Genomic DNA, 60,948 nt, shown 5'->3' with positions numbered 1-60,948 from the left:
TCGTGTAACCAATGAAATGTTTAAAATGAGTGATGGGAATGGACTAACATGATTCATGCCGTTTCTCTTTCAGATTTTCCATACATCTTAGTGGAATGAGTTGTTAATTAATAATATTTTGGTTTTTTACCCAAAACAGTCTCTGAGATTGACATAATTCCTCACATTGGTATCTGAGATTTAAAATTGATAGAACTGGTCCTGAGATTGACTATAAGATGACTGAATTTTCCTTTCTTTGGGGACAATCATTTTTTGTAACAAATTGGTTGATCAAGAGGAAACCAAACCAAACCAAAAAAATTAGTTTGCAGAAATATGCATACACAACATATAGGGCAACGAACAGGTTGTTGTGTGGTCAATGTGTTTTCATGAATCAATTGATAAGTATCGGATGAAAGGTAAATAATAAGTCATGGTGGGATGAAAATGCTTAATTATACATCAGGAAGGTACAACAACCACGCAGTGAACTGCATTTAAGACATGTTCCCAACTAGTGAGCTCGACGTGGTCATAAAGTTGTCTCCAACTCAGTCGCTCACCAGTGCCCATAATGTATACCGTACTGAAATCAAGCCATTCCGGATCGGCCTTATATTCTGTATAAACTGCAGACCAAAATATACTAAACTTGAACCGTTCCAGGGTAGTTGCCTCCTCCCGGTGGATATGGTAGCGGACTGGCCCATCAGGATCCTGCTCAGCCTCCTCCTCATCAACTCTTACTCTTGCCCTTATTTTTACGGGAATCGTCCCGTGGACACGTGAGGATACCACAATCTTGGTCAAACCAGCCTGGATCGCTGACCAGCCAAGAAGGGAGAGGTCGGTAGTCCCATCTATTACCCTCGGAGCTCTGGTAACACCATCCTGGTAAGTGTACCTAATCCGGTCTAACGGCCGCCATCCCCCCAACCGCACTTCTATTGCTGGAAGGAATGCCCATAAATTTGCATACTCGTCGGGATACAATATCGCAACGAAGACATCTTCACCAAGCTGATTTTGGTATAGATTCACATGTCTTCTTACTAAAGGCTGCGCGCCGTCACCTCTACCACCTCCATTGCTGCCGCCTTCACCTCCACCACCTCCATCATCGCCGCCTTCACCACCTCCGGTGTCACCTCCCAACACCTCCATCATCTCTGCCACCTCGAGCATCGCTCTCTAAACTACCACCTCGGGCGTCGCCACCACCACTACTGCTGCCGCCACCTTGGTGGTGTCCTTGTCCACTGATGAGTATATTTTATATTATATATTTAACCCTATTCTTAGTATATTTTGGTTAATAATTTGGAAGAATTTTGATACTTTGAATTATATTTTCAATATAGGATTTTCGACTTCCTCTGGAGCAAAACATGGTCAAATGGACGAATTTTGGAGTAATTCCAATTGGAGGACGTTCGTGAGTCACTTAGCTTGATCGTGTAAAAATATCAGATTTTTCTACCAAGCGAATATTTTCTGGCAATAAAATAAAGGAGTCATGCGCAGTGCTGGAATAGTGACGTTTTGGGCTTAACTTGCGTTTTTGGAGCCCAAGATGACCTCGGATGGGTTCGTGACCTTCTGGAGATGTGTTCAGAACGTTCTTATCTTTAAAACAAGCTATCTTGGGTCGGATTTGAAGAAGATTTGAGGCTAAAACGTGGCTGAACAGTTTCTGTGCAGCTTTTCCTAGTTTAATTAGGAATTTATTTTCTATTTTATTTTATTATTATTTAGTTTCTTAGTGGGAATAAAATACTTGATGGTTAGGGTTTTTGTGTTGGCTGGAGGGAGAGATATTAAAAGGGGTCAGCCGTTCTAAATTTGGGGGGCTTTTCTTATATACAACTTTGGGGGAAAAAGAGGGGAGAACGCATGCAACTTTTGGAGAGAAGATTTTGGGAAAAGTTTAGAGCTTTTCAGATTTTATTCTACAAGGTGTTTTCATTCTTTTTCTATTTCAATAAAGACTATGATTTTTAGTATGAATATGCGTAACTAATTCTTTTTGCTAGGGCGAGGCCATGATCCTTAGCAAGAATATGTAGTCTCTTTTTACTTTGCTTATGAATTTATGCATGCAGGTTTTGGAATGTTAATCACTGTGCTTTAAACTATCTATTTGTCTTAGTGATTCGCGACCATCAGGATATTTGGAAAAGTTATTTGATGCAATTTTGGCGGAGGATTGTCCCTAAAATTGACTAAAGCTTCTTGTGGTTAATATGTGTAACCTCTTAGGATGGACGACACGTTTTAAGGGTTATATGGTTTTTTAAAAAGGTTTTCATAAAACTTAATGAGTCTTGCATGTTCACATTCATTCTGAACACCACGGACGGGTTGCATGTTAGATATACGTTCTATGTTGGAGGTTCCAAGTAGGATATACTCTAGGAAAACCTAACTTTCAAAACATACATGTATGGTTCATAAGTAATTTAGAAAAGCTACATAGGATTGTTAGGGTGACGGCGGAACCCTAGTACTTTTCTCTCTTTGAATCCTAAAAATTGTTCCCCGTATCTTTCTTTAAAGTTGTGGTTTTTAAGTAATCTTTTTAATTAAATTCGTTTTTCTTAGTTTAGGTCATTAAATCACCTCTTTCAAAAGAAAAACTTTGTTTTAATTAATTAGTTGAGAATTGATTTTGCTTTGATCTCTTTAAATTAATCCTTGTGGAGAACGACCTTGCTTGAGCCAATTATACTACAATAACCTTGTTTCTCTTGCAAGTATTTTAGGTGTTTTTAACCCTTTTATGCAGATGGTAAAAATCCTATCATCCACCACTAGGGTCCAGGCCAGAGGCAGTAGTGACCAGATCCTACAAAACCAGCATAAAGTTGAAAATTATCAAGTAATACTAGTTTTTTAACTTTTTGTTTGGGTCAAGTGCACATTTCATTCCAAAAAGCCAAAAAGGCAGAATACAGAAAAAATCCAGGCCTAGAGGCCAGCAAGACAAAAATGAAATACAAACAAGAGCCGGAACAGAGACTAGTAACACAGGCCAGGCCAAACTACACTGAAATACAACACACAACCAAAAAACAACCAGAGAGATAACAGAGGTTTTGCTATTCAGACACATTTAAGTCAACTTTAACTAGTTGGGAAGCAGTGAAATATATGACTCAAGTGTTTCCAGAACGTGAAATCACCTTTCTCAGTCAGATATATACACAAAATGCAGCTTCAAAACTGAATGATCAGCCTAAATACTAGCAAAATCTGCATGAATATAACCTATAGCTTCCACTTCGTTGTTCAGACAGGTAAAGTTAATTACTATCAACTCAGCATATTCACCTTGTATTTTTTTCATATAGCTTTACTTTTAGATACCTTGCCTATCAAAACAACACGAAACAAATCGAAACAAAAATGGAGAGTACCTTCAAACGGTTGCAATCAGGCAAAGGCCTTGGCACTTCTCTGTAGTTTAAAAGTTTTTCCACAAACTCAGTTACCAGAATAGGTTCATAAAATGCTCCGGTTGATACATCTGCAAATATGTGAACAAAAGTTAGTCACAACACTCTTGTTACTTAACTTCATATGATTATAATATCAGAACAGGGAAATTTTGGTTAATGCGTTACCTATATTGAGCGAAACCCCAAGTTGAGTCGGCCTTAGGCTCAGGTAAAAGCCTCCCCAGTATTCCAGACCCTCACCAACATCAACCTTCTGCCGAGGCTCAATGGCGAAACAAGACCTCCCGACAACAGTGCACCTGTGATAGAAATTACAACGATCAAGACCGTCGTCAGTGAGGAAACAACGCATACAAGGAAAAAAATAAATCTTACGCCCTTCTACCAAAGAGAGACCTTACTTTTCATCACGTTTGGTCCTAAGAACAACATCCAGAGCTTGAATTGCATCTTGAGGCGACTCATGCTGATGGCTTAGCAGGAACTGTTGCAGCTGATGCGCATCTGGTTTGCTAGCCAGTTTGAGAGTGACCTCAAACTCTCGGTCCCTCCTGTAAGCCATTTAAATACAAGGACGACGACATTCAGAAAACCCCAACAAAGACTGTACTACTGAAATTCTACTCTTATCTTCTAGAATGAACCTAAAACGCAAGGATGGATAATAAGTTACTAATGTTGTGTTACCATGGAACACCATCATAACTCAGTTTGATTTTCGTTTCATATTTACATCTATGATATTGCGAATTCAATCAAAATAGCACAAACGAAAGTAGATAATGAGCATGAAAGTTCCAGTTCTATATTTCAAGCAAATCAAGACCACAACAATCTACATACGTATAAACAAGATATAAGAATAAATGTCATTACGAGACTCACATCAACTTGCTCAGCAGCTCCACTGAGACCCCAGTGATTTTGTAAGATCTATTATCACGTGCTACCTTGAACCCCTTTAAGGCCTTCTCCACCTATAAGTAACAGAATACCAATTAGTTTTGTTCAACACAAATACTTTTAAGTAACCATTTATGGAAAAATACAAGTAAATACATAAAACTCCGAACAAATTAGTCTACGTGAATATCCACACCTGATCCAAAGGAAGTGAATCCGAAATCAACAAGTCAATACAAAATAAAAGCAAATGATTACATGCTAAAACAGAATGCAGCTTCAAAACTGAATGAGCACAAATACTAGCAAATCCGGGTAAATATAAGCTATACCTAGTATACGGAACTTGTATTTCGTTTTTCAGACTGGTAAAATATAACTACAAACTATCAACTCAACATATTCACATTGTATTTTTTGTTTCTCATATAGCTTTACTTTTGGATAAGTTCCCTATCAAAACTGCATGAAACAAATTAAAACAAAAATGGAGTGTACCTTCAAACGATCACAATCAGGCAAAGGCCTTGGCAGTTCTTTGCAGTTCGAAAGTTTTTTCACATACTCGGTTACCAGAATAGGTTCACAAAATGCTCCGGCTGATACATCTGCGAATACATGAACAACAAAAGTTAGTCACAACACACATTTTACTTAAGTTCAAATGATTATCAGAACAAAGAAATTTTTGTCAATGCCTAACCTATTTTGAGCGAAATCCCATACTGAGTCGGCCTTAGACTCTGGTAAAAGCCTCTCCAGTATTCCAGACCCTCACCAAGATCACCTTTCTGCCGAGGCTCAATGACGAAATAAGACCTCCCGACAACAGTATACCTGTGATAGAATTACAATGATCAAAATCATCATCAGTGAATCAACAACGCATACAAGGAAAAAAAAAAAAAAAAAGACTTTATGCGCTTCTACCAAATAGAGACTTTACTTTTCATCAGGTGTGGCCCTAAGAACAACATCCAGAACTTGAATTGCATCTTGAGGTGACTCATGTTGTTGAGTTCGTAGCAACTGTTGCAGCTGATACAGGTCGGATTTGCTAGCCAATTTGAGAGTGACCTTGAACTCTCTGTCCCTCCTGAAAGCAATTCAAATACAAAGACGAAAACATTCAAAAGACTGCACAAATACTGTACTAATGAAATTCTACTCTTATCTTCTAGAGTGAACCTAAGACGCAAAGATGAAAAATAAGTTATGTTGTGTTACCATGGAACACCGTCATTACTCAATTTGATTTTCTTTTCATATTTACTTGTTATGATGTATGATATTGCAAATTCAATCAAAATATCTCAGACGAAAGTAGATAATGAGCATGAAAGTTCCAGTTCTACATTTCAAGTGAATCAAGTACCACAACAATCTGCATACTTATAAGCAAGATAGGCATAAACACGTAATGTAAAGGTTACTATACTCACGTCAACTTGCTCAGCGGTTCCACTGACACCCCAGTGATTTTGTAAGATCCATTATCACGACAAGAAAGTGCTACCTTGAACCCCTTTAAGGCCTTTTCCACCTGTAAGTAACAGAATACCACTCAGTTTTGTTCAACACAAATACTTTAAAGTAACCATTTCTGGACGAAAAAATATATAAATACATAGAACTTTGAGTAAATTAGTCTATGTGAATATCTACACCTGATCCAAAGGAAGTGAATCCGAAATCAACAAGTGAATTCAAAATAGAAGCAAATGATTACATGCTAAAATAGAATGCAGCTTCAAAACTGAATGAGCATAAATACTAGCAAATCCAGGTAAATATAAGCTATACCTTGTATACAGAACTTGTATTTCGTTTTTCAGAATGGTAAAATATAACAACAAACTATCAATTGAACATGTTCACATTGTTTTTTTTTGTTTTTCTTCATATAGCTTTACTTTTGGATAAGTTCCCTATCAAAACTGCATGAAACAAATCAACACAAAAATGGAGTGTACCTTCAAACGATCACGATCAGGCAAAGGCCTTGACAGTTCTCTGTAGTTCAAAAGGATTTTCACGGACTGAGTTACCAGAATAGGTTCATAAAATGCTCCGACCGATACATCTGCAAATACATGAACAACAAAAGTTAGTCATCACAACACTCTTGTTACTGAAGTTCAAATGATTATCAAAACAAAGAAATTTTGGTCAATGCCTAACCTATATTGAGCCAAAACCCATATTGAGTCGGCCTTAGAGGTTGGTAGAAGCCTCTCCAGTATTCCGGACCCTCACCAAGATCACCTTTCTGCCAAGGCTCAATGGTGAAATAAGACCTCCCTGCAACAGTGTACCTGTGACAGAAACTACAAGGATCAAAACCATCGTCAGTGAATAAACAACGTATACAAGGACAAAATAAATCTTATGCCATGGTACCAAATAGAGACTTTACTTTTCATCAGGTGTGGCCCTAAGAACAACATCCAGAACTTGAACTGCGTCTTGAGGAGACTCATGTTGCCCGGTTTGTAGCGACTGTTGCAGCCGATACAGGTCGTGTTTGCTAGCCAATTTGAGAGTGAACTTGAACTCTCTGTCCCTCCTGAAAGCAATTCAAATACAAAGACGAAAACATTCAAAAACCGGAAACAAATACTGTACTGCTGAAATTCTACTCTTGTCTTCAAGAGTGAACGTAAAATGCAAAGATGGATAATAAGCTATTAATGTTGTGCTACCATGGAACACCGTCATAACTCAATTTGATTTTCTTTTCATATTTACCCTTTTTGATATATGATATTGCAAATTCAATCAAAATAGCTCAAACGAAAGTAAATAATGAGCCGTTCAGATACAGAGAAGAAAAGAGTCAGAAAACTGCAACAGCTACAAAATATATACGTAAATAAAACAGCACACAAGCACGGAACTCTCATACAGATTATACCTGTTGGGACCAGCAGCAGCAGAACCCTCCCGCTTATCCGTTTCGGCCAACTTGACCACAAACTCTTTGATGGCAAATGGTAAGGGCCCTGCCGTATGAACACTTTTCATGCCATCGTAAGCTGCAGGCATTCTCTTTCCCAGGTGAGACTCCTTGTACAGACGAACAAGCTGCTTAATGACATCCCTGTTGATCTTTTTTGATGCAATTTCAGAGGTTATCGACACCTACAGCCACCAATTGAGGTTATAAAACACCCCACAACCACATAACCAAAACAACAGCACTCAACAGTTTCCAAAAAAAAAAAACAACAGCACTCAACAGTTTCCAAAAAAAAAAAAAACAACAGCACTCAACGTCTTAAAAATGCAATCGAGCATACCACCAGTTGATACATCCTGTTGATTTTTGGAATCCCAAAACGCCATGAGCGACTCAAATTTACAGCACTAGACTTGAAAAACCAAGACGACGACCCACAAAAAATTATAAAAATAAATAAAATAATAATAATATTGAAAACACAATGACGATCGACGTACGCTCAAAAAGTCCCAAGCATCTGAACAGATCAACTCAGAGGTATTTTGGAGCCGGAAATTGTAAAAAGTTGACGAGATTTTGGAGTCGCAGAGATGTTTTGAGGGCACCAAATCATTTTTGGGTCCCAAAACGACGTTCCGAGCCAAGTTTTCAAAAACAAGGGCAGAAAATTAAAAGGAAAACGTAAAAGAAATCTAAAAACAAAATTGCAAGAGGGACACTCAAGAGTCGAATGCAGATGAACAATAATGCAGAAAAACAAGAGCGAATACTAGTAACAACACAGGAAGGAGGAGGGCTTAACCTCCACTAGGAAGTGGTTGCCCCAGACTTGGACCTTCTCGCCGACCTTCCCGTAGCCAGGCCTCGCCGGATACCGGACGGGCTTCGACGACGACGGTGGCGGAGCGGACAGCGTCAGTTCCTGCTCCATCTCAGAGATGAGAGCAGCGTCATCAGGCGGAGGCGCCGAGATGGAGGATGCCTGAGCCGGCGCCGACCCGCGAGGAGCCGGTGCTTCAACCATCAGTAGAGGCGAGTAAGTTTGAGCCGCCATTTTCTAGAGAGAGAGTGTTAAGAGTTGTTTAGTTAAGTTTAATTAATTTTAAATTAAATAAAAGCTGACTGGCCATGCAGAGACCAAGTCATGCACAATCCCTAGTAAGTAGGAGACGTGGTTGAGCATGTTCACCACTGTTAGGATTGCTTCCGTTGTTTAAGGTTATACTCTCCACGAAATCTGCATAAGATCGTGGGAGAGTTGCTGTCATTTGTTTTGAGTTTTATTCCCTTTAAAAAACTGTAATCTTCAGATTGATAATATATGAGAAGAACAGTTTATGTTTCAGGAGACTTCTTATAAAAGTTAACTAGGGTTCTTGAGTTCTGGTATTATCAAAACCAACATTTGGTATACGAGCCAGTTTTTAGAGGTCTCAGAAAGAAACAATGTCGAGTGAAAAGGCAACAGAAAGCTTTGTGCAGCCAGCCATTCCCAAGTTCGATGGTCATTACGACCATTGGAGCATGTTGATGGAAAACTTCTTAAGGTCTAAAGAGTACTTTGACCTTGTGGAAATGGGGTTTGAGATACCTGAAGGTATTTTGACAACGGCACAACAAAAGAAGGTTGATGAACAGAAATTGAAAGATTTAAAGGTAAAGAATTACCTATTCCAGGCGATTGACAGATCCATTCTCGAAACTATTCTCGAGAAGGACACCTCCCACCAAATATGGGAGTCAATGAAGAAGAAGTATCAAGGATCCAGAAAGGTGAAGCGAGCACAGCTTCAAGCTATAAGAAGAGACTTTGAGACTCTTCAAATGAAGAATGGGGAATCTGTGAATGAGTACATTGGAAAGGCTATGTCAATGGCTAACAAGATGAGAATCCATGGTCACAAGATTGAAGATAATGAAGTAGTGGAGAAAATCTTGAGATCAATGGCTCCTAAGTTCGACTACGTGGTCTGCTCAATTGAGGAGTCAAATGACATAGAGGATATGTCAATAGATGAGCTACAAAGTTCTTTACTGGTTCATGAGCAGAAGCTCAACCGAGGAGGCTCCCAGGAGCAAGCTTTGAAGGCTTTCACCTTCACTGAATCTTCAAGTTCAAGAGGAGGAAGAGGACGTGGAAGAGGTGGACGTGGTCGTGGAAGAGGAGGTCGTGGAAATCGAGATGGTGGATGGACGGTTTGGGAATAAAGATGATAGCAAATCATCTTATGTCTCAAAGAAAGAGGATGATCGTCAAGGAAAAGGCAAGGAGCAGTTTGACAAATCACAGATAGAATGTTACAGATGTGGTAACTATGGACACTACAGAAATGAGTGTTACACCAAGCTTCCTAAAGAGAAGGGAGATAAGTCAAACTTTATTGAGACAAAGGAGGAAGAAACGCTGCTGATGGCATTTCATGTGGCGGAGGACTTTGACCAAGAGACTTGGTATGTGGATACTGGGTGTAGCAATCACATGAGCGGGTGTAAAGCATCCTTTGTTAACCTGGATGAAAGTTTTCGTACTACTGTGAGTTTTGGGGACAAGTCAACAGTGAACGTGATGGGAAAAGGAGATATTCAAATCAGGACCAAAAATGACTTCATTGAGACAATTTCAAATGTCTTTTTCATTCCTGATTTGAAGACAAATCTTCTAAGCGCTGGACAGCTTCAAGATAAAGGATATAAGATCACTATATTTAAAGGAGAATGCGAAATATATGATCCAAAGAGAGGCTCTATTGCTGTGGTGAAAATGTCACCAAACAGGTTGTTCCCGTTGAAGCTTAAGAGTGTGAATGCTTGCTTGGTTGCCAAAGAAGATGATGAAACATGGCTGTGGCATCATAGGTTTGGTCATTTGCATTTTAATGGCTTAAGAACTCTCTACCAGAAGAAGATGGTGACAGGCTTGCCTAAAATCACAAATCAAACCAAGGTTTGTGAGGAGTGTGTCATAGCAAAGCAGCCAAGAGAAGCATTCCCAATTGGAAAAGCAACGAGAGCTCACTCAATTTTGGAATTGGTCCACTCGGACTTATGTGGACCAATTAATCCAAGTTCGAATGGAGGGAAAAGGTACTTTATTTCCTTTATTGATGATTTCAGTAGAAAAACATGGGTTTATTTCTTGCATGAGAAGTCAGAGGCATTTGATGCATTCAAGAGTTTCAAGGCTCTTGTTGAGAATGAATCTGAAAAGAAAATCAAGTGTTTGCGCACTGACCGTGGAGGAGAGTTTTGTTCGAAGGAGTTTGAAGCTTTGTGTGACAAAAATGGAATAAAAAGGCAGCTCACTGCAGCTTATACACCGCAGCAAAATGGGGTCTCGGAGAGGAAAAATAGAACCATACTCAACATGGTTCGAACCCTTCTAGCAAAGGGAGAAGTTCCAAAACAATTTTGGCCTGAGGCAGTTCTTTGGGCAGTCCATATTCTTAACAGAAGTCCCACGTTTTCTGTTAAAAATATGACACCCCAAGAGGCTTGGAATGGGAGAAAGCCCTCTGTGGATCATTTCAAGGTGTTTGGGTGCATAGCATATGCACACATTCCAGATGAGAGAAGAAAGAAACTGGATAACAAGGGTGAAAAATGTGTGTTTCTTGGTGTAAGCGATGTGTCTAAAGCTTATAGGTTGTACAATCCTAAAACTGAGAAGATCATTATCAGTCGGGATGTAGTATTTGATGAGAATACAACATGGAGATGGTCTGAAGACATGAAGAACAACCAACAGATACAAGTTGATGATGACTCTGATGAAGAAACCATCACAGCCCAAACCCCACTTCAAACTGAAGTAGTACCACATCAAGTTGAAGAAGTGAGATATAACTTAAGGGGTGAAGGTTCAAGGAAGAGGCCAGCTTGGATGATGGATTATGATTCAAGCTACACTAGCTCAGATGATGACAGTGTTCATTTTGCGCTATTTGTAGATAGTGATCCAATCACTTTTGAAGAGGCTTCAAAAGAGATAAAGTGGAAGGCTGCAATGGATAGTGAACTAAGATCCATTGAAAAGAACAACACATGGGAGTTGACAGTTTTGCCAAAGGGACATAAGACCATTGGTGTAAAATGGGTGTTTCGAACAAAGATCAATGAGAAAGGAGAAGTAGATAAGCACAAGGCTCGTTTGGTGGTAAAGGGATACAAGCAAAAGCACGGCATTGATTACAAGGAAGTGTTTGCTCCCGTGGCTAAGCAAGATTCAATAAGGTTAGTTATTTCACTAGCTGCTAAACATTCATGGTTGATTTATCAATTGGATGTAAAATCAGCGTTCTTGCATGGAGAATTGCATGAGGAGGTGTACGTCGATCAGCCACAAGGTTATGAGAAGAAGGGAGAAGAAGGAAAGGTGTATAAACTGAAGAAGGCGCTTTATGGACTGAAACAAGCGCCTCGTGCCTGGTATAGTCGAATTGATGCTCACCTTGGAAAGCTAGGGTTTCAAAAATGTCCCTATGATCATTCACTTTATGTTAAAGGTGAGATTGGAGGAGATATGCTAATCCTTTGCTTGTATGTAGATGATTTAATTTATACTAGCAATAAAGCTGAAATGATAGAAGACTTTAAGAATTCTATGATGAAGGAATTTGAGATGACTGATCTCGGATTAATGAGTTATTTCCTGGGAGTTGAGGTGATTCAGAAGGCTGCTGGAAAATTCATTTGTCAAAGGAAATATGCACTAGAAGTTCTTGAGAAGTTTAAAATGGCTGATTGCAAGGAGATTGGAACACCATTAGAGCCTGGATTAAAGCTAAGCAAGGATGTAAATGGAGCAGCAGCAGACAGTTCCTTGTACAAGCAACTCGTGGGAAGTCTCATGTACTTGACTTTCACACGACCTGATTTAATGTATGGAGTAAGTGTCATTAGCAGATATATGGAAAGACCAACTGAGATGCATATGAATGCAGCAAGACGGATCCTGAGATATGTAAAGGGAACAAGTGACTATGGAGTACTCTACAAAAGTCAAGGAGGTTCAGATTTTGTCGGATTCACCGATAATGACTATGCAGGGGACATTGATGACCGGAAGAGCACTTCAGGACATGCTTTTATTCTGAATTCTGGAGCAGTTGCATGGTCTTCAAAGAAACAACAAATCGTAACTTTATCCACTACTGAGGCAGAGTTTGTAGCAGCGACTTCTAGTGCATGCCAAGCTATTTGGTTGAGAAGAATGCTTGAAGCACTCGGTGAAAAACAAGAGGGTTCAACAACCATTTTCTGTGATAATGTTTCTGCTATAAAGTTATCCAGAAACCCTGTACTGCATGGAAGAAGTAAGCATATTGATGTTCGTTTTCATTTTCTGCGAAATCTGTGCAATGATGGTATAATTGAGCTCGAGTATTGCAAGAGTGGAGACCAGTTGGCGGATATACTTACAAAGTCACTCAAACAGCCCCAGTTCGAGAAATTGAGGAAGTTACTTGGAGTGCTTTCACTCAAAAATCTCGAGGAACAATGGGCAGAAAAATCAAGCAGGATGCATGAAGGTTAAATGAGCTGATGATGAGTTTGTGTTGGTAACCAAAACCCTAAACTGTTTTTAGTAGAAATCAGTTTAAGGGAGGGTGTTAAGAGTTGTTTAGTTAAGTTTAATTAATTTTAAATTAAATAAAAGCTGACTGGCCATGCAGAGACCAAGTCATGCACAATCCCTAGTAAGTAGGAGACGTGGTTGAGCATGTTCACCACTGTTAGGATTGCTTCCGTTGTTTAAGGTTATACTCTCCACGAAATCTGCATAAGATCGTGGGAGAGTTGCTGTCATTTGTTTTGAGTTTTATTCCCTTTAAAAAACTGTAATCTTCAGATTGATAATATATGAGAAGAACAGTTTATGTTTCAGGAGACTTCTTATAAAAGTTAACTAGGGTTCTTGAGTTCTGGTATTATCAAAACCAACAGAGAGGGGTTTTTAGAGAGGGTATTTTTAGAGAGAGAGAGAGAGAGGGAGAGTACTGGTTCAGTGTGTAGGAGTGGTAGTGGGTCGGTTTGCATGCTCTGTGTGTAATAACCTGAAAACGTGGAGAGAAGGCTTTGGGTTGATATAGAGCTGAAGAGAACTGTTAGATGACGATTTTGCCCTCTCACTATTTTCAGACCCCTTGTAAATGACCACTTTTATTTTATTTTATTTTTATTTTTATTTTTATTTTTTTTTAAATAGAATTTGACTTAAAAGGGAAAAAACTGTAAACACACTAATTTACTGATATAGCTATTTTTATTTGTTACTCTTACATATTTACTGATATAGCTATTTTTATTTGTTACTCTTACATTTTATGAATCTAGATCTCTTAAAATTTTCCCTCTTACTTTTTTTGATTAATGGGTAAGACTAAGACTCCATGAGAAAAACTAACATTTTTCTTTCTATTTTACTCACTAATTGAAAAACAAAAAAAAAATAGGAAGGAAAATGTTCATGTTTTCCATGTCAAATGAGAGTTGAAACTGGAGGGCTGCATTGGGCACGGCAAATATCTCAATCATTAGCTTCCGTTATTGTCGTTGCAATTATTCACTTCATGAATTGCTTCATGTTTGAGCCAAACTCGCGAGGATAATCCTCATTCTCATCTAGAAAATTGACCTTCAACTTGCATTCATTTTGGATCAAGATTTCATTTGGTTTAAAGAATTTTGCCATGTAATTATTAATTTGATACTAAAAAATAGCAATTAATTGTTACTCCAAAGTCAATATGAGATCAATGGCGTTTTCAATTTCATCCAATCTATTGAAAAATTCATTAACAAGTCAGAAACTCTTACATTTTCACGCCTGGATTAATATAGGACAATTACTGAGGGTCGATATCTCTACCAAAATTTTCTATCGAGCTACCTTGTACATGTACACACACAATGGTAGCCTAGAAAAATATGTTTGGACGAAATGTTCTCAAGTTTTAGGTTTTAACCCAAAACTTATTTAAATTCCAATGATTAGAGACGATTTCGGTGGACTTAAAACTTAAATTTTAAATTTTAACTTAACAATTAGAGTTGATCCCATACTTTCATTTTCTCTTGTCAATGACAATAATCAAATTTTTTCAAAATCAAAGCTCATAAATAATTAAATATGAATTGTTTTATGTGTTGAAAATTTCTTAAAATCGCTGAACACTGGAATTGAATGCGTCCGCAGCAGCTATAGCAAGTCTGAGAAAAGCATAGGCCCCTCGTCGACATGTATGCTGCGACTCTTATTGTGACGAGGACGTCCGCAGTCGCTGTCGCAGGCCGCAGGCCATCATCATGTCCTCGTATTTTTGGTTTGTTTTCCCTCGTCCCCACCGGATCAGATTTTTCCTTTTTTATTTGTCGAAATCTTTTGGTGGGCCCCGAATCCTCACCGTCTTTCCAGCGCTGCAAAGAGGACAAGAATTACAGCTCAGTCAAAGGGTAGAGAGTTAAGAAAGCACCACCTCTAAATTACGATGCTACCATCGTGCCACAAATATGAGACTTGGAGCGCAATGCAAGGTATTGGTTCTGGGCCAAAAGATTGTACATATCTATAAAATGAGCACTGTGAACTATTTATTTCAAAAAGATAATTGTAAGAATAAAAGTTTAATTTCGATCGGAATACATATGAGATCAAAAAAGTCATTATTGGGGATCTGATATCTTTGGTTAGAGCAAAGCCCAAAATGGTATAATCAAATGATTGTTTAGCTAATGATAGATTTTCAGGCCTTGGAATGGATCAAAGAACTGAACATGTTTTCAATACCGACAACAGCACTTAGGAGAACAACTAGTGGTTAATTTATCTCTCTTTCGGGTTTAAAGAGGTTATAGAAAATTTTACTATGTTCGTAATTATAATCAAGTAAGCTTACCAGGTTAGAGTATTCGAAAACTCTTACATATTTTTGTTTAATATGTAAACAATTGACCATCCAACCATTACATAGACTGTAGCAGCAACACAAATTAAATAAATGAATATGTATGTATATCCGTACACCAGCACGCAAACTTCGCCTCCGCTAGCTTTTGCCCCACCTTTGCATGTGATGCCCCCACAACTACGAGCTTGTGCAGGTCACGTGGCGCCTGAGAGGTCACGTAACCATTCCCTAGTTTGCTATGCACACTACGCATGCAAAAGGGATACGACTCAAAAGGAGTACGGATTGGAAATTCACATTCTAACGTTGCCCTTTTACCACAGTGATGAAGGGGTTCTACCGCTATCGCTCGGTTCAAAAAAAAAATAAAATAAATAAAATAAATATTAATTTTAATTCGAATATACTGTAAATTTTGAAGTCAGATTTATTTTAAAATTTTCGGAACATAATTCATATTTACTAAATCTTGCACCACCTTTAAAAGATTTCAAATGTTTATATGTCAACAATTTATTTATTTTTCTATTAATTTATGTGATATTTGTACGCCATTACATATGTATGACATAAATAAAATCTTCAACAAGATAAAATAGTGCGTATGATTCCTCACATTTAATATATAATAGTATGATAAATATACTAAGTACAAAATAAAGCATATCTAAATATAACAATAAACATGATACAATAAAAATATGCATTTCTATAGATTTAAGTTTGAAAATTTTTAGCTCGGACTTTCGTATTGGATGCATACATTCCAATTGCCATCCAAATTTTTTGAAAAATTTCGGATGAAAAATGTTTGGACTCTAAAAGAAAGTTTTTCGGTTTTGGATTGGAATTTTATATCCGACTTGCACCCCTCATTGCGGTTTAGGAAGTGTGATTGACTATGAAAAAATAAAAAACTAAAAAATGATATTTAAAGGATGGGCTATAATACTTATATGTATTTAATACATTTATCATTTACGATTAAATGCAATTCATGTGAATGCCACTTAGTATTACTGTCTGTTCCTCTTCACTTGTAAGTAAAATGTCTTAAATTCAATTATTGTCAAAGGTAAATTTGAACCAAATTATTATAACAAACTCATTGTAAGGCTTAGCATCATCCTCGTAATGTAGATACAATCGATTGCTAAAAAAAAAAAAAGTTCATATGAATATACGTATTTAATAAAGTTATTATCTGATCGTTGTGAATATATGTATTTAATGTAGTTATTATGTGATCGTCGAAATAATAATTGTATTAAATACATGTAAGTATTATAATCAAATAATAAAGTTTAAAGTTTAGGGAAAATAAGGGAGAGTTAGGAAGCCCAAGTCCAAGGGTGAATTTTGAGGCGACACATTTCAACTCTTTTGTTGGTATTCAATGGATGGGGTATTTTCTTTCAGGGTAATGTTGGAGACTAAATTTGTATATAAAATTTTGTAAATTAAATAACATAAAAGTTAATGGTTTGATTATTACTTAACTATTGTTAAATGTACTCATTTCTATTAAGAATACATCATCTAGTTTGTAAATTTAAATTTAATCTCAATAACATTATTCTTTCTTCCGAGATTTCAATTCCAAATTGAGAAATATTAATCCCGATCCGATGCCCCTATATACCCAAAAACATTTAGGGCCCCGAAACTTTCGGTGTTGAGGTTAGTATCACATAGTTGTTCAGTTCGGTGATGTCAAACCCGAATCGAATTTTTTTAATTATATTTTGTATATGATTGAAAAGATCACCACCGTTAGATGAGGTTAACACATGTCCCAAAACCGGTTTCAAAGGGCAGGTTTGAAGGCGAGAGCTGGGTGAGGTAATCGGTCTAGGGTGCGAGTCGACCTGCGAGGGCTGCCGCTGGTAGGAATGGACAAATACCTATTGATTATGAGTAACAGCGGTTACTTATTTATTGAAATTTTACAGTTACGGTTATAAATAACCGTTTAGATTATTAAATGATTAAGGGTATAAATATTTATTTGTGAAATTTAAATGGACGATTGTATGTATTAAAATCAAACCAAACCGAACCAAATAATTTAGCTTTATTTTTGTTTTGACTTCAAAACTGCATCAAATCCAACCGCAAAAAGATTTCAACTTCAGTTTTGATTTCACTTAAAACCGCATCAAATTGAACCGTGCCCATCCTAATTGAAAAGGAAAGGCTTAAAGCAGATGTCGCTTCTTAGTGGAATAAAATAAATAGATGGGGAATTAAAAAAGGATTATGATTCTCTCATCTCCTCTCATATTCTCTTATTTTGTTTTTCTCTTGTTATAAAAAATTAATATAAGATGTTGACATATTTTAATCGGGACCGTTCAAATAGGATATTAATATAAGATGTTGACATAGTTTAATCGGGACCGTTCAAATAAGAGGAGAGAGAATGAGAGGGAAAATAAGAGGGAGACCATGCTCCATTAAAAAGACGGGTCCGAACATACAAGGACGCACAGAGCAGAGCGGAGAAAGAATTCGACTTGGGAGTCGGAGAGGAGAAAAGTAGAGAATGGCAAAGCAAAACCGGATGAGCCGAACAGGTATGTCTGTAAAATTGTAATGTAATTTGCATATGGATGGATGGATGGATGGATAAATTTGTATAGGGATGGATAATTGTGTAGATAAAATAATTGATTTATTCGTCAACTTACCAAAACCCTAATTTTCGACTTTGTTCTTCCATCAGTGAATTCTTTTTCATCCTAGAACGTTAGTAAATGCTTATATATGTTGTTGTGTTGTTTGAAAATTTTGCAGACAAGAGTGGGATTGTAGCCATGGAAGTAGAGAGAACTTTCGAGAATGGAAGCGCTTTTCGACACGGTGTGTTTGTTTACTTTTTTGGGTTGTTATTGTATATTGTATGCAATTATTAATACCCATGTTTTAATATGTGGTGATAGTTGTGTTGTCAACTTTTCGATGTTTTTAATTCTTCAACCCTGACGAGTTCAATGAGTTTTGGCACTTCTGGGATTGCATTCAAATAGCGGATTTTTTATGCCTCTATCTCGAAGGAAGGAATTTGTAGTTTTAAGGCATAATACTATTCATCTTGATTTGAAATCAACTGCGGTTTTGATAACGATCTTCCTCCCTCTTGCTCTGTTACAGGGGCCTTGATGTCTGAAATTGACCTTGCAAATATGAGCGACGATGAAATTTTTCACATGCTCGGTAGTGGACGAGAAGAAAGCACTTTGCTTCCATTTCGTCTAGGTGTGTTTGTTTACTTTTTTGGGTGGTTATTTGTATATTTTTGCAATTATTAAAACGCAATATTAATACCATGTTTTAATATGTGATGGTAGTGGTTGTGGTGAGTTTTTCGATGTTTTAATTCTTCAACCCTGAGTTCAATGAGTTTTGGCCCATCTGGGATTGGATTCAAATTGTGTATTTTTTATGTGCTTCTATGTCAAACGAAGGAATTTGAATTGCCGGGTTCAAAACGTGACATACACTTTGTTTGGCAAGGCTGAATCTTTTGTTGTTTTATTTTTCGTTCAAAAATATAAACGTAGCGAATTATTTTTACTCTTTGTGATATGATGCCTTCTGTACTCTGTAATTTTATTTTGGAAGACAACTTCTTCTGATGATGATCATGTTTTGTTGTTTGAAATTTTCAGAGAACATTCTCTGCAGACGCGAGATACCAGGAGTTACTGTTATTCCGAGACCCATTGAACCATTGGACCATTGGAACTCTTCATTTTACAAGGTTGGCATGGTAAGAATTGAGCTGAATCTAATATATATATATATATATATATATGTTTACACCCGTCCTACTCCCTACTTATGCATTATGTGTGTATGGATACCATGTTCTAATTTGATCCCCTATGCACATGATTCCGGACAAGGCTATGCACGCAGACAAATCTAGGCTCACAGACATACATCTCTCCTCTAACTCGTACAAAGAGGCAATGTGCGTTTCCAGCTCCTTGTGCTTTACCCGTCTTCTTTTGCTTTGATGCAATGGAAATGGAATAACGGGATTGTTATTTTTCTCATCTATGCTTTTGATGTATGTTCAGTTCATTTTTGGAGGAGTACAATGAATACACTATAAATGCTTGGAAATTGAGGGATAGCCAACCAGATCTTGTCCCAGTAAGTTTTTGACTGCATCCATTATGTTGTTTGGTTTTTCTTCGTTTTCTTTTCCTCCTATGCATTCAATGGAGGTAATAACCTGTCCCTGTTCTAATTTGAGCTTCCGTGCAGGTTAGCGTTGAGAAACTTGCAGGGAGTAACATTCCTGGCTTGGAGATGACAAAGTTAGTCTCGGATTCCTCTTTTGCTTTGGCTATCTTTATGTTTATCACTATAATGGAATGGGATTGTCCCTTGTTTTATGTATACTTTCGGTATATCATTGTTCCAAAATCCATCTTGAAAGGCCGGTACTACTTGCCCAACCAAACAATTTTCATACTCCATGTAATTACATAACATTTGCATGCAAAAAAGAAAATGTGCTTGATATTGCATGGGCAAACTCCAACCTAATTTGTGTTTATATCTTATCTTAGATGAAGGGGCTCGTACATGGTTTTATGGCCTATTGTTGTCTCTGACTGCAGGTACCACGTCCGTCATGATGTGCCTCTCAAAAAATTTGTTAATTATATTCGAAATTGTGTTCGAATTCTAGCAGGCCAACCTATGTTTGTCTATTTCAACAACAGTGAACCTCACAGGGGTGAGTATGGCTGCAATCCATTTTTGCTGAAGGCATAATACTATTCATCCTGATTCCGCATCAACTGCGGTTTTAATAACTATCTTCTTCTTGCTCTGTTACAGGGGCCTTGATGTCTGAAATTGATGATGCAAATAAGGGTGAAGATGGATTTCTTCACATGACCTATAGCGGGGGAGAAGAGAAAGGGGTACTCAGTAGATGCATTGATAAGTTCATTAAGAATTGTAGTTCACACATGTTTATTTCTTAGTCATTCAATGAACATACTCCTGTTCTAATTTGAATGTTTTATGTAGATTGTTGAGTATGACGCTCAAATATGTGACTTAATTCTTGGCAAGGTCGTCAAGAAGAAGGAGAGGAAGTTAGTCTTCAATTCAATTCACTGTGCTTTAAATATCTCAATTTGTATTTGCTACTATGGAATAAGATTATTCCCTTCACTTATGCTTGTAGGATAAAAGGGGATTTTATTTTGTCAAAAGGCATTGTTATGTTAGACACTTGGAATGATCATGTTAACAAGAAGCATATGGTAAGAATTTAAACTTGTATCGACTATGTTTACGTTCTACACATTCCAGGGATACACCATTCTAATTTGAGTTTGCTATGCATGTGATGGCGGAGTAGGCTCAGCTTGAGGAGAAGGCTGCGCTCAAGGGAAAATCTGCTGCTGAATCATCCACTTTTATCGGAGAGCAGTTAGTTTCCAGCTCCCTTGTGCTTTAATTCTCTTGATTTGTAGTTCTAAATTGAAACTGATGGGTTAGTTAATTTTACATGTATGGTTTTGATTTATGTTCAGTTTATGGGAGTTATGCCAAGAGCGCGAGATAAATCCTTGGCTGTTGAGGAAGAAAAAACCAGATCATATACCAGTAAGAATTTGACTACGTCAAATGTGTTAATTCTCTCTATGAATTAATACCTTCTTGTAATTTGAGTCTTTGTGCTGTGCAGGTGAATGTGAAGAAGGATCCAAGCAGTAAAATTCCTGACATTTGCATGAAGAAGTTAGTTCCCGATATCTTTTTTGCTTTATTTTCTTGATTTGGGAACAAGATTGTCCCCTTTTATACGTATGCTTTGTTTTTTCTTTGCTTTTGTTATGTCATTCGTTACGAAGTTGGTCAGAAAAAAGAGGGAAGAGAAATAAGTAATTTATATTGCTTGTCTATGATGATGGGGTTCGCACACAGATTTATCGCCTATGCTGTGTTTGGGACTGCAGGTTCCAAGTGCATTTCGATTTGCCTCTGAGCGAATTTATTGAGTTTATTAGGATTCGGATCGAGTGGAAAGAAGGATGGAAATGGACAAAGCCTTTGTTTCTCTATTTCAAGAACACTGATCCTCCCGCTGGTAGGCAGAGCTGCAAAAATATTTTGTTTTAAAGCGACAATCGGCACAAGGAAGGATATCCATCCATCTTGTTCCCAAATTGTGGTAATAACTCTAATTTCGTCCATTGTTGTTACACACAGGTACCTCGATGTATGTGATCGATAAGGAAAATAAGGATGACGACGGATTTCTTAACATCACCTACAGTGGAGAAGAGAAAGGAGCCTGGACGCAGTTAAAGAACGAGGAGTTTGCTCAAAAAGTAAAAATCTAAGGGCTAGGAGTCAGTAATGTGAGCTGCTTAGAGGATAAGACATAGTTGGACTTAAAACTGATATCGAGATGAATGGCGTTGCATTCGACTTTAAATGCATCGTGTTGAAATGTTTTTTCACCGACTTTGCTTACAGATGTTATATGTTTATGTACAATGATATTTAGATGCATTGGAGTGGAAATGTTCTAATTTTGTTTCTGTTATATGGTTGTTGCGCTGTGTGTGTTGGTTACTATTCTAGGCGTGCCGTTGTCTCTTCTGGACATGACACTTGAAGTTGATTCTGGCGTAGGCGCTTGCTGCCGAACGACTTGGGCTGAACTTGGTCGGTCGGTGCCTGCCGAAGTGGCTGCCAAACGTCTTTGGTCGTGTTTGATCGGTTGATGTTCGATCGGACCACTTGAATATTTGTGCTGCATCCCATTTTGGTTTGTCGAACAACTGAAGAAACCAAAATTTCCTATAAGATTAAATCATAAGTTAAATCTTATAATCTCAAGTTTGTCTTATTTTTGTAGGGTTTGGTTTTATGTTTCAAGCACTTTAATAAACAACAATTTTAATTAAAATCTACCGTGGAAATCAATTTGATATTCACACATCTATTTTACTTTTCAAACACTTGTTATTTCTAGCTTTTAATTTTCTTCAGCTTATTCTATTCGACGGTTGAAAATTGAGAGAGGTGTATGAGAAGTAAAAATAGTTTGTAGATAGCACTACTTTTTCAATTTTTATTTATTTTTTATATATAGGGTTATTTATTTATGTTTGAAAGACATAGTTGGTCGAATTAGACCACAATAAAATAAAGGATTAAGTGCTTAGAAGTCCCAACCTTTTAGTGTTACTTTAAATTAGTCTAAACCTTTTTAACATTCCAAATAAGCACCTAACCTATTGAATATGTCACATCCGTTTAACCCCAGTTAAAAATCTATTAACTTAACTCAGCTTACTTTGTCTCCAAAATCAATAGAAGGTGATGGAAGCATAGCCTCCACCAACTAACAGTTACCACCACCCGCATTATGCTATCACCTCCAAACTTAATGCAAAATCACTAACTTCACCCTACAACTTAGGCCACCAACATCAAGAAGCTCATGAAGGTTGCTGAAATGGTATAAACTGCCATGATGTGGCGACCACCATCTTCATCGCCCACAAAGAAGAACTGGAAGCTGTACGAATCAAGAATCAGCACAATGAGGACTGAAATCTTAAACCTCTTCTCTCTTAAGAGATTGGCCTACTGATGTAATATCAATTTGGGTCCATTTTCGATTCAATTCAATACATATTTGAATGGTTTCTATTTTGTATGATTTATATTTGAAATTTAGATTTTGAGGCAATCAATGTTAATATTGTCCATACTATAACCAGTTGGAGAGTTTGAATATAATTCATGTTTGAAAAATTAATTGAGGCTTACCAAATGTAACATTTTAATAAGTTGGGTATTTGTTTGGAGTGTTTAAAAATGTTGAGATCAATTTAGAATAACACTAAAAAATTGGTAATATCCACACACCCCATTTTACTTCTCACACACCTTTTTAATTTTCGGACGTCGGATCATATGAATTGAAAAAAATCAAGGTAGAAAAATTATTAGGGATGTCCCAAAATTAAGGGTATATTATCAATTTCCCCCCTGAACTTGTGACCATTAGCCAATTTCCCCCCTCAACTTTAATTTTGGCCAATTTCCCCCATGAACTCTCATGATTAGTCAATTTCCCCCCTCAACTTTAATTTAGCCAATTTCCCCCCTCAACTCTTATAATTAGTCAATTTGCACCCTACTGTTAAATTTTTAATTTGATCATAATTAAACAAGTGTGTGTAAGAAACTAAATAAGATGTATGTTAATCATGTTCCTATATCTTTATCCTATTACAAATAGATTAAAATTTAGAATTTTACAATTTATCATGGAGTAATTTTATTTGATTTTTGACTATACAAAATTGATAACAAAAAGGATTGATGTGTAAATTTTTGTATGTGAATACAATTTTCTTTATAAAAGTGAAAGCTAAGTTCAAGTAAATTGCGGAGAATCGAGCTTTAGTAAAAAAACAGCTAGTCTATTCATAATTTTCGACTCCTTATTAAGAATAACCCATTTTATTGAAATAGGTTTGATCCATGAGTTTAGGATTATTATTTCTTTTTGTTATTATTTCTTCTTCTACATGCTTTAAACCCGATTCATAACTTTTTCTTATAATCAACCCATGTCACATACTAACTGTATTCTGTTTTTGTACATTTTACCCTATATTATGCAGGTGAGTTTATGTTAATTTTAGTACTTTGTTGGAAGCTATTAGAAAGATTGAAAATTAAGAAAAGAATAGATGGAAAATTAAAAAAAAAAAAAAAAAAAATTAACAGTAGGGTGCAAATTGACTAATTTTGAGAGTTGAGGGGGAAAATTGGCCAAATTAAAGTTCAGGGGGGGAATTGACTAATTATGAGAGTTGAGGGGGGAAATTGGCCAAAATTAAAGTTCAGGGGGGAAATTGGCCAATGGTCACAAGTTCAGGGGGGAAATTGATAATATACCCCAAAATTAATTATAGATTCTTTTCAAATTGTGTTCGCATTGTATTCCCGCGAAAAAAAAGCCCAAAGACTCCTCTCTCTCTGATCCTTCGATCGATTCCAATTCCGTCGTCTCGAAGCTGGAACAAGCTTAGGATCGCCAATTCGAATGGCGGCCATGGCGTTTGCTATGGCCGGAATGATGAACGGAGAGAGAGAGCTGTGGTGTTGCTATTCATTTATCGCGTCCTCTCTCCCCAGCTCTCTCCTCTCCCGCGGCATCGCTCTCTCTCTCTCCTCGCCCTCTCCGCCCTCTCCCTCGACATCCTCACTGATTCTTCCACCTCCCTCTCCCACTTTAGCACCAGGTACTACTCCTACTCTTCTCTTTCAGTTTCTTCAATTGCTTTTGTTAGGGTTCGTCCAGTGTTGAATGTGGGCATTGACTGTAATTTTAATGTTTCAGGCCGGGTGCTTCGTCGGGTATACTGTTAGGGGCTGTCACATTGCCCACTTTTTTCATATCCAAAACGATACAGCTTTCGTGGGCGGTTTCATTGCACCAAGTTTCCATTGAAGGTACTTTGTGTAGTTTTCAATTCACTGTGTAGTTTTCAATTCACTGTGTAGTTTTCAATTCACCGTTATCCGCGGCTCCTAATCATAATTAGCATCAAATTAGTAAATGTATCATCTTTAGTTCCATCACTGTACAGAAGAGCTGGAAAAGTTCAAACCTTTACGATTATGTTTGAGTAATACACATGAACTTTTCGTTACTGGTGGGATTCCCTTGTGGAGTCCACGATTGAATGTGACTGGATTCTGTTGATCATGTGAACATGCTCTGGTTTTAAATTCTGTGGGCTATTGAACCTTGTGCCATTTGGGATCTTGGAAGCCTGTGCTATTTATCGGAGTACTGGGTTTAATAAGATAATGTTGTTACTTTGCAGCTGAAATTAGAAACAGTATTAGTCCCAGGCCCCCAGATCCAAGTCACATGGGATACAGGAAAAGTTGTTATGGTAGAGACATTTCTTTAACTTGGTCCATAGGTCCTCATAGAATAATGTTTCCTCTCTCTTGAAGATCATAACCTTCCTTTTCTCCTGTTCTGCCTCTCTCTCTCTCTCTCTCTCTCTCTCTCTCTCTCTCTCTATGTAAACTTTTGAAACGTTTTGTGTTAACTAGTAAACTTTTCATATGATGCCTTTAATTGTTTTTACAATCTGATAGGGTTCCATGCTTCCAACTGTTTCGTCCCACCTTTGTCTGATATGGTTCCTCTCTATTATGCTGATGATATGTTCAATGTTACCATCCAGAACTTGAATCTTTGACGATGCAATACTGGGCTGCTTCTGCCAGCTGCCTGTGTGTGCTGATTTTTTTCTGCATAACAGTATTGTGTGCATCTGGGAATATTGCTCCACCTTCACGTAGTATTAGGCATGCAAAGTTTAGCTTAAGTTGCATAATATTGCACAATGCAGTGTGCTGCCCGACTCTTGGTACAGTATCTCTTACTAGTAAGTTTTCTGCACGTCTTTGAATCCTCTTTTCTGAATTGATAACATGGAAAGTGTTCTCTACTTATGCTTAAGCCAATAGTAAATGGAAAACTGAAACTTGATTTGCTCATTCCGTACAGGCTTTGAGACTGCATTGAAGTTATTATGGATGCTCTTCATGGATTGGCAGCTGTAAAATTAATTCAGCATGTTCTTAGAACTTTCCCATCTTGTTCTTCCATTGGTATATGCAATGGAATTTTTCTTATTGATTGAAGGGGACAAAACGTAACTGCTAAATTGAAATGGTTGCTGTAGCTTCTTAGGAATAGATTGACTATTCACTGCTTGTTCATGTTCCCCTCATGTTTTAGTGGCTTCCAGTGGTTACACAACAAAAAAAACACGAATCTGCATTTGCCCAGTCGATATGTTCGTCTGGACATTTGAGTTATTTATACATAATAGTATGACATTAATTAATTCATATTGAACACTTCAAATTGAAGTGCTATACCATTAGTCAGCTAATGTGCAGATCTCTCTCTCTCTCTCTCTCACTTTATTTTTCTTTGTATTTATACCTCTCTCTGATGATTATTATTTTGGGGTATTTCTCTGGTTTTTTTCTCAGTAGATGTTGATGTTGCATGTCTTTTGTTTCTCTCTAGGGGAAGCGTGTTTAGTGACTTCAGGTCTTGTTCTCTATTTTGGTGACATATTGGCATATACCATTGAAAAGGTTATTTCTTTTCTGCTCAAATTAGTTTTTTTTTTTCTCTGGTCAAACTGCTTATATGTACTCATCCTATTGGTTATGACATTTCTCACACAGGTGTCTGGGTTTTTTTATGAAATCAGAGGTGTTACACTATGGAAGTAAATGAAGTGAGATTAGTGTTATTATGCAGGTACGCTTTCTTAATAGATGAAATTGATTGCAAGTGGTCTGGCTTGAAACCCGTCATTCTATTTTATGCAGGGGTTGCTGCTTGGCCTTCTTTTCCCAATGGCCTTTAAATTTGTTCTCCGAATGCGAAGTGAGGACAAACAACGGGATTCGGAGATCTGTTATCTACTTTTCCTCACTTGGATTTATCATGATTGTGATCATTCCATCATGGATGCGGTTGGTTCAGGATTTTCATATGCATCCCTTCTTATGGTACAACCTTTTCCAGTAATTTGTTCGATTCTTATTACTTCAACTGGATTTTTTATTATCGTCTCTACGACGTGGTTATTAGGTTCTATTTGGTGGTTACGGTTGGTTTTATATCTCACGTAACTGGTTCTGAAGTTCACAAACGTGTGGAATGCAAGCTTTCAATGGTATTTAATAGAAAATCACTGCTGCAGTCTGGGAACAAAACATCAAAGGGTCTGCATGCTAGTTGATATCGTGCATTGGCACCGATTCAACTGATATAAAAAACCTAGATAACAAACTAACCTCTGAATTAAGTCTCGCTTCGTATTGGTGTGCACAGTTGCATAGCATGACTTAGTCAAGAATTTGAAATTAGTAATAACAGCAAAGCGGCTTTCCATTGGTTGTGATCACCCAGAATTGCAGTTACTGAGACTTTCTTTATGTTACATTTTCTGTGTGTTTACAACTTTACTAAAACACATCTACCACCCTTGTTAATAGAAAAATTTTCACATAGTTTGAATGGTAGGGTCTACCAAAACCAGAGTTATTAGGATCTTTTTTATGTTGGGTTTGCGGTACTGCCGTACTGGCATCGGATTTGACGTGCTCTTGGCCCTGGTGCATGGTTACCTAATATAGAGTTGTAAGTTTGCAATGTTACACATATGACTTTGGTTCCTTGTGCACACAACTTGACTACATCCATCCATGTGCTAAAAGAATTCATAAATACTTAAATTAGAGTCCGTAAAATCAATGGATTGTATATATCATGGTACAACAGAATTTTCAGTTTTTTAAGTTTTATTTATTTTTGACATTTAATCTACTTTTTATTCCCAATATATCATGGTACACTGGAATTTCAAGGAACCGGACTGCCAGAGACCCATGAATTGTGGTAATTGATCTGGATTGTGGTTCGGTGAACCTTGCATGGCTTATGACTTGTACAAGGTTCCTTAATTTTTTATTTTTTTTTTGTTTTGTTTTGTTTTGTTAAATAAGTAGGCTATTTGCTGTGAGCGATTATAGTTTTGATTCTGTTTACAAAAGATTAGTTTATCAAAAAAATTAATGAAAATGATTTGAAAACTTTGAGTTTTAATGATAAGGACAAAATAAAAGGTGAAATGAATAGTATCAGAATTGACTTTTTAGTGTAAAAATATAATTTTTTGTTAAAGTGAATAGTACTATAGGCTTTTTTTTGTTAAAACTCTCTAGTTTATTCTGTCCGATGGTTGTCTTATGTCGGCATCAAATCTCTTTTTTCTTTTGGCAGGGTACTTTCATTTATTTTTTCAGAACCACTTAAGAGATTATCTTTGTGTGCCTACTGGATCCGTATGATATTTATTTCTGTTATGAGGTTCTACAACATTTCTTGATCTTTCATTTGGCATGTGGCGGTCACAATATTATGAGTTAGCCTCTTTCTTGGCATGTGGCGGTCATGATTGTTGATCGACTGCTCATGTTCTTTCTCATTCATTCATAAATTATGAGTTAGCCTCTTGAATTGTTGTAGTGCCTATCATTGTAAGAGAATCATGACCGCCACATGGTGTTTTCGTTATGTAAAATGGTTTTTTATTAGACCAAAAGAAATTTGGAAGCTCAAATATCTGAAGCTTAATTATAGCAATAGTCCTCGATCTTGGCATCATATTTTTTTCATCCCTAATTTTTTATCTTTTGTTTTAGTGATTCTCAAACTCACTCTCGTGTGATGTGTGTTTGTTTGCTTTATCCATTTTTCTATACAAGTTAAGGGCAAATAAGGCAATTAAAAAAATTAATCAAACAAAAATTTCTAACTTCTTAACTACAATAGGGTGGATCAAGTTCAAGATATCTCCTCCGTTGCACTTTTGTTCGTTTTATTTGATTATTTCGCTTAACTTTTGAGGTATTGGGATGAGTTTTCAAATGTGCCCTTAAAGTTGCATACAAGTAGAGGGAGTTATAGAAAAGTGGATGGAGTTAAGGAATATAGAACAAAAATGCCACGTTCGAGTGAGTGTGAGGACTTCCGAAGAAAAAGAGAGTGAGTACGACGTAATGAATAAAGAGAAAGATTCTGACCACTAACACTAAGCCAATTCACCACTTGAACTGACATGTTATATTAAGCATAATTTATAAATTATAGTTTCTAGAATACACTAGTTCATCTGATACAATTGAATCGCTTTACTTAACCAATCATGGTGAGAAATTCTGCAATATAAATATCTTACTAGCTGCGCAATGTCAATATGTATATGTGTATATATGTATCTGGTCGAGGGGTTCACGGGATGGGGTTTTGAAGGGATTGGACATTGCCAGTTATATGATCCTTTATTTATTTATTTATTTTTAAAGGATGATAGTGGATTATGCGAGTTAAATTACGGATAAAGCTTGGTCGTTGGACTATAATAGTAGAAACCTTATCCTCTAAACTCGCACAAAGCGGAAAGAAAGAACTAAGATCCCTGAATTAGCCATAAACTATAAGTAAGCTACTTCATTTCTGTACGGAGCGATAAAAAGGACTAACTCCCTGATATGACCTTAATTAGCAATTTAGCATTGTGTTGTAATAGCGTGACAGCACGCTTAAATCTGACGACTTTTCCGTGCATATGTAGAGTAGGTAGGACCTTGCTGTTTATTTTATTTGAACCTTCTAGTTTGTATTTGAAAATTCTATAAGTATAATGCATACAAGTTGTATGACTAGCAGCCTTTAGGTTAGGTACGTCCAAAGTTCGATTTCCTCTCACTAATTAAAAATCCTTTGATAGCAAAAGCCATGCCAAAAATATCTGAACCCTATAATTGCAAACTCATCAAAGGAGAATACAGTTCCCCAAAGAAAACGGACTGTTAGTCCTAAACTCAAAACTCTAATCACGAAGACTAAACTTTGCAATTTAATTAAGGGCACCATGAGGAAGGACTGCATTGCCCTCTGATGATTTTGCAAATGTCGGCAAAGAAACTCTACTATAATTTACCTCCAAAAATATTGAGTGTCCTCCTCGTAGTCATATGCTAATTGCATAAACCACAACAATCATCACTGCTAAAAGTGGAACAACAAACACCAAAATCGTGACCACGACCACAACCACGAAAACTCTCATAGACGAAGTGGGAGAGAGAGATCACAACCATAAAGACTCTCCTCGAAAGTGCAAGAGAGTGACCACAACTGAAACATAGAGGGAAAGAAAGGGAAGAGATCAAGAAAGATTCCCACCAACCCCAAGACTAGAGGCAAGAGGTCGGCGGCTAGGATTTTTCTTCTTGTAGAATTGTTATAAGTTACATTACCCTTAACATAATTTTTAAATGAAAGTTTCATATGTCCCACGTAACTTTTTCCTACCACTAAAATTGGACGAAAATACTTTGCAAGGGAAAATACACACCAACTACCAAATGTACCAGTCAGATATATTTGATAACAACAACATCGGCAATGTGCTAGATACTATAAATTGGATGTCAATACTAGCCAGTAACGTCAATTCCATTATCAGAATATGCCGAAAATGAATTTACAACCACGTACATTAGCAGTTTTTTTATGTGTCTCTTGATTGATTGGTTTTTCACTCAAGTAGTACCGTCCTTTTTGTTTTTCCCTTCTGTGGCAACCTTGTTAACTAATTTAGTTGCTTAGAAAACACATGGAGCCTATGTCAAGGCCTTTTTCAATAATGAATCAATCTTGAAATTAATTGATGGCACGATGTGTCACTATTTATCGAACCTACATTGCATGGTCTTTCTATAGCAAAATATCTGGCTGGACAGCTAGATTTGATCCCACAAAACTCACCTTTTTCCTTGATATCACAATACCTTCTGAGCTTTTTCTCTTTGATTACATGTCATCGACAAAAATGGTGGACCTTGAGATTGAAAGGGCATATTAAGACTAGACGAGGGAGTGAGTAATTATGTGTGCAAAATTCAAGCATTTGAGGCCCTTACACTAAAACCATATTTATAAGATGACCTAATGGTGGCTTTTGGGGTGATGCAATGCCCCAAACTTATAAATACAATGGTTCAAACTCAAGACTATAACGTAATGTCACTAAACAAAATGGTTGATGATTATTGAGAAATACGTCAACTTTATCATCTGCCATGTCACATCCCAGCCTGCGCCTCACCACATCTCAGGCTCGACTCCAATCATGCCTGTTTTGGACCCCGACCACGCCCTCACGGTTTTGTTTCTGGTAACTCCCATCCTGCACCCCACCACATCTCAGGCTCGACTCCAATCATGCCCATTTTGGACCCCGACCACGCCCTCACGATTTTGTTTCTGAGAACTCACACAAGAACTTCCTAGTGGGTCACCCATCATGGGATTGCTCTTGTGCAAACTTGCTTAACTTCAGAGTTCCTACAGAACTCGAAGCCAGTAAACTCCCAAAAAGTCTCGTGCTAGGTAGAGATGAGAATATACATATAAGACTTACAGGATCCACTCCCTTGGACGATGTGGGATGTTGCATTCCATATGGTGTGTGATTTAGTTCTAGTTCAAGGAAAATGTGGCTTAATCCGCGGGAAAGATTTGCTAATATCTCTTAAACGAGTATCTTTAAGATGAAGCTTGATTTACAGACTATTCAAAAAGGTTCCGAGTCCATTAATCAGTATATCTTTTAAAGATTAAAGAGTCTGTGATCAACTTTCTACTGTCGGAATTGAAAATTTAGATGTTTGTAATGTTGAATCGTTCATACCATGAATGACGACATAGCTTATGTATCAAAATATGCTAGTTTACGAGATGATATTTTCTCTATTTAATTTGGTATATACATTGGTTATGCTAGTTTCTGAGATAACCCTCAAATTTTGGGATGCATTTAAATTGTTGCACTACTGTGAGAGGCATCTTGATTTTGACACACGTAGAGAAAGCTCTGGCCCTTTTTGTACAGCCCAATCATTTAAAGAATTAGAATTGACCACTTATCTATGTATTCGGAGGATAATATTACGGATCATTTATTTAAATTATATGATGTGACGGTTAATAATTAAATTATTAAAAAATTATTGATTAACATGTTTATTTTTCATTGATGACATATCACATGATTCTTAAATCTAAAAAATTGATCTACCTAACAATACTTATATTTTGAGATGGCAGGACAAAAAGGACGGAGTAAGAGCAAAGGTTCAAGTCCTTGGCACTATTTTTGGTACACCACAGATTATGTCCCTGGATAAGTACGGCTCCATTACCATCTCTTGAATTTTCTAGGGCACTACTAATGACACGCGCACTCAATGTTTTACCTTATGACAAGTGGAAAATAAAATTCTTAACAAGTTGAAATTTCGAAAAAATTTAATAGATCAAGAGAAAAAAAAAAAAAAAAAAAAAAAAAAGGCGCTATATGGGAAGCCAAATTTAACGTATAATTCCACGGCGTATTGATCGATCAAGTTAGCCTTCTATTTTAAAATGAATGCTCCGGATATTATTCCCAATGTTGTAGAAAAAACGGAAACAAAAACTATGTGGGAAAACCAAGTTGAGAAAGTATCAATTAAAACTTTAAAAGAAACGATATTTTGACACTATAAAACAACATGAAAAAACAGTGTTAGAACAATCAAAGGCTGACAAGTTGCCTTTCCATTCTATGAATCCACCACAGAGATCATAAGAGTCAGAAAATAAGAAATGCTTCCTCATAAAAGCCAAATCCTGAACTGTTAACTGATCGAGGATGCCTTTCATGGACATGGAAAAACTTCTGCACGTTGAAAAGAAAACATTTACTTAATATACACGAGGAACTGGTGGAATGCATGCATGCATGAAGAAATTCACAAGAACCACAGAACCAAGGTTTAATGCAATACAAAGTATATCGATCGACACGCATTTCACACGTCAAAAAATTTGTGTGATGGAAGCTGAATCCGTGCCAAAATCTGGGTACTCCATGTGCTTCGTTATAAGCACACGTATGGCCTCCAGGTCCTTCATGGATCTGCAGAGATGCTATCATTTTATGCAAGGAAAGTGAAAGATCATATGTGTCATGCATTAATCAAAATACATAAGGAGCAAATGACCTAACTGAACAGTATTGTAGATCACGATCCTGACTGCTAGAATTGATTGGATTGGATATATCATATATTAACTTCCAAATTCATATGTTAAAGTAAGAAATGAGGGCAATCTTCCAAATTTTGTCCACGTTGAAGAAATTAGATGTATTAGTTATTGCTAAAGATTAGTTTCCTTCATCACTACTAACCATCTTCTAACTTAACTTGGACAAAAAATTTCAAAGCTAGCCTCCATTATCTCATTAACAAACATGAAATCTAGTGAGCTACTATATCATCTCTAATCCATTTGTAAAAACCCGTTCCCTTTATAGTGGGGAAGTAATCAACTCTTTATAAGATCATGTGAATTCTTTTGACTTTTCGACGTGAAACAACACTCGACCATTAAGGAAGTTGAGGTCCTATTCTGAAACTAATTGACTATATAGAGAGTAGCTAAATACATGCAAAGTCACTTAATTTTCCACCGTGGAACAACACACTCCACATCGCCAAAAAAAATGTTTTGTCAAACATGAGGTAATTAAGATATAGAGTTGATTCAGTAGAACCACCCACATTCTACCCCGTAAAGCATTAGGCTATGCCTCTCACAAAACCATAAAACAACAGCTAAAATTCTTAAGGAGATGTATAAGTAGAAAGTCAGGAAGGCATGGAAAAAGATGAGTGGTAGTTCACTAGAGTAGAAGTGCCGTTTAATGATTTTGGTAAGGAAGAGGCTGACATGACAATTGAAAAGGGACGTCTCATGGTAATAAGTTGGAAGCTACAAGTCACCCACACTCACATGGGACGGTCTCCCCCAGATTGAACTCCACCCAGTCAGCAACAACTTGTCGGTTTTCTGACTCCTTGCTATGTCACATATTGTACATAGTAACTGTACAATCTTATCCTCCTAACCCTATATATAACAAAGTGAGCCAACGTACCAAATATACCATCAATCCAACATATAAACCAAAAGAAATTGTTATAAGCACAAAAATGGCTAAGTCCAGAACTACAAGCACTTGCAAGAAGAATAAGAGCATTGTGAAGCTCAAACTTGTAGTAGAAAAGCTACAAAGAAGCCTATCTTTGGGAAGATCAAAACCGTCAAATTATTCCGATGCTAACTCGACGAATGTGCCCGACGATGTTATGGAGGGTCACTTTTCCGTGATTGCGGTGGATGGAGACGAACCAAAGAGATTTGTGGTGTCATTGAGTTACTTGACACACCCAACTTTCTTGAAGCTATTGGAGCAAGCAGCTGAGGAGTATGGCTTTGATCATGAAGGTGCCCTAACCATTCCTTGCCAGCCAAGCGAGCTCGAGAAGATATTAGACGATCGGAAATGGCAGGAGGAAGAGAGAGGCTCATCTAGTGATGTTAACTGGGGTTCTTGTGAATCTATGGTGCGGAGTTACTGATGATCTTGAGCAAGATTGGCTTTCTTAATTTTGGATGATGGTATATAATAAGTTAGTCTTTCTGCCATCTTTTACGTTGAGTTTTTGGCTTTTCCTTTTATTCCTTTTTCAATATCTGTGTATTTATCCACCGGCAGAGCCAGAGGTCTTTTGCCATTGTTTACATTTTTAATATTTCTCTAGTCTATTAAGAAGAAGCCAGAAAATTTTATAAATCACTGTCTAGTGGTATTTATTTTCATTTGTAAGTGAATGATTTTAAGTTCAATTCTTATCAAAGAAAAATTTAAATCATATTATTGCTAGTTCATTGTGATTTTCAAATTACTTTTTACCCTTTTAGTATAAAAAAATATCGTTAGTTAAAAAAAAAAAAAAAATTGCCCTTGTTTTAATGTTTTTCTTCCACAATTTTTCAATTGTAAAATGAGGTAAACGCCCATGTGGACACGTGTAAGTCATCTAGACGAAAACCATGTTGACACGCGTGTGCTGTTGCTCTCTCTTCTTGACAACAATCTGCTTCTTCGACCAAAACCCTGTAAACCCTCTCAATCACCCTCACCGCCAGTCCATAGGATATCCTATGACAATGGTGTTTCCCTTTAAACGGTTTTGGATTCTTGCAAAAACGAATTTGAAACATATTATTGGTAGTTCATTGTGAAGTTTAGCCTACTTCTCTAACGCTTTAGTGTAGATGATATCGTTTGTCTACGATCTAATAGTATTTCTTTTCACTTGTAAGTGAGAGGTCTTAGATTCAATTCTTCCCAAAAGCGAATTTGAACAACATTATTGCTAGCCCGTTGTGAAGTTAAGTCATCCTCTCCCCCTTAATGTAGATACTATTACAGGTTAACTACACAAATGCGCCTTGAGATTTATCAAGTATTCACAAAACTCTATTACGTTTGACACATTACACAAACACCCTTTCAGATTTTAGTTCTTTTTTATATAACACCTTGAGTCAAAATTTGGCTTATAAATTTACTAATTACTTGAAACTAATAAAAAAAACTTTATAATTATATAAAATATTAAATACTTAGAAAAAGTAAGTGATCATTTAGCACAATGGTAGAAAAGTGTAGAGCTTTTGCATGATGATGTGGGTTCAAACCTCATCAGTAACTAATCTAACAAAAAATTTCGTTTGACAAAAGAACACTTAAAAAACAAAAAGAACCACGTGAACAAAACAAATTAAGAAGAAAAAAAAAAATTTTACGTTGAAAATAATATTTTATTAAAAAAGAAGTTGCTCATCTGCTACTTTCCCTCCCACCCAATCGAGCAACCACCTCCATCTTCATATCCTCATTCTTCCTCCATCACCACCACCCATTCAAACTTTCAACAACCAAAAAAGGATCTCTGTTTAATGAAATAATAATTTGTAATTAATGTCAAATTCCTACTATTTGATTCCGCACTAATTTAGGAGGAAGAAATTATAGAACCAGCAGAGAAGGATTTGTGCGGGGGAAGTCGGGTGATTGGATGACTTTGGAGGGGGATTGGAAATGGAAGGTAGGGGAGATTTGTCTACATGGTCTTTTTTTTTTTTTTTTTTTTTTTGAAGTATTTAATGTTTTATAACTTTTTTATGTAATCATAAAAAATAATTCTTTATTAATTTTAAGTAGTTAATAAGGGTAAATTAGTAAATTTACAAACAAAATTTTGACTGAGGGGTTATATGAAAGAGAATTAAATGAGGGGATGTTTGTGTAATACCTTAAACGTGAAGAGAGTTTTATGAAAACTCGATAAACTTCAAAAAGTGTTAGTATAATTAACTCATATTGTCGCTTGTTCAAAATAAAATAAAATAAAATGAATGAATTTAAGAGTATCGGAATTAAAAATAAAGGCTTGTTTAATTCCTTCAACTGATACACACCCTCAAATATCCTGTGTGCGAGGGGCTAGTTTTGAAATAAGGCCAGAAAGATGGTAATTTGTTAGTGTCATTCCAAATTGGTCTCAAATTTTTAAAACATTCGAAACAAATACTTAACTTATAGAAAATGTACTCAAAATAAAATTTGGATCTGACTAGTAACCAAGCCAGTCCAACATATCCTTTCAGTTTCAGGGAAGAAGAGAACATACAATAGGGGAAATATTGTCTAGCTAAAAATAACAAACTATATAATAATCTTAATCGACGACTCGGCTGCTAACCAAGCATAATACTAATAACATGCGGGAACGTAAACAAAAATACCACCTACAAACCGGGCAAACGGCCATAGAAGCTGCCGCCGGCTTGAAACAATAACCAAGCCTTTGCCCATTTCCGATCTCGTCTTCCGTCATAGTAGTCGGAGAGTCTGAGAAGACGTCTCAGAAACGGTAAACACCCTCCTCGCTGTACTGTCTCGTACAAGTGTAAGCAAGGCCAACAAATCAACTACAACAAGCTCGAGATGGAACTTCAATATCGGTCTCAATCGGCTAAACCAGCCTTTATCTTCAGGTGCTGCTTGAAGTCCATAATATCGCCACCCAACCGGGTCACGGCTTGATTTTCACATACCCATATCTCCTGAGCTACCTGGTTAATGAGCCTGAAATCGTGGCTAACAAGAACCAGGCCCCCGTCCCACTCATTCAACGCCTCCGCCAGTGAGTCGATTGTCTCAATATCTAAATGATTGGTCGGCTCATCCAACAACAGTAACTGGGGCTGCCTAAACGCCAACCAAGCAAAGATCACACGGCTCCTCTGCCCGTCAGATAAGTTCTTCATTGGCATTACCTGTGCCTTACCCGATAATCCAAACTTACCAATTGCAGCCCTCATCTTCTCTTCCTCATTTCCCGGGTACTCTTTGATCATGTACGCTAGGGCAGACAGTTCCACATCAAGCTTCTCAGCCAAGTGCTGATGGAACTGGGCGATTCTAAGGTGATTGTGCCGCCGGACCATGCCATCAGAAGGAAACAACTCCCCCGTCATCAGCTTCAAGAGAGTACTCTTTCCAGCTCCATTCGGCCCAACCAGAGCTATACGTGAGTCCAGATCAACACCAAAGTCAATGTTCTTGTAGATCAAATTATCAGGAGTGTAACCAAATGAGACTTCAACAAACTGAAGCACTGGTGGCGGCAGCTTTCCCACATCGACAAAACGGAAGATTAAAATCTTGTCTCTTGCCACCTTCTCTGTAAGCCCACCACGCTCCATTTTTGCTAGGGTTTTCTCTTTGCTTTGTGCCTGGCGAGCTAGTTTTGCTGACCCGTGTCCAAACCGAGCGATATATTCCTTCATGTTAGCAATCTGTTCCTGCTCCCACTTATACTGTTTCATCTGGTTCTCCTCCAGTTCTGAACGGGTCTGAACATACTGATCATAGTTTCCAGTGTACATCTTCAGTTTCTTGTTCTGCATGTGAATGATGTTTGTGCAGACACCGTTCAAAAAATCCTGGGAGTGTGAAATAACAACCAGGATGCGCTCAAAATTCTTCAACATCTCCTCCAACCACACACAAGCTTCTAGATCTGTTACCAAGGGAAGACAACTAACCATGAGCAACTGAAGTTATAAAATATGTATCTTCACATAAACAAAAGACGAACATAATAACATATTAAGGGAGTCAAACAGCTGCACAGACACTGAGTAGCACCAGAGTGAACTAAGTTCTCCAAACTAATACCGATCAGAAGTAAACCTAAACAAGAGGAAAAACGTTGGGGGTGGTGGTGAGTCAGAATTTCGTTACGCAAAGTTGTACTATTTGGAAAAATGCATCCAATCTCTCTTCACTTTTTCATGATAACACGGAAAACTAAAATGAAATAGTCCCAAAAATCCTAGACAAATCTGTATTAACAAGACAATGGAAAGGAGATGGGCCACAGATAACTCCCTTTGCCAGCTCAGGAATGACATAACACCCATAAAAATTACCATTCAATCCCCCCAATTAACCTTAAACTTAAAGAAAAAGGGACATGTTTCTATTATCAAATTCCCGACATGACTTTCAGCCTCTATGTACAATCTGAACCAATGATAAGTGGGCCAATAAAACCAATCTTGGAAATTGGCTATACATTTTATTACTAGATAAAAAACATGGAACCCACTACACCGCCAAACATGATGCTACAACGAAACTCTAGTTGTAATGAGAACTATCCTGCTCATATAATGAGCAAAAAAATAGAACCTAAAAGGTTAGGCCAATAAAGTGGTAGGTTATGTGATTTCACAGGCCATACAACAGACGATCTAGAACATAGAAAACAACTCAAATCTCAAAATCAGAAAACTAAAGCCAGCACGACCATGGCCAAGTACTTTCTCTTTTAGGTCTCTCCTTTCCTTCTCCATCCCACTTTGTCACACAACACTATAAAGATTCTTTACACGATGGCATGCAAAGTTAAAACAATTTAAAAAGAAAAGAAATATAACCCATAAATCAAGACTCTATTTCTCTTATTGTGTAGAAGCCCAAACCTTTTCTCATTTTCATTCATGCAAATCAATTTATTCAGTAGAATAAAACTAGAAAGACACACATATTACGAAGAAAAATCTAACACAAAAACTAAAATTTCTAACCAGTTAAACTTACCAAGATGATTGGTGGGCTCATCCAGCAACAGGATGGTTGGGTTTATAAAGAGAGCACGTGCAAGTGCAATCCTCATTCTCCACCCACCAGAAAAATCCCGAGTTTTCTTTGCTTGCATCTTCTTGTCAAACCCAAGACCATAAAGAATTTCAGCAGCACGCTTCTCAGCAGTTGCTGCATCCAATGCTTCAAGGCGCTCATAAATGCGTTCAAGCTGCTCTCCACCGCCATCATCCTGAAAATAAGTAAAATAAGTCATAAGAACTGTGAGGTAGAAAGCTGCCTAAAACAAAGCAACCATTGAAATTCCACTATTGGGTCCTATATTATTCACATCACTTAACTAACCAAACTCTACATTTTGTACTTCCCGATTTTTTAATAATTAATACCAAATTACTCCAAAATCTAACTCTCATATTACTACAGCTCACCTGAGCTGCCAGTTCTTCAACTTCTTTCTCCAACCTTATCCTCTCCTCATCGCAGCTAATGACAGCCTCAAGTGAAGACATGTCTGAAGCTTCAATCTCCCTACTGAGATGATAGATATCCATGTGATCCGGAATTGGAAGCTCTCGGAGCCCTATTGCAGTTAGGAGGGTGGATTTACCACACCCATTCAACCCAAGCAAACCATAGCGTCTGACAGGGAGCATGAATACACAAATTTAGCACATCTATATGAATAACAAATACTCCATTCATAAAATATACACACACACACACACATATACTTGAATTAAACATGTATAACCAACCTTCCATAATTAAGCTCCAGTTCAGAATCGACTATCAGATCATGTCCATGGAAGGTAACTGACAGAGACTCAATCTGCAATGGTCACAGAAATGTCATTTCACGCTATCACCAACCATTCCAGTTAGGAAATCAACTAAAACCGATGTTTGAAAAATAGAGCGCAAATGAGATTCATTAATTAAAATAACTAAAAAGTTTTCAAAACATGACACCATTCTAAAACCAACCATATAAAAACGAAAATCGATTAAAACTTTTAAAAAATTAGGAAATCAAGTATTCTTTACAAAACCTTAAAGAATTAAACTTTAATAAATAAAATTACAACGCATATAAAAGGAAAACACTAAATCTAATTCTTCTTGCTCTATCACACTTCTCCTACAACATTCAACCCTATTCCCAGCTTACAAAAACTAACCAATTTTTCCCGTGGTACTATTGCATTTTCTCCTACCACATTCAACGACAATCGCATCTTACATTACCTTTCTGTATTAAAAAAATTAAGTATATAAATATATAAACTTAAATGGAACATCGAACATCTATCACCTGAGTAAAAACAATTCACATAAATGATCTAAATTTCTGAAAAGGAAGGAAAAATTCCTGAAGATGCCCTGTTATATTTTGTTAAATATGATATTAAATATACTATGTCAAAGACCATATATATGCTAATAAGATGGAAGAGATGAAGACGACATCGTATTGAAACACATACGCGAATATCTCTAGAAAGTGGATGAGAGCAGAGCACGCCGGTGCAGTTCCGATCCGAAATATGCATCGCCCCGACTCCATTGGCAAGCTTATCGGCTCCGTTCTCGGCCGCAGCCGACTTGGACGAAGCAGCTGCCGCCACCGCCTTCCCACCTCTCTTGGCCGCCGCCGCCGCCTTCTTCTGCGCCGCCTTCTTCTTGCTCGCGTCCGACACCATCGTTTTCAAAGATCAACCTGCACATCGCACAATCATCATCAAAATAAAAACTTGCAACCAACCAAACACAGAGACATGTGCTTATCTATATATACACGTATATATATTATATGAAATAGGGAATTAGGGACTGAGATTTGAGAGGGACCTTGGAGAAGAGAAGACGATCGGGGAAGAAAGGGAGGGCGGTGGGGAGGTCAGATCTGGGATTGTGTCTCAGGTGGGGGTGTACAGATATTTTGCGGTATGTTAGGTAAGAGGAGCGAAAACCCGTTCGGTCGGGTTGGGGAGGTTTTCTGGAACGGAAGGTGGAGGATTTGAGAATTTATAAGGGAAGGGGGAGGTTAGGGTTGGGGTGGCTTTCCACGTGTCGTTCGTTGCTTATAGGCCTTCCACACTATGGGTTTTTTTTTTTTTTTTTAATTCTTCTGAGCATATCGATATTTTTACACTAAAAATAAAATGAGTTAGACAAAATCATATAATTTAATATCAAATTCTATATATACGAGATTCGACCCTACAAATTTATACTTCCAAATAAAATAAATATTACCAAATCGTATTTATAAGTAACTCCCATCATATGAGTTGGGTAGGCAGGAATGCGGATGGGACTTCCCTTTTGGTGTTCTGATTTTTTGTGGATTTGGATCCTCTCCTGAGCTAATGGAGAGGATCCTCATGACCAATCATCGTGGACCGTTGGATTTTTATTCAACGGTTACAAACAAGGGGTCTCTTTAAAGTTATAATGATTGTAGCCGTTGGATAAAAATCCAACGGCCCATGATGATTGGTCAACTGGATCCTCTTCATTAGCTCAGAGAGAGGATCCAAATCCACTTTTTGTAGCAGGCTGGACGGTGTCGTTTAGGGTGGAGACCAAAGGGGCTTGGGTTGATGGGGATGGGCCTATTGGACACATCAGGTTCAGGGATTTCGATTTAATCTAATTGAGGTACCAAAACCCAACAAAACTGGCTAGGAAGGAAACGATCTGCTCTCCAAAGCATCAAAAGAAACAAAAATAAAAACGTTATTTAGTTAAATCTCAACTGTTTATTTTAAAAAAAAAATGATGCGTGGTAGAGAACAATGCATGATTTCAATAATGTTAATTATCTCCAATGTGAAATATGGTATCCTAACGTTTAGAGTTTATTTGATACTGTTTTTGTAAGAAATACGTGTGCTCACAAGTTTATTTGTTATAAGTACTTGACGTTCAAATTTTGAAGAGAATTCCATTTATTTTTTTTTTAATAAAAAAGCATTTGAAAGTACTTCTGAATTGCATGTGATTTTCCAAAAAATACTTATATGACTCATAAATAATTTTGCGTTTTATGCCTAATATAGTTATAGGTAATTTTTGTTGTTCAAAACACTCTAAGTGGTTTTAAAAATATTCTCAAACATGCCCATGGCCCATAGTCATCTTCAAATATGTGGTTTGATGATGTCATTAGTCACTTCATTCCGACCGTCGTGCTGCAACAGGAGAGAAGGGGGAGAGTGTTTAGTGACTAAAAAAGTGCAACCGGTTTAAATTTTTTAGGCGAAATAATGGTGAATATTTTAGATAGAATCTTAAAAAGGTGTTTAAAGGTTATATCTAAAAGCGTGTACAGGTTAAGTTAGTTGATTAAGGTGATCGTGTGTTCGCTCTTTTCATTTTTGTTTAATGCTAAGATTTTTTTGAATCATATCCTCTTCGTGGATTAGATAGTTTAAAATAGGGGTTTTTTAACTTTAATCCTTCAAGAAGATTGAATTTTAAAATAAACCTGATGCTAAATTACATATTGATTATAGTCCCTTGATGTGTCCTTAATTCAAAATAATTAATGTGTATTTTATTTAATATCTCCCATTAAATATTTAAATTTATTAATATACAAATTTTAATTTATTTTTTGACCAAAAAAAGTTTTTTGATTTATTAATTTTATTTAACATTCTTCAAACTTGAAAGAATGTGTATGTACCGAAATGTATTATATTAAAATAATGTATTTAAATGTTAGTACCAAAATGTACGTACTGAAATATATGCACCAAAATGTATTATATAAATTAATGTACCTAAATGTGTGTACTGAAATGTATGCACTAAAATGTATTATATTGAATTAATGTACCTTAATGTTTGTATCGAAATGTATGTACTAAAATGTGTGTACCTAAATATATGCACCAAAATGTATTATAATGAATGTAATGTACCTAAGTGAAGAAGACAAAGTATATTGAAATATATTGTATAACAAAAATTATTTTATCTAAATGTTTACAACAAAACATATTACGATAAATGAAATGAAATTATAATTATGATGAAATTAATACATTAAAATTAGGAAGAAAAAGAAAAATAATTAAAAAAATGAAAATGTAGTTAATAAATGAGGTTATTAATGTATCAATTGACTAAAATTATATTTTGATCTTACTCATGGTTTTAATCTAAAAATCAGCCTTGTCAAGGATTAGAATGAAGTTTTCTATTTAAAATATCGCCTTTTGCAACTTTTTTTGAATTTTAGACCAAGGAGAGTTTGGGCTCCAAAGACAATATTTGGGTGTCCATTACTTGTCAAAATTGAACGCAGTAGCCCAGTAACCACCAGAGCCCTGCAAGAGCCCGTTACCCACACCAGCCCACCTGTTGGCTTTCCTCCTCCTCCTTTCCTGGTTCGGCTATCACAGTAACACTCACTCCTACGCTTCCACACGGCCAAGCTTTCATCTTTGTTCCCGACAGGTACATGAACTGCTCTCTCTCTCTCTCTCTCTCTCTCTCTCTCTCTCTCCCTCTCTCTATTGTCTGTTCATATTTGTTCCTTTAGAATGAGTAGAAAAGTTTAATCATGTTTCAAGAATGGATTTGTATGATTAATTATTTCATGTTGTGAATTTGTTTTTATTGCCTCCACTTCATAAACAAGTAATAATACAGGATTAGGCAAACAATGGGTTCTTCATACGAAAGGGTTACTTTTAATTTTAGTTGTCCTTCATTGAAGCTTGCCTATTAAGCCCTCATTTGGTGTTTAGGATTGGAAGGGATTGGATAACTCCGTAAATACAATCGATGTTCAATGAATTAGTGGATGGCAACCTACTTCTCCCTTCTTCAACATTCAATTGAATTTACCGAGTTATCCAATCCACTCCAGTCCCAAACACCAAATGACGGCCTAATAGAGCATAAGATGGGTTGTTGTTCTTGCATCTGGTTTATGTGTTTCCTGCAATTTTGTAGCTTTCTTCTTTCTGTAACAACTTAATAATGCTATAACTTAAATCGCGCGTTAGTCTGGGTTTGGTGTTTCTTACCGTTAGTACTAATGTTACAGAAGCTCAATTTAAAATCATGTGTTACTTAGGGTTCAAGCTACGGCTAAACTAATCAGATATTTCTATCATTGTGTTGTGAGTTGAGTCGAATCAAATATGTTTATATTTTGATGACAGTGTTCGATTCTTTTTCTCCTTCACTTTGTGGAGAAGGGGAACTCTAAAGTAACTGATAGTGTTAGATTTCCCTTTCTACAATCATCAGCCTGCTAAAAAAACTAGTCTTACAACCACTAAGGACTAATAAAGCAGTGTTTGTGTGATGCTGTTGAGGCGGGGGAGCAACTAGAGTATGCACAATCCTCTCAAGGTTTCAGTTTCTCAGATGGTTTTCTTGGTGGGAGTGAGTCAAATTAAATTTGTGTGCCCAAGTGTGACTCAAAATGTTACCGACTTTCTATTAAGATGCATTTGAACTGATAATTTTCGGAACCTGCAAGACAGGCCTACACGATGTTAGCAGTATGTATTTGAAGGAATTTGTTTGAGATTATTTAGAAGTGTAGAAGCAATTAGTCTCTGGTTCTACATGTTTGATAAAGAGTGGGTTGAAGGTGCAACTAGTTTGATTCAGGTGCGTTCTCAACATGTTGTTAGCTGCTTAAATGAACTGGGCTAGAACTTAACCAGTGGCTGTGGGTGATAATTGAGAGTATCTCTCTACTCCCCTTGAAGAGAATTAACGACGAAGGAGTTTAGTATCTTTCTTTGCTAGATAACTGTTAGTCTTCCAATTCTTCGCCGTGTAGATATAGTTCCATATCTAATATTCTTTTGCTAATGTTGAAATTGCTTTTATTAAATGAAAAACAGCAGGACTGCCCCAGAATGACGGTTGTGAAGCAATATGTGCTACGGCTGTTCATATCACTGAAGTACATTACAGCAAACGTAGTGGACAGAAATAATGGTCGGATTGTTGTGTCAGCATCTACAGTTGAACATTCAATCAAGGGCTCACTCGAATGTGGAAGGTCTTGCAACCCAAAGGCAGCAGCAGTTGTTGGAGATGTGTTGGCTAGGCGACTCAAGTTGGAAGGTCTTGACGAGGGACAGGGACGAGGGATTCATGTCAATGTAAATAACGAAGTTGAGAAAAAGGGTTTTAAGAACCGCGCCAAGATTTGGGCTATTGTCAATGCTCTTAAGGACAATGGAGTCATACTCATTCTTGACGGTAGTGATGAAAATACTTCTCAACCAAGTAAGTAATAAGAATTCGCTTGTTTGCATTCCTTGTGTGTGTCTATATGCTGAATGTTTACGTCTAATTGTTAGTGACAGAAAGGAAGGATTTGCGCCGATTGTATAGAATCCGCAAATACAGGAGTATGAATCCTTGTTTTGTACAGTGAACCGCTTTCTTCTTCTGAACTCTTCTACTACTTATGTTTCCCCTATCGAAGTGGCTAGAGCGGTGTAGAGGTATGCTAGGAAATTCCTAGTTGCCTCCACCAAAGTTATCTCATGCCAGACATGAGTATCCCTCGCCATACAAATCAAGTTGAGGTTTTAAGTCAGTCGATGTCTCTGGTGAGAATCCGGTGTTGGCCGAGAGAGTGTGCTCTGATCGGAACCACGAGCCCCCTTCTCTCCCTGTTCAACTTCAATTCCGAGAGAGTCTCTCTTCGTTCTCCACGGCAGCCCGGAGTGGCCATGTTCGAGATAAAGGTTCGTGGGTCGCCCTGCCATCTGGTATAGTGAAAATTAACTTTGATTGTAGCTGAATGTCGACGTATAGCAAGGATGGCATTGGTGCAATTGCCAGAGACACCCATGAAGGTGTGATCGCAGGCAGAACTTCATGTTGTCGTGTCTCCTCCCCGCTTGAAGCTGAAGCTCGAGCAGCGGTTATGGCTGTCTCCCTTGCTATTGAAAATCAGTCTTTTGATATTATTTGCGAGTCTGACTCCCAAGTTCTCATCATTTAATCCGTGATCCTCCCAAAGGACCCAATTGGCGCCTCTCCTCATCGATTGACAGGATTACCAAGCTAGCTAGAGGTCTCCATTCCATTTTTATGGAACTGGGTCCCGAGAGAAGTGACGGAGAACCGAGTTGGTGTTATTTTAGATGCGGGAGAGTTGAAAGAAGAAAGTGACATTTAATTAAGAAAAGTGATTGGAGAAATAATAATTCAGGTTTTAAAATATTATTTGCCCAAATCCCGAAAATGAATGCTTTGGAATTTTCAGGTTGGCGTGTCGGTTTTGGGCCTATAACATATGGATTCGAGAAAACGACGAGGCCTACAAGACTCGTTGATTTTCAATGAGCCCAGTCGAAATTTGGGCTAATTATGTCGTTTAACGTGTTTAATTCGGGTTTTAATATTTCAGAATCTTTTATATATTTTGTTATTTGTTTAATTTATTTCCTATTTGGAGTTCGGGTTTGTTAAGACTATTTAAACAACATTTAGGGTTGTAATTTATCATCTTTCATTCAATAAGAATTCAAAAAACAAGTTTCTCTCACAATTGCCGGCATTCTAGAATTCCATCTAATGGTGACCGTTCATGATCCCTAACCTATAACTTCCGCTGTGTCAAGAAGCGAATCAGGCAGGAGATGCGGTTGCTAGTTTCTTTGGTCCATGCTCTATCCAGAGACGGTCTGCCGTGCCCCTCCGGCGTTCCGATGAGGTGGTTCACATTTCATTCACAGACCCTAGAACAAGTTATTATGCACATATCCATATACCCTAAATTATGTACAAAGAGCTAGTTTATTCTTTAAGCCTACGTTCTGTCTTTAAAATGATGTGATGATCAAGCTTACCTTCGTACTCAAGTTTTCTCGCCTTTTTTATTTTCCTGTAATGTTGTTTGACGATAAGAACTATTTATTTTTCAAGTCACTTTAAAAAAGATCAATGTTGTAAAATATAACTCAATTAGAAATCGTTTTAAGTGTTCGATTAACCTTGTTAAAATTTAGGGTTTAAGTGAGGAACACAATTTGTTTGTTTATTAGATAATTGTTGGATGACTAAACGATCTTAGAATTAGTTAATTCTTTACAGAGATGAGGATCTTCGAAGGATTGCGTAAAAAAATAAAGGAGGTCAAAATTTGAGCACTATTTATGTAATTATAAACGTGGTTAATAAGGTTTGAATAATACTTGGCTACTCAAAGATGAATAAGAGTTCCCACTCAAAATTGTTCATTGTTGATTCATAGAACTTCGTGTTATGATTAGAACAGTTCATAAATCGGTTATTTGACAAGAACTGCTAGTGCTTCTTCTCAGCTCGGTCAACGTTCACAAGGTTAAACAATAAATAAATTAAAACTAAGGTCATTTAATCATCGAACTGTATAAAAACAGATGAACAGAATTGGTAAAAGCATTATGAATCGTCAATTGTATTTGCTACAATAGATTGACTAAACAATTTTAGTTTTAATTCATTTCTTTTTTGCAGAGATGATATTTACAAAATGATTAATAATATGAACAGTTATGATCATAAGCACAAAACTCTGTGATTCAAATACGAAGAACTTTGAGTAGCTGCTTGATGAGTATATTTTATATTATATATTTAACCCTATTCTTAGTATATTTTGGTTAATAATTTGAAAGAATTTTGATACTTTGAATTATATTTCCAATATAGGATTTTCGACTTCCTCTGGAGCAAAACATGGTCAAATGGACGAATTTTGGAGTAATTCCAATTGGAGGACGTTCGTGAGTCACTTAGTTTGATCGTGCCAAAATATCAGATTTTTCTACCAAGCGAATATTTTCTGGCAATAAAATAAAGGAGTCATGCACAGTGCTGGAATAGTGACGTTTTGGGCTTAACTTGCGTTTTTGGAGCCCAAGATGACCTCGGATGGGTTCGTGACCTTCTGGAGATGTGTTCAGAACGTTCTTATCTTTAAAACAAGCTATCTTGGGCCGGATTTGAAGAAGATTTGAGGATAAAACGTGGATGAACAGTTTCTGTGTAGCTTTTCCTAGTTTAATTAGGAATTTATTTTCTATTTTATTTTATTATTATTTAGTTTCTTAGTGGGAATAAAAGACTGGATGGTTAGGGTTTTTGTTTTTGCTTGAGGGAGAGATATTAAAAGGGTCAGCCGTTCTAAATTTGGGTGGCTTTTCTTATATGCAACTTTTGGAGAGAAGATTTTGGGAAAAAGTTTAGAGCTTTTCAGATTTTATTCTACAAGGTGTTTTCATTCTTTTTCTATTTCAATAAAAACTATGATTTTTAGTATGAATATGCGTAACTAATTCTTTTTGCTAGGGCGAGGCCATGATCCTTAGCAAGAATATGTAGTCTCTTTTTACTTTGCTTATGAATTTATGCATGCAGGTTTTGGAATGTTAATCACTGTGCTTTAAACTATCTATTTGTCTTAGTGATTCGCGACCATCAGGATATTTGGAAAAGTTATTTGATGCAATTTTGGCGGAGGATTGTCCCTAAAATTGACTAAAGCTTCTTGTGGTTAATATGTGTAACCTCTTAGGATGAACGACACGTTTTAAGGGTTATATGGTTTTTTTAAAAAAGGTTTTCATAAAACTTGATGAGTCTTGCATGTTCACATTCGATCTGAACACCACGGACGGGTTGCATGTTAGATATACGTTCTATGTTGGAGGTTCCAAGTAGGATATACTCTAGGAAAACCTAACTTTCAAAACATACATGTATGGTTCGTAAGTAATTTAGAAAAGCTACATAAGATTGTTAGGGTGACGGCGGAACCCTAGTACTTTCTCTCTTTGAATCCTAAAAATTATTCCCCGTATCTTTCTTTAAAGTTGTGGTTTTTAAGTAATCTTTTTAATTAAATTCGTTTTTCTTAGTTTAGGTCATTAAATCACCTCTTTCAAAAGAAAAACTTTGTTTTAATTAATTAGTTGAGAATTGATTTTGCTTTGATCTCTTTAAATTAATCCTTGTGGAGAACGACCTTGCTTGAGCCAATTATACTACAATAACCTTGTTTCTCTTGCAAGTATTTTAGGTGTTTTTAACCCTTTTACGCAGGTGGTAAAAATCCTATCAAGAAATTGGCGCCGCTGCCGGGGATTGATTTTAAATAGATTTTTGTCTATCATATTCTCAATTAATTATTCCCGTATATAATTAAAAAAAAAAAATTTAATTTTCATTTTTTTTTTTATTATTATCTGCAGATTTTGCATGGTCTGTACCAGATCACACAAACAGCAAATTGCAGATTTTGATCCAGAACCTGAACGTACTGCCAGACAAAGACTTAGAAAGCAGAATCTACAGTGTGAACCTTCACTGCAGGGAACAGTTTTGCATAATCGGTTTACTGGGGTTTTGGACAGCGAGGAAGCTATGGCATTTGTTCTACCAACAGCGGGACAACCGCTGAGGGAATCTCTGGCTGCTCATGCCACAGAGGTGCCAAGCTGCATTACCTATCCTGAAGTTGAAGATGGGTCTACGTTTGAGATACGACATCATATGTTGGAGATTCTACCTTCATTTCATGGTTTATCAACAGATGATCCTAACATGCATCTAACTGAATTTCTAATGGGATGCAAAAACATTTTGGTGAGAGGATTTTCAGCAGAATCTATCAAACTCAGACTTTTTCCGTACACTTTGAAGGATGTTGCAAGGAGATGGTTACTCACACTTCCATCTGGAAGCATTACTTCGTGGAACCAACTTAGTGCTGCATTTTTAAGCAAATACTACCCAGCTTCAAAAACACTTGATATGAGTACTCAAATTTTAACATTTGCTCAGAAACCTAATGAAGCAATTCATGAAGCATGGGAACGTTACAAGGATCTACTCAGGAAATGTCCACATTCAGGCATTAATGGTGACACTCAAATGAATTTATTTTACAGAGGGCTGAATTTGACTACTAAGACTCTTGTTAATGCTTCTTGTGGAGGAACGTATTCAGACAAAAATGCACTGCAAGCGTATCAATTGTTTGAGAACATGGCGACAGAATCTCAACAATGGGCAATTGATATACCTCAGACCAGGGGTGTTTTTGAGATGTCTAGTGGTTCACCTCATGTATCTGCACAAATAGAAAAGATGGAGAAGAAGTTAGAAAATTTTGATGCAAAATTTGACATGCTTTTACAAAGAATGGCAGCACCTATGCAGCAGGTTGCTGTCCAACAGCCTACTGCAGCCGCCTGTACCATTTGTGGCATTACAACACATGATTTTATGGGTTGCCCACATAGGGACGCATACCCAGAGCATGTTACAGAGCAGATTAATGCATTCAATAATTATCAAAGGCCTAGAAATGATCCGTACTCAAATTTTTACAACCCCGGGTGGAGAGATCACCCAAATTTCAAGTGGAATAGAGATCAACAAGTTAAACCACAGTTTCAACAACAAATACAGCAACCTGATGCTCAAGCTAAACCTTCTTGGGAAGTCGCAATTGAAAAATTGGCAGATCATACTAAGGCAAGTTTTGATGCAACAAAACAAGAAATTCAAAAAACCAACCAAAACATTCAGAACATACAAGCAACAATGAAAGATCTACAGCAGCAAATGGGGCAGCTTTCACTCCAGTTTTCGGGCAGAGAACCAGGAAAATTTCCCAGCCAAACTATCCCAAATCCACGTGGAAATGCAGATTGTAATGCTGTTAGAATATTGCGTTGTGGTAAAAGTTATGACAACCGTGATGCAGAAAATAAAGAAAATGGTGCTGGAGCTTCACGGGTAGCACCTGTGCAGCCACAAACAGGTTCTGAAAGTTCTGCAGAATCTGCCCAACCACTGGACAGATCCAAAAATACTACAGTGCCTACTGCAGAAAATGCAGAAAAGTCAAAATGTGTTTATGTTCCACCTATGCCATATCCCGAAAGATTGAAGCCACATGCAAAAGATCAACAATTAACAGATTTCATGAAGACATTGGCTAAAGTTCAGATTAATCTACCATTAATTGATGCAATCAAGAACATTCCCTCATATGCCAAGTTTTTGAAAGATGTGTGCACAAATAAAAAGAAGCTTGTGGACTTCGAAAAAGTGATTCTCACAGAGCAGTGCAGTGCAGTTCTATTACAAAAGCTACCACCAAAGAAAAAAGATCCAGGGAGTTTTACAATTTCATGCACGATTGGAAATTCTGAGTTTAAATGTGCTTTAATTGATTTGGGTGCTAGTATTAATTTAATGCCTTTCTCTGTTTTTCAGCGACTGGGACAAGGAGAAATCAAACCAACATCTGTTATTTTACAGTTAGCAGATCGTTCGGTTGCTTATCCTAGGGGTATTATTGAAGATCTTATTATTAAAGTGGATAATCTCTACCTTTCAGCAGATTTTGTGGTTTTGGATATGGATGAAGATATGCAAACACCAATTATTTTGGGGCGGCCATTCATGGCAACTGCTAGAACTTTGATAGATGTGGAAGCTGGCACATTGATGCTTAGAGTACAAGAACAATCTGTTGTGTTTAATTTATTTGAAGCAATTAAGAGGCCTAGTGATATGCAAGACTGTATGAGAGTTGACGTGTTAGAAGGCATCATGCATGCAGATATTATGCCCAGTTTGACAGCAGATCCACTGTTAAAAGTTTTACATGGTTTTGAAGACGCCAAAACTGAAGATGAAGAAGCTTTTGAGTATGTTACAGCTTTGGAAAGTGTCCCTTTACACCAACCAAAGTGGAGGCACGTTTTTGAGAGTTTGGGAGAACCAAAAACGCCATTACAGCCTTCAAAAATACAGCCACCTAAGCTGGAATTGAAGCCATTACCAGCACACTTAAAATATGCTTATTTGGGTGCTAATTCTTCACTGCCAGTTATTGTTTCTGCAGATTTATCTCCAATTGAGGAAGACAAATTGCTGCGTATTTTGAGAAATTTTCAAGATGCCATTGGGTGGACAATTGCAGATATTAAGGGGATCAGCCCAACGCTCTGTATGCACAGAATTTTGATGGAGGAGGGTGTCAAACCCACCATTGATGCTCAACGCCGATTGAATCCGATCATGAAGGAAGTTGTTCGAAATGAGGTTATGAAGCTTTTAGACGCTGGAATGATTTATCCAATTTCAGATAGTAAATGGGTAAGTCCTACTCAAGTGGTACCTAAACGCACTGGAATTACAGTTGTGACAAATGACAATAACGAGCTTGTGCCTACACGTTTAACTACTGGGTGGCGAATGTGCGTTGATTACAGGAAGATCAATACAGGTACTAGAAAGGATCACTTTCCGCTACCCTTTACTGATCAAATGTTGGAAAGATTGGCTGGTCGGGCTTTCTATTGTTTTCTAGATGGGTATTCAGGGTACAATCAAATTCCAGTTGCACCAGAGGATCAGGAAAAGACCACATTCACCTGCCCTTTTGGTACATTTGCTTACAGAAGAATGCCTTTCGGATTATGCAATGCACCTGCCACATTCCAACGATGCATGATGAGTATATTCTCAGGTTTGGTTGAACGAGTTGTTGAAGTATTTATGGATGATTTTTCTGTTTTCGGTGATTCGTTTGATCATTGTTTACAAAATTTATCTTTGGTTCTTGAGCGTTGCAAAGAAACTAATCTCGTATTGAATTGGGAGAAGTGTCATTTTATGGTTAAACAAGGAATTGTTTTAGGGCACTTAGTATCTAGCAAGGGTATTGAGGTTGATAAAGCTAAGATTGATGTTATTGCTAAGTTGCCCTCTCCTACTACTGTGAAGAGCATTCGTTCGTTTCTTGGACATGCTGGGTTTTACAGACGGTTTATCAAGGATTTCTCCAAGATTAGCCGACCTTTGTGTAACTTATTGGCTAAGGATGCACAGTTTGTTTTTGATAATGCATGCTTGGAGGCTTTCTACAAGTTGAAAACACTCTTAACTTCAGCACCGATTATTGCAGCTCCGGACTGGAACTTACCTTTTGAACTAATGTGTGATGCATCAGATTATGCAGTTGGGGCAGTTCTTGGACAGCGAAAAGACAAGATTCCTCAAGTCATTTATTATGCTAGCAGAACTCTCAATGATGCACAGCTGAACTATGCGACCACTACTGTTACTGAAAAAAAAAAAAAAAAAAAAAAAAAAAAAGAAATAGTTATAAAAAAAAATAGCTATTTTTAAAGTTAGTATGAGTGAAATAAAGAAGGACAAAAGGTAGAGGTTTTAGTCGAGTCTCCTTAACCATGTTGGTTCACTTTTCACCAAAGGAAGTTCATGAATTCTTTTCTAATTGATTCTAAATGGCTTAGACTCTATGGTGGGATTGGTTGGAACTTTTGAAAAGATGTTCTGATTTTTAACATGTTCTATGGATTGCAACTTTGAAGGTGAAAATTTTTGTCACTTAGTTTTAGTTAAGTTCTAGTTTGTTAGTGTTTATTGTTGTTTTCTAGTTTTGTTTTGCTTGAGGACAAGCAAAAAGCTAAGTTTGGGGGTATTTTGATGAGTATATTTTATATTATATATTTAACCCTATTCTTAGTATATTTTGGTTAATAATTTGAAAGAATTTTGATACTTTGAATTATATTTCCAATATAGGATTTTCGACTTCCTCTGGAGCAAAACATGGTCAAATGGACGAATTTTGGAGTAATTCCAATTGGAGGACGTTCGTGAGTCACTTAGTTTGATCGTGCCAAAATATCAGATTTTTCTACCAAGCGAATATTTTCTGGCAATAAAATAAAGGAGTCATGTGCAGTGCTGGAATAGTGACGTTTTGGGCTTAACTTGCGTTTTTGGAGCCCAAGATGACCTCGGATGGGTTCGTGACCTTCTGGAGATGTGTTCAGAACGTTCTTATCTTTAAAACAAGCTATCTTGGGCCGGATTTGAAGAAGATTTGAGGATAAAACGTGGATGAACAGTTTCTGTGTAGCTTTTCCTAGTTTAATTAGGAATTTATTTTCTATTTTATTTTATTATTATTTAGTTTCTTAGTGGGAATAAAAGACTGGATGGTTAGGGTTTTTGTTTTTGCTTGAGGGAGAGATATTAAAAGGGTCGGCCGTTCTAAATTTGGGTGGCTTTTCTTATATGCAACTTTTGGAGAGAAGATTTTGGGAAAAAGTTTAGAGCTTTTCAGGTTTTATTCTACAAGGTGTTTTCATTCTTTTTCTATTTCAATAAAAACTATGATTTTTAGTATGAATATGCGTAACTAATTCTTTTTGCTAGGGCGAGGCCATGATCCTTAGCAAGAATATGTAGTCTCTTTTTACTTTGCTTATGAATTTATGCATGCAGGTTTTGGAATGTTAATCACTGTGCTTTAAACTATCTATTTGTCTTAGTGATTCGCGACCATCAGGATATTTGGAAAAGTTATTTGATGCAATTTTGGCGGAGGATTGTCCCTAAAATTGACTAAAGCTTCTTGTGGTTAATATGTGTAACCTCTTAGGATGAACGACACGTTTTAAGGGTTATATGGTTTTTTTAAAAAAGGTTTTCATAAAACTTGATGAGTCTTGCATGTTCACATTCGATCTGAACACCACGGACGGGTTGCATGTTAGATATACGTTCTATGTTGGAGGTTCCAAGTAGGATATACTCTAGGAAAACCTAACTTTCAAAACATACATGTATGGTTCGTAAGTAATTTAGAAAAGCTACATAGGATTGTTAGGGTGACGGCGGAACCCTAATACTTTCTCTCTTTGAATCCTAAAAATTGTTCCCCGTATCTTTCTTTAAAGTTGTGGTTTTTAAGTAATCTTTTTAATTAAATTCGTTTTTCTTAGTTTAGGTCATTAAATCACCTCTTTCAAAAGAAAAACTTTGTTTTAATTAATTAGTTGAGAATTGATTTTGCTTTGATCTCTTTAAATTAATCCTTGTGGAGAACGACCTTGCTTGAGCCAATTATACTACAATAACCTTGTTTCTCTTGCAAGTATTTTAGGTGTTTTTAACCCTTTTACGCAGGTGGTAAAAATCCTATCACTGCTCATCCTTGAATAGTCAAGTATTGTTGATAAAGTTTTGATGGTGACGAAATGATGAAGGTCATTTTGCTTTTCTTTTTTGCATGCATGTGGCTAACTTTTGGGAGTTTCTTTGCCCTCAACCCTTCATCATCATGAGCAACGTATGCATGATTCCATTGATAAACTGAATATTTATCCACGGAAAAGGATCCTCGCCAGATTATTTTCTTATGAATCCTAAGGATTTCGTGATCATGATCGTTTATTGTATATTAGACGATCAAAAATTATTTTAAAATTTAAAATTTAAAATTAAATATAAATAGTTCTTAACGAAAATTAACTGCACGATATATGATAAACGATCACGATCACGAAATCCCTAAAATCCTTGAGAAAATGATCATCGCCGGATCTTTTTCCTTTATCTACAATGCCTTTCCCAATTTTCTCAAACATTTGATTGGTAATTGATCCAACCAATGAAAATTCAACCTGCTTTTAGGTGATCTCAGCAATTAAAAAACAATAAATTATTTGCATCGCAATTCTAACCAAAACTTAAACTTTTATAATGTCCAATCGAATTCACCCAAATTACAAGACATAAGACTCCTTTTAAAACATCAGTTAAAAGAGATGGATTGTCTGCGTTCTAATTTCTATACTTTTTCCATACCTTTTTGTTCATGTGATTACAATTAAGCCATGTAAATATTTTATATTCTTATTATTTTTTGTTTTATTATTTCTATAAAAAAAAAAATGTTGACGTTGCTTAATCGTAACCACACATCACAGGAGGGTATGAAGAAAGTATGAAAATGGAAGGGCAGACAATCCATCTCCCAGTTAAAAACCCAATAACCAACTGAAAAACTTAACCAAAATGTTGTTTCGCTTTATAAAATTGAATCCTATCTGATGAGTACATTTTCAAATTTTACCAAAAAACATATTAATCGGCAGGATTTCCCAAAAAGTGAAAATTTTGGCTTGGCAAATTAACTCTTCATACGGCAAAAGTATCGTTCTATCCGCCGGATGATAGATTGTTATGAGCCATACTTGGCATTCAGATATTCACTTGCCACGTCTCTAAAAAGATGTAATAAATTTACCCAGTGTAATTTATCTATATGTTCTAACATTTGTAGAAATAAGAAGAAAGAGTGCTTGCATAGCTGCATGGAGCACTTGAATAGCTGCATGCCTTTGGCCTTGGCATATGCTATATATGAGTTTGTTTAGAAGTACTTTTAAAATGATTAAAAGCGTTTTTGAAGAAAAAGTTTTTGGGTTCTAAAAGCACTGGAAGTGCTTTCTGCAACTTGTGCTTTTTGCATAAAGCACTTCAAGTGTTTTTCCAAGATCTACTTGCATTTTATCAAAAATGGTTCTTGAGATTGACATAATTTCTCACTTTGGTCTCTGAAATTTGAAATTGATAGAAGTGATCTCTAAGTTTGTCCACTATCAATCATTTTGGTCATTATGTGGAAAATCTCTATTAAATAAGGATAAAATGACAAAACACCCTCAACTTTTGCCAAATCATTTTGGCACATTGCTTATTAAATTTAGGATATTTTTGTCAGCTTGGTCCTTATTTAACAGAATTTTTCACAAAAAGATCAAAATAATTGATGGTGAACAAATTTGGGAACTACTTCTATGATAAATTATGCAAATATCATGGATCATTTTGGCTGAAAAACCTTTTACTAATAATTGATTCCAAACATTTTCACCAAAGGCTTCATCATTTAAAAACTTTTTTAAACAAAGCCTAAATCTTTCTCCAAACACACCATGAAAGTGAAAGAGACTTCTCCATCGCAATTGGTCATATTTTATTTCATCGACCTTTAACCTTTTGAGTCTGAATAATGCTATAGAAATTAAATTTGTAGACTAAATTTTGTAAATTAAATGACATGGAAGTGGATAATTGGATTATTACTTAAACATTGATAAGAGTGCTCATATCATATTGGTGATACATCATTTAATTTACAAATTTAGTCTCCCTAACATTACTTTTGAATTTTGACACGGCCTACAAAATGCTCACTCTCACACATGGGTTTGAGCTCATGCTTGATCGCGTCAAAGAAAGAAGATTCCAATTATCAAAGGGAACCCTTTGATCACATGCATTTGGAAACTGGAATCTCAACACCCCCAAAATAATATAATTAAATTATATGCTCGGTATATTTTGAATAATACAAAAATGGAAGAAAAAAAAAGGGGGAAAAAGGCACTACACGTCCATTTCTTTAACTTTATTTTTATTTTTTAAATACTAGTATGCATACATACAAGAAAATATTTTCTCCGTGAAGTTGACTACTTGTGAGGTTGTTGCCTAGGTAGATTATTCATACAATTAATTCTCTTACTGTATTTCCTTCAATTATATATTTGGCTCTCTACCCAGCATTACTCTTTGATGTAAAATAATAAATTACATAAATTTATTCAAAATCTTGAGTGGTTATCAAATTAGTCTCAAACTTGTAAAACTTTTAAAACTCGTATAATACCTCACATATATAAACAACTTTGTTGCTCCAGTCCGTTAACCCATAGAAAAGGCTTGTCTTGGCATTTCTCGTTGTAGTTTTTATTTTCACTTTTTTTTCTTCTGAAAACTAAAAAATCTTTTGGTAATTACCTTTAGATTTACTGTTTGGTGTTTTAAAATTCTGGTTTAAGTTTTTCATTTTTTTAAATAAAAATTAAAATAATTACCAAACAAATTTCAATTTAAAAAAAATAAAAATTAAGAATTAAAACTGAGATTTTTTGGTACATCGATATTTTTACACTAAGGTTTTTTAATGCATCAATATTTTTACACTAAGGGGAGATAGAGTTCGGCTAAGCCACAATGGTCAGCCTAATTTGGTATCGAATTCGCCATTCACAAGATTCGAACCTAAGACCTCTCACTTCCAAGTGAAGATGAATACTACTAGACCGTAATACTTAGTGGCAGAATTAAAATTGAGATGATTCTTATAAATGGACTAGGTAATAGTGAATAATAGATAATATGTTAATTCATGAAAGAAAATTTAAAATTGGTAGCAATCACAATAATGTTGGCAAAATTAATTTTGATGCTCTCCGAATCCCTTCTTCCTAATCCATCAAGTATAGAGATCCGGGCTATTGAAATTTGATCAAACGATTACAAACAGGGGCCAATTTTAAAAATTATAATAAATTTAACCGTTGGATTAAATTTCAATGATCCAAATTCTCGAACTTGATAGATTAGATGAAAGAAATTCAGAGATAATCTCTTTCCTCTTTCTCCTAGTTTTCCCTTTAGCCCACTTACCTTTCGCGAAAGTTCGTCTCCTTCTCAGAGGCAGACAAAAAGCGAGGCCATCGTTGTCACTTGACATGGGCCATGGCATGGTATGTGGCATGAAAATCGATAATGTGGATGCATGATGTAGTATGTTGCATGACACATAACCCATGAATATGAATATTCCAGTCGTCCTTTTAAGAATTTTTACAGGGTCGTGACTCATGATGGACCGCACACCACATGACCTTGTAATGCAAGCTCGTGTGTCTCCTTAATTTACACTTGCAAGAATGGTATGAAATATCCTTCGATCATCCCTACGTTTTGTAACTGTGTCGCTCTCCCGCTTAGCTAAGTTTGGTTTTCAGTTTATACTTTTATATACAGTTTGGTTCGAGGAACCTCGTGATGTTATATGAAGTGTTCTTTTTCGAGGCTCATTTTGTAATTGAAATTATTAATACTAGCTGAGATAGTAATTAGCAAATGTGATTATTAATACTAGCTTAATAATCACATTAACTTGAGTGTGCCTTGAACTCAATTTATGATTTTTCTTATGAGTATAATTTAATCAAGAATTCCTATTTAATGTTGTTTATAATTTTTTTGTTGAATACGAAATTAATATATTTAACCAAGGGGTGAGAATTTTGAGTTAGTTCATAAATATAAAATAGGTTAGTCTCTCATAATATTTGGTATCGAACTTTTCAACCACAAAAAGTCGAAAGCATGTAGATGTAGAAAACTGAATCCAACAAAAAAAGACGTAAGAAACCGAAAAACAAATTTATTCAATCCTTAATTAAAATAGACATCAAGAGAAAAAAGTTGAGAAATTTGACCAAAACATGATCCTTATACACCCTCTTTAGATGAGTTAATCATTAATTATCAGTTGATCACGCGGTTAATAATTAATTTTGGCTATAATTTACACAATTTTCTATGAAAAGAAATCTTTATTATTGGCCTAGGTATTTGAGAATTCAATCTTTTTCCTTTCTGGGTAAGTGCTTGGTGTAGCTTCAACCTTTAGTTGTACGTTGTAACTTTATAACTTTGAAGGGAGAGGGAAAGAGTGAAAAATAAGGGAAAAAGAAAAAAGGGTGGCTAACTTTCTTTTGGAGCAAAAAGAGGGCATGCTTTGTGGGTAAGTTTGGGTTGTAAGAGTAATTAACTTAGTCCAAAACAAAATTAATTTGATTTTGTTTTGTGTGTGGGCGTCCGATTGTGTTTCTAGAGCCCTCCCCACTGGATTTAAAGGGTAATTTACGAAGAAAAAAAAACTTAATGTACTGGAAATGCGGTTCAGTGAATTAAGTGTAATAATAAAATTGGTTGAAAACTTGAATTTTTTTTTAACTAATTATGCTATTATATTTAATATACCAAAATCGTGTGTCTGACAAACTAAAAAACCGCTCATAACCTACCACTACGGATGTACGTACCTACGAGGAAATGTCGTTTATACCATGGCTCATGGTGTATGGCTAATGACCTGGTCCTATACGGAGGTACTATATAGGACACGGCACAGCAGGGGAGGAGGGACTAGGGAGGGTGAAGGGCACTTTCCTCAGACTTTGTATGTTCTCCCGCACAAAAGTCCAGCCAGCTCAGTCGTAGCCAAGCGACGCCCAATGGGACGCATCACATATAGACAAACCCAACAGGATTCTCACCGGTTTCTTTTGGTAAGAATCATGAATTCATCGTATATCGTGTGGTCAGTTTTTGTTAAGTACTATTTGTATTTGATTTTAAATAAAAATATTTAAAATAATTTATAATCGTACGATGTACGATGAACGGATATGATTCACGAATCTTTGGAATCCTCATAAAGAAAATTTGGCGAGGATATTGGATTCTGGACAAACATGCCCGTTGGCTATAGATAATTTGCTTGGCTGAAAACTGAGAAAGTAAGGCTTGTTTTAATTCGTTCCCGAGATTCCTTCTTGCAAAATCAGGCTAATGAATTGACTCTCATGGTCGTTCACAATCCCATCAAATAATTTTGGATGTACCATTTCAATGTTTATGATAAAAATGCTTTTATTGTAAACACGTTTAACTGTTTAGTAAAAACTTTAACGCTTTTTGGATAGGTTTTAAAAAAAAAAAAAAAAAACTTATATGAAACCTTTAATGAAATGCAATAAGAATTATAAGATGCGAAAACTAATGTGAATAAGTTGATTCAGTTTTCACGATATAACAATATAATTTTGAATTGAAGTCAATGTAATTGTAATTAGTTTGGTTTGATTTAACTCATTTAAAAGCCAGATATACAAGTGTTTCAATAAAAAGAAAGCTAGATATACAATTAAATCGGATATATTTTGTAATACTTGATATTTTCTTAATGTTTATCACCTTTTTACTAGTATGTTCAAACTTATACATTGATAGTCTTTATCTTCTACTAAGAACTAAATTCTGTAACCATTCTAATTTGACATCAAATTCCTGTTCGAAATATTTTGATTTTCAAGAATAAGAAGTTTCCTCCACTAATTATCAATTTACAATATAAACTTTGGTTTGATTTGTTACAGAGAGATTACGAACCAAATCGGTCACTAAATAATTAGTTTGGTTTGATTTGCTTATGCTATTAGTTTAGCGCCAACAAC

At 36.4% G+C, this 60,948-nt stretch overlaps 6 protein-coding genes and 2 pseudogenes across 11 annotated transcripts; 5 read left to right on the top strand and 3 right to left on the bottom strand.

The window, feature by feature from the left end:
- Positions 1 to 356: 356 nt before the first annotated feature.
- On the bottom strand, positions 357 to 3,093 carry LOC148698134 (uncharacterized). The gene is made up of 2 exons (XM_088690261.1): positions 2,794 to 3,093; positions 357 to 1,244 (listed from the first exon to the last, which is right to left on the bottom strand). Exon 2 carries the CDS (start codon positions 1,168 to 1,170, stop codon positions 448 to 450), a length of 723 nt encoding a protein of 240 aa, XP_088546387.1. The 5' UTR covers positions 1,171 to 1,244; positions 2,794 to 3,093; the 3' UTR covers positions 357 to 447.
- A 14,551-nt stretch (positions 3,094 to 17,644) lies between these two features.
- On the top strand, positions 17,645 to 21,798 carry LOC137716366 (uncharacterized). 2 transcript variants are annotated; one of them, XM_088691275.1, is made up of 16 exons: positions 17,645 to 17,791; positions 18,012 to 18,077; positions 18,369 to 18,473; positions 18,887 to 18,978; positions 19,124 to 19,191; positions 19,301 to 19,376; positions 19,491 to 19,543; positions 19,850 to 19,968; positions 20,073 to 20,158; positions 20,268 to 20,335; positions 20,428 to 20,506; positions 20,605 to 20,675; positions 20,780 to 20,852; positions 20,935 to 20,987; positions 21,206 to 21,336; positions 21,459 to 21,798. In XM_088691275.1, the coding sequence occupies exons 1-16, from the start codon at positions 17,761 to 17,763 to the stop codon at positions 21,590 to 21,592; spliced, it is 1,305 nt and encodes a 434-aa protein (XP_088547401.1). In that variant the 5' UTR covers positions 17,645 to 17,760; the 3' UTR covers positions 21,593 to 21,798. The 2 variants fall into 2 exon arrangements, with proteins under 2 accessions (XP_088547401.1, XP_068311906.1); XM_068455805.2 differs by having other exon boundaries at positions 18,887 to 18,987.
- Positions 21,799 to 24,213: 2,415 nt separating this feature from the next.
- On the top strand, positions 24,214 to 26,765 carry LOC148698133 (dolichol kinase EVAN-like; annotated as a pseudogene). The gene is made up of 7 exons (XR_015960336.1): positions 24,214 to 24,520; positions 24,619 to 24,731; positions 25,481 to 25,684; positions 25,807 to 25,910; positions 26,338 to 26,408; positions 26,502 to 26,577; positions 26,649 to 26,765. The product of XR_015960336.1 is annotated as a dolichol kinase EVAN-like (transcript).
- A 7,133-nt stretch (positions 26,766 to 33,898) lies between these two features.
- Positions 33,899 to 34,602, top strand: LOC137714331 (auxin-responsive protein SAUR50). The gene has a single exon (XM_068453571.2). The coding sequence runs from the start codon at positions 33,933 to 33,935 to the stop codon at positions 34,359 to 34,361; it is 429 nt and encodes a 142-aa protein (XP_068309672.2). The 5' UTR covers positions 33,899 to 33,932; the 3' UTR covers positions 34,362 to 34,602.
- Positions 34,603 to 36,388: 1,786 nt separating this feature from the next.
- On the bottom strand, positions 36,389 to 40,971 carry LOC137715017 (ABC transporter F family member 1). The gene is made up of 6 exons (XM_068454218.2): positions 40,817 to 40,971; positions 40,453 to 40,685; positions 39,724 to 39,797; positions 39,397 to 39,607; positions 38,963 to 39,197; positions 36,389 to 37,877 (listed from the first exon to the last, which is right to left on the bottom strand). Exons 2-6 carry the CDS (start codon positions 40,666 to 40,668, stop codon positions 36,820 to 36,822), a joined length of 1,794 nt encoding a protein of 597 aa, XP_068310319.2. The 5' UTR covers positions 40,669 to 40,685; positions 40,817 to 40,971; the 3' UTR covers positions 36,389 to 36,819.
- A 2,334-nt stretch (positions 40,972 to 43,305) lies between these two features.
- On the top strand, positions 43,306 to 46,183 carry LOC137716539 (uncharacterized). Of its 4 annotated transcripts, XM_088691271.1 has the most exons (4): positions 43,371 to 43,435; positions 44,305 to 44,605; positions 44,845 to 45,235; positions 45,310 to 46,183. In XM_088691271.1, exons 2-4 carry the CDS (start codon positions 44,561 to 44,563, stop codon positions 45,384 to 45,386), a joined length of 513 nt encoding a protein of 170 aa, XP_088547397.1. In that variant the 5' UTR covers positions 43,371 to 43,435; positions 44,305 to 44,560; the 3' UTR covers positions 45,387 to 46,183. The 4 variants fall into 4 exon arrangements, with proteins under 4 accessions (XP_068312093.2, XP_088547399.1, XP_088547397.1 ...); XM_068455992.2 differs by lacking the exon at positions 44,305 to 44,605 and having other exon boundaries at positions 43,306 to 43,435; XM_088691273.1 differs by lacking the exon at positions 44,305 to 44,605 and having other exon boundaries at positions 43,322 to 43,435; positions 44,848 to 45,235.
- Positions 46,184 to 49,369: 3,186 nt separating this feature from the next.
- LOC148698132 (uncharacterized) lies at positions 49,370 to 53,382 on the top strand. Its single transcript, XM_088690384.1, has 2 exons — positions 49,370 to 53,086; positions 53,362 to 53,382. The coding sequence occupies exons 1-2, from the start codon at positions 49,370 to 49,372 to the stop codon at positions 53,380 to 53,382; spliced, it is 3,738 nt and encodes a 1,245-aa protein (XP_088546510.1).
- On the bottom strand, positions 49,757 to 49,861 carry LOC137716652 (small nucleolar RNA R71; annotated as a pseudogene).
- Positions 53,383 to 60,948: the final 7,566 nt, after the last annotated feature.

The sequence above is a fragment of the Pyrus communis genome, chromosome 3, assembly GCF_041283825.1.
Source record: "Pyrus communis isolate YQ-2024b chromosome 3, ASM4128382v1, whole genome shotgun sequence".
NCBI lineage: Eukaryota > Viridiplantae > Streptophyta > Magnoliopsida > Rosales > Rosaceae > Pyrus > Pyrus communis.
This window is presented reverse-complemented; position numbering and strand designations above follow the sequence as displayed.

What these genes read in the sequence shown, in the direction of transcription:
- LOC137716366 (XM_068455805.2), top strand. Translation starts at nt 17,761, where the DNA reads ATGGCAAAGCAAAACCGGATGAGCCGAACAG. An exon ending in TGGAAGCGCTTTTCGACACG is followed by an intron (nt 18,078 to 18,368) that starts GTGTGTTTGTTT and finishes GCTCTGTTACAG; the next exon opens with GGGCCTTGATGTCTGAAATT. An exon ending in CCTGGCTTGGAGATGACAAA is followed by an intron (nt 19,544 to 19,849) that starts GTTAGTCTCGGA and finishes CTCTGACTGCAG; the next exon opens with GTACCACGTCCGTCATGATG.
- LOC137715017 (XM_068454218.2), bottom strand. Translation starts at nt 40,668, where the DNA reads ATGGTGTCGGACGCGAGCAAGAAGAAGGCGGCGCAGAAGAAGGCGGCG. An exon ending in CTGGAGCTTAATTATGGAAG is followed by an intron (nt 39,608 to 39,723) that starts GTTGGTTATACA and finishes GCTCCCTGTCAG; the next exon opens with ACGCTATGGTTTGCTTGGGT. An exon ending in TGAGCCCACCAATCATCTTG is followed by an intron (nt 37,878 to 38,962) that starts GTAAGTTTAACT and finishes CCTTGGTAACAG; the next exon opens with ATCTAGAAGCTTGTGTGTGG.
- LOC137714331 (XM_068453571.2), top strand. Translation starts at nt 33,933, where the DNA reads ATGGCTAAGTCCAGAACTACAAGCACTTGCAAGAAGAATAAGAGCATT.
- LOC137716539 (XM_088691271.1), top strand. Translation starts at nt 44,561, where the DNA reads ATGTTTGATAAAGAGTGGGTTGAAGGTGCAACTAGTTTGATTCAG. An exon ending in GTGCAACTAGTTTGATTCAG is followed by an intron (nt 44,606 to 44,844) that starts GTGCGTTCTCAA and finishes AATGAAAAACAG; the next exon opens with CAGGACTGCCCCAGAATGAC. An exon ending in TGAAAATACTTCTCAACCAA is followed by an intron (nt 45,236 to 45,309) that starts GTAAGTAATAAG and finishes TCTAATTGTTAG; the next exon opens with TGACAGAAAGGAAGGATTTG.
- LOC148698132 (XM_088690384.1), top strand. Translation starts at nt 49,370, where the DNA reads ATGGCATTTGTTCTACCAACAGCGGGACAACCGCTGAGGGAATCTCTG. An exon ending in TGAACTATGCGACCACTACT is followed by an intron (nt 53,087 to 53,361) that starts GTTACTGAAAAA and finishes GCAACTTTGAAG; the next exon opens with GTGAAAATTTTTGTCACTTA.
- LOC148698134 (XM_088690261.1), bottom strand. Translation starts at nt 1,170, where the DNA reads ATGCTCGAGGTGGCAGAGATGATGGAGGTGTTGGGAGGTGACACCGGA.